Source organism: Anolis sagrei, chromosome 2, assembly GCF_037176765.1.
Source record: "Anolis sagrei isolate rAnoSag1 chromosome 2, rAnoSag1.mat, whole genome shotgun sequence".
In the NCBI taxonomy this organism is placed as follows: Eukaryota; Metazoa; Chordata; class Lepidosauria; order Squamata; family Dactyloidae; genus Anolis; species Anolis sagrei.
This window is the reverse complement of record NC_090022.1, coordinates 76,045,741-76,106,688: the sequence shown is the minus strand read 5'-3', so window position 1 is coordinate 76,106,688 and position 60,948 is coordinate 76,045,741. Positions and strand designations below refer to the sequence as shown.

The following is a 60,948-nucleotide window of genomic DNA, read 5'->3' as shown; positions in this document are numbered from 1 at the left end:
TTAAGGGTTAGGTTTAGGGTTCGGGTTTTACCATTAAAGAATTCTTACATTCCTTCTATAATATCTGTGTACGGTTTTGCGTTGCGCAAATAGCGCTCCCGGAGGAGTAAAGCGGAAAGAGTGTAAGGCTCAGAGCTTCTGGACGCAGCTTTCATACTCAGGGCTGTGGCCAGAAAAAAAATTGGGGGGGGGGGTTGAAACCTGCCTCCTAGCTCAAGCTGAAGCAAAGAGCACAGCAGGGGGCAGAGCTGCCTTCAATAGCCTGCCGCTCCGCCCCTGTCAACCACCTCCACCAAGTCTGGCCTCCTTAATGAGAGCATTCAACACCCCCCCCCCCCCCACTTGGTTGCTTCGCTACATCTGCTATTGCTGCAAGTAATGACAGTGTGAATTAATTGTCGATATTTGCCTGAGATAGTGCTTGCAGTTCTGGAGGGACTCTTAATTTTTTGCGTCTCATAGACTTAGCATGGGGATTTGGTTAACCAGTTAAAATTCATGAGTAAACCAGGTTTTTTTTTAACCTGAAAAATTGCGGGGGGGGGGTAGAACCCCTCAACCCTCCCCCTGGTTACAGGCCTGTTCATACTATTATCGAATGCTCTTCAGAAGAGTAGGCTAAAGACCTTAGAATAAAACTACAGCTCCCAGGATTCCACCGCGGTTTTTGTTTTTTTCCTGTCAGGAGCGTCTTGAGAAACTGCAAGTTGCTTTTGGTGTGAGAGAATTGGAAAGGACTGCAAGGCCGTTCCCCAGGGGATGGCTGATGTTTTACCATCCATGTGGGAGGCTTCTCTCGTGTCCCGGGCAGTAAGCCTGGCAGGTACAGTGCGGTCAACCTGCATCCATTCTCCTCCAGCACAGAGGCGTCCCTGGGCGAAGCAGGCCTGCTTTCCTGGCCGCTCTTGATTGAGGCGCCCGCACGGCCCCCTACCGGCGCTCAGGGCAAAAGCGCAAGGGCTGCTGCTGCTGCTGCTGCGGTGCATGCCGGGAAGTAAATAAATAGAAGCCCGCGCGAGGCATGCCGGGCCGCCAAACACGGGAGGTTCTGGCTGGCCGGATGACTGGTTGGCGCGGGGCACGCCGGGATCGGAGAGGAGGTTGGCGCGGGGCAGGCCGGGAGTAGCGGGGCGGGCCGTGGTTCGGGGGCCCCAGCGCAGGGCTTGTGGGTCGGCCGTTTGAGGCGGCGGCGGTTGGGCTCTTCCTCCTCCTCCTGCGGCTGCTGCTGCTGCTTCCCGGGGGGGATGGCGGACGCGGCGGCCTCCCCGGTGGGGAAGCGCCTCTTGCTGTTGTTGGCGGCCGGGCCTGGCGAGGGAGAGGGCGAGGCGGCGGCGCCGGGAGCGGGGCCGGGGCCTGGTTCTGGGCCTGCGCTGCCCTCCCGGGCCTGGAGGAGCGGCACCGTCAGGGCCATGAGCGGGGCTGTGCCTCAGGAGTTAGCGGTGAGTCCGACCGGGTGAGAGGGAGGGAGGGAGGGACAGAGCAGGGCCGCTCTCCCTGTCTCTTGGGGGAGGTGGCGGGGCTCCTGCTTGGGCTCGGGAGGGGGGGGGAGGGCTCATCCTCCGCCTCCCTCTGCTCTTTGGCCGGGAGGGGGGGCTCATCCTCCGCCTCCCCCTCCTCCACAGAGGCTCTCCCTCCGCGCCTCGCCTCGCTTGATCTCGGATTTCAGGCGCTCCATTTTGGCGACCTTCGTCCCTTCCGTTGCAAAACCATTCCGTTTTGTCCGTTGACCTCGCTGTAGTTTCAACAGTGGGGCCTCCTCCTCCTGCTGTTTCTGCTGCTGCCTTGGGAGTGTGGCGCCTCTTCCAAGAGCTCCCGCTTTGGGGAGCTGGGGTTCCCGGGTTTCAGCTGGACGGAAGTTATTGTCCTTGGGAAGGAAGTCTTTGTCTTGGCGAGCAGGGCTCTCGCCGAGAGGAGCAGGGTTCTGGCCTTGTCTGCAAAGAACTTCCTGGTCCGCCTTGTCGTGGGGAAGCAGCCCTGGGCAATATGGCCACTTGAACCATTTTCTTAGGCTGGGACGAGGCTGCCGTGTAAGGCACTTTGAAATTGCATTACGTGAGCCTGCTGCACTGACCATATAATGCAGTTTCAAAGCGCCTTTTTCGGCAGCGTGGGTACAGCCTTGGTGTGCCGTGAATGGAAAACGCAACTGTGTAACCTCAAATGAAGATGGGAACGAGGGGTGTCTTTGTGTTCGCGCTTGGTTGTGCCCACCATTTTTTAAAAACTGCAATACATAGTTTCAGTTGAAGCAGAGATGGACCTTGGGCGTCCCTCCAGTGTTTTTTCTGTAATCAGCACATTGTGTGTACAAATAGTTATTGCTTTCTAAGATTAAAGATCCTTTATGACTTCTCATTCAATTTTAGACAGTGGAAAGTAGGAATCTGAAAATACTATGTTTTTGAAAATGGGTTTTCCCTCGTGTCAGAAGTGATTTGAAAATGGTAATCTGGCTAGTCACAGAAACACATGCGATGTGTCCAAGAAGTTGGTATAAATTAATAATAGTAGTAGTAGTAGTGATAATAATAAAACACTGTATATTCCGCTTTATCTCCCTGGAGAGACTTGCGGATTACAGTATACAGATATAAGACAAACATTTAATGCCTTTTACATAGTGAACAACAACATACAATACATAGAAAAAGGTAAAGACCTAAAACACCAGTTGGGCTGCAGTTGTAATGCAGAGCTACATTTTTAAAATTTTTAACTAGCCCTAGATCATTTTTTCTCAAAAGGAAGAATGAGAAGGCCAGATAAGTAACTTATCCAAGAAACTGACTATCAGTAAAGATAGTGCACAGAGAACTCCATCCTTCAAAAACTCCACATACTCATATTCAGAGGACACAGAATCTTCTCCAAGGGGAATAAAGCAAATCCCAATCCCTCAAATTAACATCAAAAATACACACACACACACACACACACTGTTCTCATTATTCCCTCAAGTTGACATCCCCCTCCTTTTTTGGAAAAAAAGCATTTCAGCAAAATGCAGGCTTCAGCTTTCTCCTTTTCTTTTTTTAATGAGATCTCTGGGGAAAGCCAGTGAAGAGGAGATGACTAGATACCTAAAAATGTAAGCTTACCTACAAAAGGCTCAAAAATAAACATACAAATATTTTTATTTTAAAAATAAAAAGGTAAACAGGAGAGTCAACACGCCTTCAAGATGGAGGCAGATCTTAGGTGTGTATTTCATGGGCACTGTGTTGAAGTGTTTGGCTGTAGATAGACTACAATTGATAATTTTAATTATGGAGTATAAGGGAACTGAGCGGGGATGAGGAAGTGTAGTGTTACAGCTTACTTGGGCTGATACTGTCCCATGCATAAGTGATTATGTGAGTAGAATTTTGCAGTAACTTATATGTACAAATGACATGCAATTGAAGTTGGGTTAAATAGTATGCAGATGTACCTCAGTTAACAAAGTAATTGTGTTCCATGTTTTTAAATAGAATTGATCTATAAGTTTAACTCACAAAATAGAAATTGTAAAAAAAGTAGAAGCCATTCAAAGAAAAAAAATCATTCTGATATGTATTTTGGAAGACAGTTCAAGTGGTCTCCTGAAAATACACAATATTTTTGTTTATTTATGCAAGTCTTACATGGCCTGGTTTCTTCATCTCACATGTACGTTTTGTACATTTTGAATACAAGGTTTCCTCAAGCATGTTCATGTTCTTATTGATGCAGTAGCCTATCTCTATTCTTTCCATATTGTTTATACATCTGGTATGAAGATTTCTGTTCAAAAGACCAGGCATGCATCTACTTCATTACTTGAGGTATATAGGCAGCCCTCTGTATCCATGGATTCTGTGTCCACGTTTTCCAGCATCCATGACTTGAATTTTATTTTTTAACTAGCTTGGGTACCCGACGTTGCCCGAGTTATTAGAAGAAGTCATTTTTTATTTTACAAAAAGGATAAGATTGTGGGTGTACTACAACTCGAATCATTCCAGATTTACCCCCTGAAACTCCATTTTGTCATAGTGGGCAAGTTTGCTCGAGATGCATTATCGGTGGAGTTCAATATTCTCTCCAGCTGCAGGATGAATTACAACTCCTACCATGGTGGGTCAGTCCCGTCAAATCCCTCCAGTATGTTCAGGTGGCCATGGGTATTCTGCGTGCTAAGTTAGGTCCAGGTCCATCATCGGTGGGGTATAGAGTGCTCTTTGATTGCAGGTGAACTATAAATCCCAGAACCTACAACTAACAAATGTCAAGGTCAATTCCCCACAAAACCCACCAGTATTCAAAATTTGGCATATCGGGTATGTGTGCCAAATTTGGTGCAGATCCATCGTTATTTGTGTTCACAGTGCTCTCTGGGTGTAGGTGAAATATAATTCCTATAAATTAAATTGAATTTTCCCCAAAGTCCTCCTGTATTTTTGTTAGATATGGGAGTTCTGTGAGCTAAGTTTGGTCCAGAGCCATTGTTGATGGGGTTCAGACTACTCTTTAATTGCAAGTGAACAATAAATCCCAGTACCTACAGCGGCTATAAATCAAGGTGAATTCCTCCCAAACCTTTCCAGTATTTGTCTTTGGGGGTTCTTTGTGCCAAATGTGGTCCAGGTCCGTTGTCAGTGGGAAATCACAGTGCTCTGACTTGATGCAGGGTGAACTACAACTTACATCACAGGGAGTCAGTACCCCAAACATCTCCAGTATCTTTAGATGTTTAGTTGCTGATTAGTTTTGTTCTGTTTGTTGTGCAGACAGAGTTGAAAAGAGTAGGAAAGGGTTATGGGAGAGGTAGTGGACGGAATCATGCAAGTTCCACACGAATGGAGAGAAAAAGAAACACTGGGATGTCTGTGGTGGAGAAAACACATACAATCTAGGATGAAATTGACCCCAAATGAAAGTATTCCTTGGGTGGTGGGCAGTATGATGTTTGGGGAGGACATTGGCAGGGATTGGACTACATGTTCATGGTTCTCGCTATAACCTGAAATGTCATTGGAGGGAGGACTTTTGGTGACTCCTCCGCACTGTGGGTTAAAACTGTTTGTGGAAGTGGGAACCTGTCTGGAAGTGGACACTCTAGCCACATCTACAAGTACATATTTTCACTTTTATTATGTTTATAGATTTCCAAAAGCAAACCTTGATTTCACCATTTGACGACACAATTATATGTAATGAGACTTGAGTATCCAGAGATTTTAGTATTCTTGAAGGATCTTAAAAACAAACCCCAACAGTCATGAAGGGCTCTCTGTATGTGCAGTTCCACAAGCTAGATCTTGGAAAGTAGTGAAAAGAGATCTGAAAGTGTTTGAATTTTCTGGGCATACATTAGGCATGTGTGAATTGGATAAAACACATGGGGTTTGTTCCCAAATTGGTTGGCTGTTACTAATCCAAAAGAATGACCATCTCTGATGTGAACTGGTACTTAAAGGTACTCAGTACAGTATAAACCTTTTTGGTTTAACTGCATAAGGCTAAACTGACCTTGAGCTGTCTTATGGAGACTTGCTTTGTGATTTAAAGGTCTCTTGAATTCTTATGCTATTTATTTATATTGATAGGTAGTAGATTTAAAACAGCATTTACTGTTCTTCCCCTATTCACAGACTAGTTTTTAGACTGGCTTTCTATTTTTAGAAGGAAAAGTGGGACTAGAACAACCATTGTTTTGTCTCAGCGTGCCAGTTCATATTGATGCCACTTTGTATTTGTTCTAACTAGTAAATAGAAGCCTGACACCTCTGTGTCATTGGCTAGCTTTTCTAATTCCTTTGCCTGGCTGATTATGAATGGAACAATAACTTCCATTTAGGGAAGATATAACATAAACGTTAGGAATAATAACAATAGTGCTGCCATTTTATCATAAAAAGTAGTTTGATGGATGTATTATTTTGGGCAGGGATTTTAAATAACTTTGGTTTTTTATTATTTATTTATATCCCGCTTTATCTCTTCATACAGAGACTCAAAGCGGCTCACAGTCAAAAACATTCCAACTTAAAAAATATACAATAATAAAGTCGTCTATCATTATATATTATGTGTTACCAGTAGTATTATATTTAATATATTTGTATTATTAAATTACATTATTATACTATATTATGATATTGTAATATTAGTATTATATTATATTATATTATATAGGAGCCCCTGGTGGCGCAGTGGGTTAAACCTCTGTGCCGGCAGGACTGAACACTGACAGGTCATAGGTTCGAATCCGGAGAGAGGCAGATGAGCTCCCTCTATCAGCTCCAGCTCCTCATGCGGGGACATGAGAGAAGCCTCCCACAAGGATGATAAAACATCAAATCATCCGGCATGCCTCGCGCAGGCTTCTATTTATTTTCTTCCCGGCATGCACCGCAGCAGCCCTTGCACTTTTGCCCTGAGCGCCTCGCCTCAATCAAGAGTGGCCAGGAAAGCAGGCCTGCTTCGACCAGGGACGCCTCTGTGCTGGAGTAGAATGGATGCGGGTTAACAGCACGGTAACTGCCAGGCTTACTGCCCGGGACACGAGAGAACCCTCCCACATGGATGGTAAAACATCAACGATCCCCTGGGCAATGTCCTTGCAGACGACCAGTCACACCAGAAGCGACTTGCAGTTTCTCAGGTCACTCCTGACACGACAAAAAATATTATATTATATTACATTATATTATCAATATTATATATATATAATATATATGTATATATAATATTATTATTAGCATAGAACAATATTAGTATTATATATTATTATATTGTACTATACCACTAATATTACTAATATTATTAGTAATATTATATGTAATATATAATATGCTATCAGTATATTATACTATTAGTTTTATATAATGTAGCGTACTATATCCTAAGTTGTAGTGTATATATAATATACAATATATTGCAACAATATTAATATATTATATAATACATTAGTATTATTTATTACACTATTATTAGTTCTATATATTATTATATTGTATTTATTGAGGGGCTCCCAAGTGATGTAACAGGAGACATGATGGAGCTGTGTCTTCCTAGCTGCCCCTCTTCACTCTATATGGCCTCAGAGCAGCAGTTGGTGTTGCGGGGAGAAGCTCCCAAGTGATGTTGTAGGAGACATGATGGAACTGTTTTCGTATTATTTCGAATTCAGTATACATAGTATTTTAATATTTAGGATTTTTGTATTACTATTTTAATATTTAATATACATATTTTAAGAGAGATTACATGAACCAGTGAAAATTTCAATATTTTGAGGTAGAGTTATTTATAGAGGGGATGAAACTACTAGTTCTATTTATTTTAACAATTTTTAATCCTGCTTCTCACCAAAGTGTTCTTTGAACAATTTATGTACAACTGCTGTCAGCAGGCTTAACAGCGTAGAAAGCCGTGACATAAGGGGGAAAGTAGGAGAAAAATGGAGGGAGAACAAGGGTTTCATCTACACTCTAAATGCAATTTCACACCACTTTAACTACCATGGATCAATGCTGTGGAATCATGGGAGTTGTAACTTTGCGAGTTAATTACTCTTCACTGCTAAATAGTGCTGCTGCCTCACCAAACTACAACTTCAATGATCTCATAGCATTGAACCATAGCAGTTAAAGAGGTTTCAAACTGCATTAATTTTTACAGTGTAGCTTCACATGAGAATTCTTTCAACAGAACTGATGAAATTGCCTTGCTCCCTAACTTATTTCGCTCTGCTGCTCATGGGATTGGCCACTTGTGGTGGCAGCTGAGAGGGGAGCCTCTTGGAAATTGGGATGGTCAAGGTTTATGGTCCAGGAGCATTTTGGGGTTTTACTGTAGTGCTTTGTAATAATGGAGAAATAAGTTATTTTTTTACATCAAATGTAGATAAATTATGATAATTAAATCTCACTGCCCTACTTTCATTGATAATCTGTAGTTTGTCTAATCTAATTAGCACTAATTTAGTTCAGTCCCGTTTTTGAATAATGAAAACATAGAGTTGGAAGAGATCACATCCAGTCCAACCTCTGCCATGCAGGAACACTGACTCAAAGCACTCCTGACAGTTGGACATCCAGCCTCTCGTTAAAAACCTCTAGAAAAAGAGATTCCATCTATCTCTAAGGCAGTATATCCTACTGTCAACAGTTTAGATGGAATTTCTTTTCCTCTAGTTTGAATTCTCTGCTCTGTGTCCTAGACAACAAGGTTGCTCCCTCCTCAATAAGACATCTTTTCAAATATTTAAACATAACTATCATGTTACCTCTTAACCTTCTCTTTTCCAGGCTAAACATACCAAGCTCCCTTATCTGCTCCTCTTAAAGCATGGCTTTCCAGGCCTTTTATCATATTGGTCACCTCATTCTGGTCATGTTCCATCTTGTCAGTATCTTTCTTGAATAATTTTATTTATGTTAAGCATTCATTAGGTTCTTTTGTTGTTGTTGTTGTTGTGTTCCAAATTAGATGTTTTTTCGTTTTTTTTTCCAAATAATTCCTTCACAATTCTTATTTCACTATACCAGTTCTGTTTACAGAAGTTCTAAATATAAATTTACATGGCTTTTCAAAGTACACTTCATTTTAGTACATTTGGACTTCCATTTGTTATGTTTTATTTCATTTATGTGGCTGTTATAAAAGGTTGTTAGATTATGTATAGCTGGTTTATGTTTTGTTTTTGTAAGAGCTGCTGGAAAGGTATTTTTAGATCTTAGATTTATCCCCATAAGTGTTTAAATCTAAAATTAGAATAAGTATTTTTAAAAACATAATTAGTAACACAATCATTTCAGCTTTACTTTTATTCCTAGAGGCTCCTACGATAATTGATGGTTTGGTGCTATCAAACATTGGGTACAGGGGTTGATTTTAGATATTAACTGTATGCCAATTACTAGTTCAACTGTTTAATGTTTTATGTCTGTTGGTATCCACGAAAGGGTTTATCTATCTTATATATTGATTTGGGACTTAAATATTTAACGCTTCACACTTAAAATTTCTGTCACATCATTCTCAATAAATTACCCATTTTCATTTAATCCCAAATGAATATAAAATGACACACACATTTATGTATTATATGGCTCATGTCTGAGTCTGTAAACAAGTGAACAGTCAGACTGTCCTAAAGATCTTAGAAGTTATAATAGATTTACAAAAGTTCTAACTGATGGATCTTATGAAATACATGAACACAAATATTGCATGCTATTTTTCAGTTTCTTCTTAGATTTTCATCCATATTTTAAAAAAATACTTTAATGTTCAATGTATTGTCGAAGGCTTTCATGGCCGGAATCACTGGGTTGATGTAATTTTTTCGGGCTATATGGCCATGTTCTAGAGGCATTCTCTCCTGACATTTCGCCTGCATCTATGGCAAGCATCCTCAGAGGTTGCTTTAATGTTCAACTTTATCTTTCATCCTACTTATTAAGGATGCAGGGTGTTATCAGGTCTGAGAGCCTAAATAGCCTCTGGCAGATAAACAGGAGTGGCAGCTTTCTGCATTCTCAGCTTGCATTCTCAGGATCCATTCCAGAGCAGACAAGGAGATGGGTGTTGATGAATGTGAGGTCTCATTATGTAAGTGCAAATCCTTTTCTGTAATGTTGAATTTAACCTAAAATATGTTAAAAGCTTAGGTTTTTGATTTCATACAGGCGAAATTCAAATTCAGAAAAGAATTTGCAACCAAAAGTAATAAATGGTTGACTCCAGGCAGTGATTAAGCCACACATTGGTGGGTGTGTTTCAGGATATGCTGATCAAAGCAAAGTGCCAGGCAAACCTTTAGAAGTAATAAGAACATTGCCTTTAAAATAAAGTGTGCTGTTTTGCCCTTGTATACCTTCAACTTGCTTGTTGGCTGAGCATTCCTTTTCAGGCAAGGAATACTCAGGTGGTTTTGTCATTTCCTTCCTCTGATATATAGCCTACAACAACTGGCATTTATTAGTGTGCCCCCATCCAAGTACTAACCAGAGCTGATCCTACTTAGCTTCCAAGATCAGACGGTCTGAGTCATTTAGGAACCTTACTGTAGTAAATATATTTCTGCAGTGACCAGTAATCCAATTAGCCCCTTAAGCAGGTTTTCAGCTATCTGGATTTTTATGCCATTCTGTTTGATCATGGCTTTGTATGTGTGCATATGAGTGATGCTTTGCATTGAATGTTTAATAATTGACTGGTTATTAAGACATTTGTTAAGACAAAGGATGTAATGGTCTACATTAACAAGTAATACAATGGGAACACAAATTCTGTCATTTAAGTTTTAATTAAACTATGAGAAAAATGCTAAAGAATGTCATCTGCCTATTTTTGTCATTTCTTTTTTTAAAAAAAAGCCTTGTTCATGCTACACTGGGTAGTAGAAGATTGTATAATGATCATATTTACTTCCACAGTAGAGTCTCCTATTAACTGCACAAGATTTTGTTGCCTGGAGAGAGTGTAACTTCCCTTTCTCATTTCCTTTATAATTGTGCTTCTAAAATTACTTTGAAGGTAACTAGTCTTTATTACTATTTTTATAACTTTTCTTTGTTGTGATAAATATTCTAAAGGCACTAGATCCCATCTGATCTTGGGAGCTAGGTGGGATTAGCTCTGATTAGTAATTGGATGGGAGAATACCAGGTGCCATAGGTTACATTCGAGAGGAAGTAGCTAGCAAGCCACCTCTATGTATCCTTTGCCTTAAAAATCCAATGAAATTCATGGGGTCACTATGTGTCGATAGGCAATTTGAAGATACACAAAATATAGTAAATAAAATTTTAAAATGTATTGAACTGACTTAGTGCAATGATATTGTTATACCGGCTGACATTATTGTAGATGTCTTTTTGAATATCTAGTTGGAGAGAGAAGGGGTATCAGAATTTTCCTGCATAGGTGTTCAGAAAAGGAGGCATAACAATTATGTTGGAAAATGTGGCATGATGGGGTTTGATTTCACTATGTGACACACTGCTCTTGTGTTTCTACTTAAGAACTACTGAAATGTAAAACCAAAATGCTTTACTTGATACTCTGATCAGGTAAAGTTAGACATTGGTTTAACAGAAGTGGGGGTTTTTTTAATATTCAAAGTCATGATACTTTAGAGATGTATCAATGTTATGAAAAATTTGGAGCAGTGGAAGACATTAAAAATATTTTGGGAGAAAATTTAAAGATAAACAGTATCAATTTTCATATCAAATCTACACTTATTTTACTGCTTTAGCCTAATAAAATGTGTGATTCATAAGTTCCTTAGCACATATGAAAGTAATTAGCAAACAAAAGGACAGATTTGTAAATATCACACTCTCTATCTGATAGTTGTTATCCCTTGTTAGTTTGCTCCCTTTAAGTGATATTGCATGGTCACACTTCTACTTTTGATAGCACTCTACTAATTTAGGAATCCTATACTTGATTAAATTAATTAAAGCCTTACTGTACTAATTAAATATGCAATGTAACATCAGAGCAAAATTCTGGTACCACCTATTTTATCAGCATCTCATATATGCAGGAATCACATGCAGCTCTTCATTTCTCCTCTTAACCTGTTTTTTTTTTTTTAGTCTTACATTTGCAGCTACCTGTCTGATATTTCTGCTTAAGTGTTTTATCATCATCTCAGTCTCGGCTTGTCCAAGACTAAATCTCATCTTCCCACTCAAGTCCTCCCTGATTAAAAAAAAATAGCTCAGTATCACCCACCTGTTGAATAGGAACATTCTGTCTAGGACCCCTTTCTTTCTTTTGTTTGCCACATTCAATCTGTTGTTCAGTTTTGTCACTTTTATCTTTATGTGCCCTGGTCATCTCTTGCCTAAAGCTTTATTACCAATCCTTGTTTTCTGGCTAGTCTTCTCGAACTTTACTTTGATCCTGTCACATACCTTGAACACTGCCACATCCAAAGACATAGCCATATAAGCCTGAATCAGCATGCAAAGGGATATTATAACACCATGGAGATGGAAGCTTGTAGCATAAGCTTTTTCACATTGAATCTAGTAGAGTCAGCCTACAAATGCTTATGCTCCAATCTTCTTTCAGTCTCAAATGTATTACATTCTCCTGCTGAAATGTTTCAGGTGACACCTGCCTTTAGTTCTACTTATCAATTTGCTGTCTATATAAAGAAGACTGGGTTAGTGGCATGCGTGGTGATCAAAGAGCATCTACAAGCACAGTCAAGTTACTGGCGATAAGGCAGTCAGGTACAGAACACAGCCTGGTGAAAACAAGTGGTCAAAATTGGTGCCTAAGGGAATTTGTCCCGAGCTGCAAAGGCAAAAGGACAGAGATAAGAGGTAGTTGGATCAATCAGGTATCAAAGGATGAAATTAAGAGAGAGATGGCATGTTATTAAGTCCATCAATAGCAACACATTCACAGAAGATTAAAATGTCACATTTTGAACCTCAAAGGTAGAGAGTGTTAATTAATGTGTCCAGTACTGAGTACCAAAGACTTATCACATATGGGTGCATCTACACTGTCAAATTGATGCAGTTTGGCACAGTTTTAAGTGTCATGATGTAATGCTTTGGAATCCTGGAAGCTATAGTTTGAGGGAGGAACCAACACTCTTTGGCAGAGGAGGCTAAAGCCCTTGCAAAATTACAATTCCCATGATTCCACAGTATTGATCCATGGCAGTTATAGTAGTGTCAAGATGCATTGATTCTGCAGTGTAGATAACCCGTAAAGTCAGTGTAATATGACAGTGGGCAAATGAAGTTTTGTTTTTGTGATCACATTCCACAGTGTTGATCTGTGATTCTGACATGCTCTGGTTATACCTTAGTTACATCCTGTCTGGGTTACTGTAACATGCTCTACATGGGTCTGCCTCTGAAAAGTGCTCAGAAACTTCCACTGGTCCACAGAGCTGCAGCCAGGTTGTTCACTGGGGCTGGGAAACAGCTCCACTGGCTGCCAGTCCATTACCAGGCAGAATTCAGAGTGCTGGTTATGACCTTTAAAACCCTAGATGGTTCAGGTCCAGGCTGTTTGACTGATCTTATCCCCTTGTACAAACCTGGCCAGACCCTGAGATCTTCAGTAGAGGCCCTTCTCTCGGTCTCACCTCCATCTCAAGCACGGTTGGTGGGAACAAGAGAGCAGGCCTTCTTTCTCGGTGGCTGCCCCTCGACTCTGGAACTCCCTGCCCAGGGAAGCCAGAAGGGCTCTCTCCCTGCTGTCCTTTTTATTCAGGCAGGCTTTTAAAGGGAAAGGTTTTTAATATCGTCAGGGGCTACTGTGGTTTTATATGCTTTTAATGTGTAGTACTGTTTTAATGCTTGTATATTTGCATATTTTAAGTTGTATTGCAATGCTTTTAGTTGTGAGCCACTTTGAATCTCTGTATGGAGAGAAAAAGTGGGATATAAATAAGCATAATAATAATACTATTCTGTACAACAGTGGTTCTTAACCTGTGGGCGGTGGACCACCAGTGAGCTGCGAGGAAGAAAATCTGGTCCACAAGCCTCATTCCTTTCACGCTGCATGCCACTCCTTCCCGGTCTCTGACCATGGCATATGTTCTGTATCAGAAAGTAGAGCTGATGTGGTCTATCCAGTGCAATTTTCTGAATCAGCACCCCAAACTGAATCTAAAGTTGATCAAAAACTGATTCGTAACCCTTTTGGTACTAATGTTGGAGTGTGGTCCCTGGTCCAGTGGTCCTTGGTCAAAAAAAGATTGGGAACCACTGCTGTACAAGATGTGAATTCAGAATTGGACACCAGTGCTCTTAATCATTTTTGTGTCAGGGTGCTTGTAGTCTATGACTGATTCTGACTTGTGCTTCTATTTAAGAAGACAGGTAACAAGCACTTCTCTTGCTTTTTCTGGTTTCCAAAATTTCTTCAAAATTAATTTCCCCTTTTGCCTGAGCTGGCATCTTCTTTTGCAAAATGTTTTTAAAAAAACAGAACATTAAGATAAGCAGTTGATTGATGTTCTGAGAAAGAATGCTCATATCTCCTTCTAGCTGTCCATTCTGACTAGAGAGCTAAAAGGAGAGGCAGAATATTTTCAGACTTGCAAGAAGCTATGGTAAAAACAAAAGAAGGCACCCCCTCCCCCATTATTTCACAAAGTTTTCTACAGGACTACAAAGTCCTTGCTTTTTCCTGTTGCCACCTTGAAAGGCTTTGCATTTTGTCCTCACACTGAGATTCTTTTACATGAGAAAAAAAAATAAACATTTCTCCAGCTGTGTCTTATCAGCACCTTTCGATAGAGGAGACTGCCTCTCTACCACATCTTGCATGCTGACCAGAACACAGAGAGAATAAGTGTTGAAACTCAGCAATTTGGAAAGGCTAAAAATAAACTAGTAAATATACTTCTGTTTTATTTTTGGTTTTTCTTATCATCACTTAACCACAGAAAACATAGCTCGTTCCTGAGGCAGGTACTGCGATGTAATGCTTCACTGTTGTATTAGGATTCTGTGGGACCAGAGTTTAAATCCCCACTCCACCATGGAAACTCACGGGTGGACCTTTGGCAACTCACACTCATTCAGGCTCATAGGAAGGCAATGGCGAATCTCTTTGGAAGGAATCTAGTCATCCAGCCCTGTGACTGGATGATCTTCGGGACATCCTAAGTTAGAATCAAATGCATTCAACAACAGAGAATAGAGGCTTGGTTGATAAGGCAAGCTGATGTTTATAGACCTTTATTTAAAATACACCTTTGATTGCCTGGTTGTCTAACTTTGCTCACCTTTGTGATTGAAAGAAATTCTGGAATCCGTTGCAGATATTTGTGGAATTTGACCGGTGCAGCTGGAATCAGCATGCTTGGGTAAAGGTTCATGCAGAAGAAGTTATAGTTCTGATGCTGGAAGGATCTCTGGTTTGGATTCCTCGGAATGAGCCAGTTCTGCTTCAGGGAACTGGAGTGTCGGTTGAGCATTGGCCTGCATTGGTGAGTATGTTTTCCTTTCTTTTTGACAGTAATATGAAATAAATTAAACAATGCCTTTTTTTAAAAAAAAGGATAATCTGAATTTTATTTGTCCCAATAACTGAAGAATTCATACCAGTAAAACTTACCACTGCAGTAGTTTTTAATGTAGTTACATAAGGTGGTGTTGATGACCTTTTAGCTTCAATAATGCTGTATTATTCTAGTAAAATAAGCAGGCTGAACACATATGTGCAGTAGGCCCAGTTTGAAATCTGTGAGAATCTCTTTTCAAATAAGGGTGCTCTTACCTTTTTTTTTTTTTGTTCTTGTTTCTTCTTGTTCACAGACTTTCACTCCTTTAGTAGATAAGCTGGGTTTAGGTTCTGTGGTTCCAGTAGAATCCCTTGTAGATCGAGACTTGAGATTCCTGTCTGACGCCAATGGATTACGCCTCTTCCAGGTAAATTAGAGGTGCACAAACTGAAGGTATAGATTTTAGTGGTTGTGATTTAACTAAAAGTTCAGAGTACAATATGGTCTGGATACTTTGGTACACCTTCCTTTTAGTTTTCCATTTTCACACCATCTTCATTTAGGAATTTAAGTATCTAAGGCTCTGAACTGGATCATACAGTTCGGAGAGACGTTTAGGTTTATATTCCTGCAGTAGCATTGACCGGGCCCCTTGACAAACTGCTTTTGAAACTGGTAAATTTTAAATGACTTTGTAATGTGTTACGGGATTCTGAAGAGAAACTAATTCCACTTGGGTGTGCCTAAAGTAGTTCTTTGAACCTTGAACCATTGAGTTTAATTTAAAGTACTTCAGTGCTATTACAGTCATCTAAAAAGAATTAAATGCGCCAAACCTAATTGTGGGGCTTTATTATTAGTGATCAGGTAGGAGACACTTAAAAATATCTCTCTCAAATTATTGTGCTTGGGGGAAAAAAATCTTCATATTAGAAGAGTATAGGCAACTTGATTTTTACTTTGGAAATCAAAATACTTCAAAAGACATTTAGCAGATGTAAGACCAGCTGACTTTAAAATGTTATGTTATGCAACATAATTGTTTTGGCTTTTGACTGCAAGATTTCCGCATTACATTGCAAAGGTGCACTGTGCAAAAAGATCTCAGTCCAGCGTGTTCTTTCAATAAGTAATTCTTGAGTGAAGATGTAAGTATTGTATAAACATTATGCAACAAATGCAGTAGGGTATTTATCATTCTTTTTTCCATAGCTGTGTTTGCCAGATTTTAGAAGGAGTCTTGGAACTCATAATCCTGTTATTATGGAGAATGAGGATCAGGAAATAGGAAAGAAATCATGACTTGTAGACAATATCATTATGCTTTCATCCATTCCCTGAACAGCTTTTTTCATGTAGAAAACATTTCTTGGCAGATGGCAACAGAAAGTCAGAACCAATTTCTCCAAAAAGAGCCTATATTGAGGGAAGCTGTCAATACATTGATCAGTGATCAGAAGCTCCAGGAGATATTTAGCAGAGGTAAGACCATGAAAATGTGAGTTGATCAAAAGGTCCCGCTCCGACAGGAAGGTAATGGCACGCCATACAGTCATGCTAGCCACATGACCTTGGAGGTGTCTATGGACAATGCCAGCTCTTCGGCTTAGAAATTGAGATGAGCATCAACTGCCAGAGTTGGACACAACTGGACTTAATGTCAAGGAAAAGCCTTTACCTTTACCTTAAGACCAGCTGATTTGTTGCTTAAAATGTGTATGTATTTTCTTGTGATAGTTAGATTCTACTCTTAACTACTGTTTAAAATAATCCTTGCATTTGCAGGAGGCTGCTTTCTTGTTTTTCTTACATTGCTTCTCAAACTCATAGATACCTCTTGGATTTTAGTGGTGGTCTTGTTGAAAACTAGTTTATTTCTTGATTGTTTTTAATCTTGGATTTTAGTATGCTGAGCTGTGGACTGGAGTACTATTCCAGCTTTGCCTATTTTTTTAATACCACGTCTCACTGCAGTGACCCAAACTTGAGCTCCATCAAGTTCAGGTTATTATAATGTGTAGGTATTTAGGGCTGCCTTTGAAAAATGTGTGCAAGTTTCCTTTCTATGATTAGACTCTTCCATGTGTTTAGTTACTTCCTTATGCCATTTCCATGTTACGGTTGCTTTCCTTTATTTTAGTATGTTTCTAGGTACAGTTTGATATGATGGTCATGACTTTTAAAACCCTAAATGATTTGGAGCAAGGTTGTCACTTTTTTCACAAGTTACTTTTTCTGTATGTCCTGGCCATGTTACAGACATATTTGGGGTTGCAGGAGAGGACCTTTTCAGTGGCAGTGGCCAAGTTTTCATGCCTTGCTAAAGATACCTGCCTAACCCTGTTTTTGGCATTTTGCTGATTATATTCAGAGAGACCTGTTGAGCGGAGTGTGTGTGGCTGCTACTGCAGTTGAGAGTTTTTAGATTTTCTAACTGTTGATGGTGGTTTGGTTTTGGGATTTTGTTGCATTGGGCACTAATCACAAAAAAGGCAAAATGTACACACGAGTGTTGAATGTGCTGTCCTTACTCTGTTGGTGAGCTTCACACCCACCTTATAGAATATTTACGCACACCAAGCAGATCATATTTTCCCCAGGGACTAAGTAAGCTATGTATGTGAAAACAAGAACAGTAATTAACTCAGATTTTAGAATTTCTCACTGATGTTTTCTGTATTAGTAGCAAATTTGAAATAATACCTCATTGTTTTCTGGGAAATGATAGAAGTGCATACATAAATGCACAAAATTTCATTGGACGTGGGTATCTCCTTCCATACACAGATTATGGTTTCAATTAGAGGTGGATAACTTGTGGTTCTCTACCTTATAACTGCCACCATTGCTAAGCCGGGCCTTGCTCCCAGGAACTTAGGCAGTGGGAGCCCGTCAAAATCTAGAGGGCTGCATGTTCTCTGGGTGGTTAGGAGAAGCAGTCCATGTACTATAGTGTTATTCCCTATGTAGTGCACTAGCTGACTTGGCAGGTGTCCAAATTTCTCAGTTACAAATGATGACTCCCATCCCTTTCTGCTGGTTTTTGTTTCTTGCCCTGCCAGCTGGACATGTATTCCCTTTGCTCATATTAAAATATTAAAGGGTTAAATATCAAGCTGGGATAATGAAGGGAAACTCTAAAGAATAAAGGTAATGGAAGAGAAGTCAGACAAAGGGAAAGCGGAAGAATTAAAAAACAAACTACGTCAGATAAGGGTAACAAATGAACTCACTGACTGCTACACAGCAGATCAGGAGACCAGAAATTAATAAAAATACTAAATCTCAGAAGAGGTCAGCTACCCAGCATGTCTCTGATGATAAAGATAAGACAGTATTGAAAAGAATATTTATTATATCTAGTGAGAGTGAAGCAGAGAGTATGATCGCAATCTCTTCTTTAAAAATTCTTCACATGAGGATGTACTATAAGCTCATTCCCCTCTAGTCTGAAAACTGTTGCTAAAGCCAGAACGTGCCTCTTTAATGTGTTTGGTCATAACCCCTTTACAATTTCATTTTAGAGGAAATCAAGCACATCACTCACTTTAGCATTGAATTCCTAAAAGGCCACTAGGTCATATCTTTGAGCAGAATTGCTTCTGGCTGCTAAAATTATATCAATCACTTTCTCAGTATATCCTTGTTGTCTCAAGGTAGTTCTCCTAATATCTAAGCGGTTAAACTTAACCAGTCCTGATTTGGATGTAGTATCAGCCTCAGATGTAACAACTTCTGTCTTTTGGCTACCTCTCAACTGACACCTTAGTCAGGTTTTGAAAGTGCAGGCACTTGGACCAATACAGAATTATCGGCACCACTGTGGCTTGTCCTTTTGAATCCTTGTCAGCGCCTTCTGAATCATTGGCAGAAGTGGAAGTGCATAACGTGCAAATCAAGGTCATTCCACTAACAGCACATTGTTCTGTTCTGACCCTTTACACCAAGGGTCCCCAAACTAAGGCCCGGGGGCCGGATACGGCCCTCCCAAGGTCATTTACCCAGCCCTCACTCAGAGTCAACCTAAGTCTGAAATGACTTGAAAGCACACAGCAATAACAACAATCCTATCTCATCAGCCAAAAGCAGGCCCACACTTCCCATTGAAATACTAATAATTTTATATTTGTTAAAATTGTTCTTCATTTTAATTATTGAATTGTTTTAAAGTGCTTTTTGCACTACAAATAAGATATGTGCAGTGTGCATAGGAATTCATTCATGCTTTTTTCAAATTATTATCTGGCCCTCCAGTAGTTTGAGGGACTGTGACCTGGCCCTCTGTTTAAAAGGTTTGAGGACTCCTGCTTTACACCATGTATAGCAAAATAAATGTTGAGCAACCATTGTCCATAATTTCAAAATCCTCTAAAATCCAAAATTGCCCACCCAGGTGGCACAGATAGTGACACCTTTGCTTTTTCTAATGTTGGTTCAATATATACAAACCTTGTTCCATGCACAAAATTGTTTTAAATGTTGTGTATTGAATTCCCTTCTGCATATGTATATAAGGTATACATGAAATATTAATGACTTCTGTGTTTCAATTTGGGTCCTATTTCCAAGGTATCCCAAAACCTGGGGGGTGGGGGATAGGAGCTGAAATAAAGAATACCTCTGGTCCTAGGTATTACAGATAAGGAATACCCAACCTGTATCTGGAATGGACTACAGTGAGGTTCTAAATGCATAAATACTTGGGATCTAAACTTATTGTTCAAAATACTAGCAGCCCCTTAAGGAGGATCCATTGTGACTCCTCTCTTTCAAGGTAGTTTTATTGGTTTTATATCAGTAAGGAGATTTCAGAATTTGCTGCCCTATCAACGATCACAATCTGTCCAGGATTGACCAAGGCAAATTAACTTTGTTGTTATATCCAATTTTTCTTCTATAAAATACAATTAATAAGGGAGTCTATCAGGAAATGTGCTTAATTTTTGTCCAAATTCACGACGTCTGTTGGAAGGAAATGCCTTATCTTAGATGTTAAAAGGGGTGTTAAAGAATACATCTGAGGAACACTAGATTTCAGGTGCTTAGAAGCATTGTTTGTTTCCTTCCACCCCTGGACTTTTGGAATAAAATATTGAAGCAAATAATAGCTCAGCAGTTAAAAGTGTATAAAATGTGCCATCACTATGAGGGGTCAAAGGCTGATTCATGTGTGACCTCATTCTACTTGCTGTATGGCAGCAACTGCAGGGTATGCAGAATCTGCTTCATTGGATGAAGTTTGAAATGCTGCCGGCTGGAAGGAGCCATCAATAAGATAGATAAATGTAGGTCAGTTCAGATTGCTGGTGACCACATGGTGCTACAAACAGGTAATTGGAAGCAACCACTCCCATCCATCATTTTGTGGTGTGAGTATCTCCCAAGAGTATTTGCATTGCTCCTCCTAACCATCCAGAAAATGAAAGGTTGCTACTTATTGTGAATGTTTGTTTTTGGATGGTAGGAGGAGCAATACATTCCAGTCTGGGGATGGTTGCACATGAAAAAAGCATGAATTAAATATATATAAATTAGGATGTTTTGGGTTAAGTTTATTTAGACAGGGCTGTAGAATTATACTGTTAACCAAGAGAAGGGTGCCAATGGTTGCAACTAAAAAAATTGTGGACTCCTACCAAGTTGGTTTGGTGAATGGGGTGTAACCCAAGATTGCATGTATTGCTCCTCTTAGCACCCAAGAATGCTAAGTACTAAGTTCTCATTCTCTGCCTCTAGTGTAAAGCAGTGGTTCTTAAATGTTCAAGTCTCCTTCCCCAGCAATCATTGCAAGAGTATGCAAGAATTTGCTTCTCACCGCATTAGAAAAGAAAATTGCCACTTTGCCTATGAGAAATACTTGGTGGGGAAGAGGCAGAAACACAGTGGATAATCCCTGGCAGGATACAGTGATTACTGCTACAATGCCAAGAGATCACTGATGCATCTAGGCAAGAGTGGGTCAGTAGAAATACCATGTCACACTTACAGAAGAACATAAACACTGAGAAATTTCGTATTTATTGTTTTGAAAGCCTCGCATAATCCGCAAGACTATGTTTGCATCATACTATTGATACACGTGTCTTCAAGTTACCTGTGGATTGATGGTGAGCCCATTAATTTGATAGGGATTTTTAAAGGCAAAGAGTACTCAGAGGTGGTTTTGCCTGTTCCTTCCTTTGAAGTATAGCTTACAGCACCTGATACTCATAGGTGTTCTACCAGGATCCAAATAATAATCACAGTTGATCTGCTTGGCTATTAAGATTGATAGGAACTGTTGACTTTAGAGTAATTAATTTGTGTAGCAGTGATGAAAAGAATTTCAACTTGTTTATTTGTTTATGATACTTCTATCCCGCCTTTCTCAAGCCTGAAGGCTTGAGACGTTAGTTCAGTTAATTTTAAAATGTAGCCCTTTTGCCCTTGGTGAAGTGGCACAGAATTGATTTATTGTATTCTCATGTGGAACTTTCTCCTTAGGTCCTTATACCATCCAGGGTCAACGTGTAAAGGTGTATCAACCAGAAGAGGAAAATAGCTGGGTCTCTGCTGTAGTGAGCTGTCAAGATCCTATCACTCGTCTGATGGAGGTGGTTTTGACTGAGGTGCGAGTTGACTGAGGTTGGATGGTCATCTGTGAGGGGTGCTTTGATTGTGCTTTTCCTGCATAGCAGGAGGTTAGACTAGATGGCCCATGTGGTTTCTTCAACGCTATTCTATGATTCTGTGATTCTTTCTAAAGCTTGGATTGGATTCACACAATAGACCACATTAAGCATAATGCTAAACCATAGTTTGGTAGCATATACTTGTCTGTGATAAGTCTATGGCTTGTGAATTTATCCTCATTCTCTTTTACATTTTGAATTTGTTTAGACTCTAATTATCACACATGAAACGGTGGATTGTCATATTCACTTATTTGCTAACTAGAGTTTAAATAGAGTTCATCAAGTTTGGGTACAAGTCTGGTTAGTGTAATGCTAAAGTAAATACTTCCATTCCCTGGCACACACCAGAAGACACAGCTTGTGCATATAAGTAGAGAGGCAAAGAATTCAGACTATGCATATAACAGTAAAACCATAGTTTAATGTTATGTTCAAACCGTCTCGGCATATTGACTACTGCAGAATCAGAGGTGGTTTCAGGGGAAATGTAGAACATTCCATTCTTTAATTCAGACTACTTTAAAACAGTCTTTTGAGGAAGTGTAAATATATCCATGATGGTTACATGCATACTCTCTAATACTGGATTTCTCTCTTCTCCCCCCCCCCCCCCAAAACATCCCCCACTATATAAAAATCAGACTGGTGAAATCAAGTCAGTTGATCCTCGACTGATTCATGTTGTGATGGACACATCTGCTTTGAATGAGGTACCATATTTTAAAAATATAAGCAATTATGTTTAAGGGGAAGAAGGAGTATTTGTAGGTATTAGGTGAATCCCAGCATCAGGGCTCAGCTGGCACATGCAATTGCTGACTGAAAACATGGTTAAAGCTATTGCTTCCACTTCTCTACATGTGATGTTCTCTCAGCTAGGACCCACAGACCTGCATGGAGAGCTAAAATGCTTTCAGCTGGCACTTTGCAGAATTCAACTGAGAGTGCAAAAGAGATGGGCCATTGAGGATTATCATGGGGATTCCTGTCTTTACTTGCCTGGGCGGGGAAGGGCCTTGTATGTACACAAGGAAAGCAAATCTCTGTGTAGGAAGCATTCATTTTTTTTACACTGAACCCCTTAGTGTTAATTAGACTTATTTGGAAAGAGGTCTCAGTGAAATCCACAGGACTCAAATCCATAGATAAAGTAAGTTTTGAACACTGTTGTAGAGCTGAATGGTGGCATTTAAATTTATTGTTTAAAGCAGCATATTATTAGTAAAATGATATGATATATCAGATAGATAAAGATGGCAGAAGTCTTAAATAATTCCTGGAGTGATCTGTGCTTTTTATTTGTTATAGGGAGGCTCCCTCAAGGCTGCTAAATCCTCAAAGGGGAAAAAGAAAAAAGAAAGTGTTGAAGGGAAAGATGGGCGACGGAGGAAGAATGCTTCTGAAACTGGGTGTGATCATGCAACTAAGAAACTCAAGGAAAGGGGTGAAGTGGATAGTAATGGAAATGATGGAGGTGAGGCAACCAGGGGAGCTTGGCAAGGAAGTATCGGTGGTGATGTGGCTCTGGATTCACAAGACACACAGCTTCCACCTTTTGCTCCTCAAGTTAATCGTGATATGCGTTTTGCCACATACACAAAGGAAAATGGACGAACTCTTGTGGTCCGGGACAAGCCAGTAGGTGGTGACACACCTGTGCCCTTCACTTCCTTTTCTTCAGCTACTGCCCAAGCACTGCTGAGTGGAGTGGGAAGTCAAGAAATGGCAAAAACCTTAGAGCCAGCCAGTCAAGGCCCAGTGGCTGCCCCTGCGGTAATTACAACAGCTGGGACAACATCAACTACTGCGAGGCCATCAGATACTTGCCTGCCAGCTATTACTGGGCAGGAAAAACCAAAATCAGGTCGTTTGCAAACCCAGGGAGAGGTAAGTTGTTTGCAGCTCATGTAGTAATAGCCAGCATTTTAATAGCACCTTCGGGCACTGTGTTCTGATCACGTTGTTCAAATCTTAGAATAGCCCTGTTTGGGAGATGTACAGAAGTATAGTGCAGCAAATAAGAATCCAAAGATATTTTTCTGTTGTAATAAATGTAAATAGTCCTCTCTATTCATCATAATAACATGATTATAGGGACATGAGAGAAGCCTCCCACAGGATGGTAAAACATCCAGGCGTCCCCTGGGTAACAGATGGCCAATTCTCTCACACAGGAAGTGACTTGCAGTTTCTGTGACTTGCAGACACAGTCATCATCATCATTTTATATTTTACCTGCCTCTCCTCATGGTTCGAGGCAGGTCACATGGATTCAACCAACCATGGCTCAAAAATATTGAAACTGAATTTCAGAAAACAAACTATTTGCTATTTTATATAAGGGGTACCATTTATATATAAGTACACCATTTACTGTGCCTTGATTTCCCTAGTACAATTATTAGGTGAAAGAGTGGCATAATTAATTATGAGGGAAGAGGTAGGCATATCACAACTGACACTTTCCAAGAATGATCAATCTATTTGTGATATTAACTTGTGTAAAACCATTCCAGAACAATGATTGTACCAAAAATTGAGATAAAATTTTGGGGCAGAGGCAGATCTGCACCACCTGTAGCCCTCCAGCTGTTTTGGCATCCAGCTCCCAGAAATCCTAGGCAGCTTGTCCAATGGCCAGGAATTCTGGGAGTTGGAGGCCAAAACAATTGGAGGACTGCAGCTTCTGTAGACCTGCACTAGAGCCTTCAGTGTGGCCCCAAAAACGCAGTGGGAGGGCTGGGTAGGGTGGAAGATGTTCTATCAGTAGATTCCATGGCCCAGTGCTGACTTGAATCTAGATCTCACAGGTCCCACTCCAGCAATCTAACCATTATATCACAATGCCTGATCTTAATATTTTTTTCTCTCCCTCTTATGTATTCCTTTTATCTTATCAAAGTCAAGTTTTTAAAGCCCGTCTTTAGATTTGGAAAATGGTCAGTTAATTCAAGCATCTTGCCAAAGTGCATTTGTTGGACAATAAGTTTTTTGGGTTTTTTTTGTTTTTTTTTTGCGATGTGACATAAATTGATCAGAACTAATAGAAAGTTAGTTTACTGGAGAGAATTTTAACATGGATGGGGAAAGTCTTCTGAATGTTAAATCACGAGAGAGAGAAATTAACTGATGTCTTATTTTGTTTCAGAATTCCCAAAGTTTAATGTCAGCTTCTCCAGGCTTTGGAGTGACACACTCAAGTGCTTCTCAACCTTTGGCATTTGACAGTGGGCGCAGCCAGTCCAATGGAGTAGTCACCCCAGAGAAGAAGCCTGTTGGATTTCCATTTAGTACAAGCACTGGTCATGAAGTTCAGAAAGATTCTGATTTGTCAAAGAACTTGTTTTTTCAGTGCATGTCTCAGAGTCTTCCTTCCAGTAATTACTTCACAACCTTGTCTGAGAATCTTCCTGAAGGGCCAACTAATCAGGACTCATTGAAAAAAAGTTCAGAGAGCCTGAGTTCGGGTGTCTGCAAGGGCCAAGGTCTTACAGGAGAAGTTAAACTTGGGACTCCATTGGGCACTTCTGTGGAGCGGAAACTGCCGGGGGAGTCTATGCCCACCCTTACACCAGCTTTTCCACGAAGCCTCATGACTACACGACCTCCAGATAATCATGAGAATCTTTTTTTGCAGCCCCCAAAACTGTCACGAGAAGAACCCTCAAACCCTTTCCTGGCATTTGCTGAAAAATCAGAACTCAGTCCTTTCAGTAGTTTTGCTTCCTCATCTCAGCCAGGCATATCTACTATTCCCTCTTCGGTTCTTGGTTCCAAGACAACCGCTAGCTGGCCAGATTTGCACACCTCAACTGACTCTTTAGCTAAAAAGAAGAGCTTGTTTATAACAACAGATTCCTCTAAAATGGTCTCCAGTGCACCTAGTTCAACTCTCTTTGCTGGCGTTCAGGCGTCATCTGCATTGGGGAATGGCCGTTCCAGCTCACCTGTCGGCAGCCTGACACAGCCTATTGAAATGCCCACACTCTCTTCCAGTCCCACAGAAGAAAAACCATCTGTTGGGCCTGGGCAACAGGACAATCCCCTTATGAAAACTTTTTCTAATGTGTTTGGCAGACATCCGTCTGGCTTTTTCTCTTCGCAGGCAGAGCCACCGCCAGAGAACAAAGCCCCCTTTGAAACTGTGAAAAGGTTCTCTCTTGATGAGCGGAGCATGCCATCCAAGCAAGACTCGGATTCTAGCACCAACAGTGACCTCTCTGATATGAGTGACTCTGAGGAGCAGCTGCACACCAAAGCTTGCCTGAAGGGAATCCCAGAGCATTTGATTGGAAAACTGGGTCCCAATGGCGAGCGGAACGTTGCCCTGCTAATGTGCAAGGGAAAAGGAAAGCAAACCCCCAAAGGCAGGCCTCGCACAGCCCCCCTCAAAGGTGAATAATTTACGATGTAGATGAAACGAACGAGCAGGGCAATCTTCAGGCAGGGAGAGACTGAGAGAGAGAGTTTAATGGAAACAGTAACTCAGTTTCAATATGCGTTTCATTCAATGTATTTCCTTTCTCCTAAAGGACTGTTACATTACTACTTGAAAACACACTCCATATTATCTTTGCCCTATTCCTATGACCAATCCTCCAGCTGCTGTCCTTCCTGACCTTCACTCACTAACTGCTCTTAAGCTTATCCAGAGACCAACTGACTCTTTTTTAAACCAACATTCTTTTTTCCAGTGACAGTTGGCTCCGCCCCTTTTCTCTCTCCTGCCTAGAGGCAGTGTTACTATGGCAACGCCTGGGGCGTCTGTCCACCTCTCAGCTAATATTAATGAACATATCTAAAACTTATACTTTAATTGGGCATTTCATTACAGTAGGCTTTGGTTATTTGGAAAAGACTGGGGATGCACCACATGTCCTGTGCTGACACATCTTCTGTATGGTCACAAGGACCCCAATCTGGGGTCCTTTAGAGGCAAAAAGCAGGATAAAGCATTGCTTTTATCATTATACTGCCAAAACAAGGCATCAGGATCAAAATAGGGTTCTTTAACATGCATTAGATGGAAAGGGAGGTGTTTCATAGTGGGTAACATGCTGTGCTTGTAGAAAATCTTGAATTCAATCAAGTAGAGTTGAAAGAACTTCTTAAAACTTTTGTTAATTTCCTCATTTGTGTTCAATGGACCAGTGCTCTCACACAAGAGCATGGGAAGCTGTCTTATATTGTGGCATTGAAACATTGAGACACAGAAGCGAAAAAGTTATGGTACACAAAGTTAATTAGAACTGCTGGCAACTAGATACTGCTCTGCAGAAATAATGACATCCTTTCTTGTTGATCAGGTATGGAAGAGGTCGGTTTATATAAGGACAGTGGACCACTTTGTTCTTGGAGGCCAGAATATCCCCCTGATAGTCCAATAGACAGGATAATACAAAGTGATGGGACCCCTTTCCCTGATGGTATTGAACCCATTTACCCCCTCGATGCCCATTTCTTGTTTCAGAAGAATAGAACTTGGTTAGCAGTTAGCTTTTCCTATACCATTTGCTTGTCCCATAAAGCAGATTGTTAGTGGTCTAAACTAGCAACGCAATCTCCTTTATGCAACTAGACTGTGCATATAGTTGGCAGAATGAGTGGGAGAATCTCCCCCTTCATTTAGTAGGGCTTGGGGAAGGGGATGGGATATCCCTGGTACCATCCATCACTACAGCTCTTTGGGAAAGAACTAAAAACTTGGTTATTTCAACAGGCCTAAGATAGCAACCAGACTATTCTTTAGCCAGGGAAAGCTAAATTGTGATTGCATGGATTTTTAATCCATGACTATTGCTGCATTTATTTTCATCAATTTTAGATGTCTGGCTTTAAATAAGTTATTGTATTTTTATTGTTGATCTACAGTATATGTGGTGTGGTATCATGTGTGCTATTTGTAAGCTGCCCCAAGTCCCTGTGGTAGATGGTGATGGGATATAAATAAAAGATTATTATTATTATTATTATTATTATTATTATTATTATTATTATCCAGAGACTGCATTATATCTACAATATGGGTAGTTCCTTAATTTTAAAAAACAGAAACAGAATAAATTTGAGCATTGTGTAGGAAGTTTTTCAGGAATCATGCAAAACTATTGATTACTTGTAGGAAGCTCTTAGGTCTTCCCACTAAGGCTTTAGCAGAAGTAACACTCAAAAGTTGCATTGGAAAGAGGGTGTTGTTAAGCTGCAGTAAATAGTAAGATAAATAATTAGATGTGTATGTGAATAATTATGTGAGAATATATGGCTCTAAAATATTTATATGTGTGTATAAATATATGAGGCCTCTGATTGTGAAGTCTAGAGAGCCATCAGCATACATTTAGGATTATTTGATATAGATATATAGATTTGCATGGAGAGATCTTTAGCACAGTGTGAGAGTCTGATCATATTCACTACTGCTGTTGCCTGGTATTTACATATTGCATGTTAGCTTTGTTTAATAGACTGTACATATGACACATTGGTCATCCAGCATAAAGAACAGTGTGGGTCAGACCTACATAGCTTGACTACTATACGTGTGAGATAACCAGGGTGTTGATGGCAGGTAGGGAAAAGAATGATCTTAATTTCGATAAAGAATAACAGGAGCCTAGGGCATAATGTGAGGAATCTTTGGATCTCCAGAAGTTTTAACTATTACTCCCAGAGTATCTCATTTTTGGGCAGCCTCAATAGAGGATGGGAAATATAGTTCAGCAACATTTTGAGTGTCACAAGATTCCCCTTGGTTACATTCCCTGGATAGACAGGAGGAGCCATCCTTGCCTGCTTGGGCTGTTCCCCAGGTGGCAGTTGGCCTGGCAGAGCCCAACATTCTTTTCTGTTCGCTCTGTTGGCTTCTTTCTCATCACCATCAGTTTTTTGTTTCCTGATTTGCTGGCTGTTGTACAAGATTCAGTAGATACTATTGGAAACTGGGTATCCTTTCTTACTTTGTTTTAATTGGAGTGCTTTTTACTTTATAGTTGGCCAGTCTGTACTGAAAGACATGAGTAAGGTAAGGAAGCTGAAGCAGTCAGGGGAACCATTTCTCCAGGATGGCTCCTGCATCAATGTCGCACCTCACCTGCACAAATGTCGAGAATGCCGTCTGGAACGTTACCGGAAATTCAAGGAACAGGAACAGGATGACTCTACTGTGGCTTGCCGCTTCTTCCACTTCCGCAGGTAATGAACCTCTCAGAGCTGGTTTTCATTTTTCTTGGCTGTTGAATAAACTGTTCCGCCTCTATGACTTTCACAAAACATTTCAGCACATTAAGAATTGTGTGCAGTTTCTGTAATGATCATTGCAATTTGTGGTAGTGTTTCTGAAGGCTTTCTCATGCATTATGGAAAAGCTAGCCTGTGAACTTGTATCAGAGTAATGAGATAAATTTTCTAAATTAAAAGCAAATGTTTTTTAATTTAAGTTGGATTTGTTGAATTATTTTATATGTCACCTCTTTAAAAACAATCTACTACGGTGGTTCTCAACCTGGGGTCCCCAGATGTTTTTGGCCTTCAACTCCCAGAAATCCTAACAGCTGGTAAACTGGCTGGGATTTCTGGGAGTTGTAGGCCAAAAACATCTGGGGACCCTAGGTTGAGAACCATTGATAGTATATAATGGTATCACAATATAATTTGCACTTGGTAAATTTTACCTTGCACTAAAGTTAATCACTGAATTAAACATTGAATATATACATTGGATTGCAACATTGGATTTTCCCTGCTTGGTTTTGGTTTTATTGGCACGTTAATTTATTGTTAAATGATTTATTTGATGAATTTGTATAATATTTTTAAATGATTTAAAATGAACATGAGGAAGAACTTCCTGACTGGGAGAGCCGTTCAGCAGTGGAACTCTCTGCCCCGAAGTGTGGTGGAGGCTCCTTCTTTGGAAGCTTTTAAACAGAGGCTGGATGTCCATCTGTCAGGGGTGATTTGAATGCAATATTCCTGCTTCTTGGCAGGGGGTTGGACTGGATGGCCCATGAGGTCTCTTCCAATTCTATGATTCTATGATTTTTACTGTTTCGATTGTAATTCTTGTGGTGTATATGTATCTGATGCTTATGTGAGGCCGCCCTGAGTCTCCCTTGTGGGGAGAAGGGCGGGGTAGAAATGTATAAAATAAATAAAATACAATATCCATTTAATGCTCTTGAACCATTTTTTTCTTTATGTGTACATACATGGTTTAATGTTGAGTGTAAATGTTTGTAGTTGACAAATGTTTCTACATCCTAAATTATCCTTACTAAGAACCCACAGAAGTAGGGGCATTGCTTGGTTGTACCATTATATTCACCATACTTGTCCTTTAGAAAGCTCATTAATATGGATGCAAATAGGTTTTAAAAACTAGCTTCCTATTATTTTCAGAAATAAACTGATCAGATGTAACATTTTTCTATTGCATTTAAGTTGTTTTGGATTCTGTATCCTATCATCTCTGGGTCAATACACTGAGTAGTGATGGATTATGGAAGCTGAAATCTGAAACTCTTGGAAAGCACAAGGCTGGGGAAGACCTTCGAGAAAAAACTTTCACCCAGATTTCTGGTGAAAAATAATTGATAACCACTGTGTTTTTTAACAAACCCATCCTGTTCTACTTCAGGCTGATATTTACTCGGAAGGGCATTCTACGAGTGGAGGGTTTCTTGAATCCCCAGCAAAGTGACTCTGATGCTATGAGTTTGTGGATTCCATCATGTTCTCCTGCTGAGGGAATTGACCTAGAGACCTCTAAATATATCTTGGCCAATGTTGGAGACCAGTTCTGTCAGCTCGTTATGTCTGAGAAGGAAGCAATGATGATGGTGGAGCCACATCGTGAGTTTTGATTTTCATTTTATCACATTCATGTAATAAACTGATACCCGAACTTGAAGGAATTGTTTATTGAAATAATTAAATTAATGAGTTAATTGATTTTTTGCACAAATACTGGATAGCTGAATGGACTCCTTGTGCAGGTTAGCTGAAGGTTTGCCTTTTTCTCTCCAGTTGTTTTGTCCATATGAACTGAGGATAAATTCATGCATTGTTTTCCATTTATCACTTCTTTGAATCATATGTACTTTCTATGGCAGTCTCTTGAGGCTGTTTTTTATAACCACGTTACTTTTACACTTTCAAATTAATATTGGCTTCCTAATCAAGCCTCCAGGAAGCAAAGTCCTCCTTAAAAATGAGGCATGTGGTTCCCAAGTGTGTAAATATGGGATTATTTCCTCCAGTCTGGTGGAAGTAATATCTGTGCTTTTTCATGAAAACAATTTAAGGCAGACAGTGCTTCCAAAAGTCTTCCAAGACTAGTGTGGTCCAAGGAACAGAGACACTATGTACTTTGCTTATAGAGAAAAAAATACAGAGAGGCTTTTTAATTAATGCAATTTAATTTTGGAGGTTCAAGGGTGGGGGATGATTTCTGGGAATCCAGTGCAACTAACAGTTATCCATTGGTGTTTTAACATGTTGATATTTTGTAATCTTAAAACATTTTTTGTCAGTAGGTTGATTTCAGATATAATCATAACAGCATCAGTAAAGTATATTGAGTTGATTTCAGGGCTTTGAGTCCAAATGTGTCTTAATGTGAAACCAGTCCAGTCCCTTTAAGAGAACTGAACTTAGACACGTACAGGGAGATTTATCAATGGAAAGTTTTTCCCCATTCAATTTCGGAATTTTACTCAGTTATGTGCAGCCCTGAACTAACCCCCCTCCCCCCTTTCTTACTGCAGAGAAAGTGGCCTGGAAGAGGGCAGTACGTGGTGTGAGGGAGATGTGTGATGTATGTGAAACAACACTCTTCAATATTCACTGGGTTTGTCGCAAATGTGGCTTTGGGGTATGTCTTGATTGTTATCGTCTCAGGAAAAGCCGTCCACGCACTGGTGAGTACTTTGTATTTATTATAAAACTGAAAATCTGAGATAGCTATTTGGCTTTTAAGGGAATGTTTCATGGGAAAGTGAATTCAGCGATAGACAAAGGATAAATTTCTATCAGGTGGTATGTTAATTGGGAAATTATTGAACATGGGGGTTACATATGTGTGGTTCCTATGCAGCTAATTGTTCTGTAAGCACACATACAGGCCTATCTCTTACTTCTTAAATGATTGTTTTGTGGTGATGCTGAAATGGGTGAGTTTAAGGCTGTGTCACTCTTTATAAAATTGGTTGCATAACTATATGCAAGATCATAACTATACTGGCCTATATATGCACTATAATAAGCACACAGGAGTGTGGCCTAGATGCTCTGTAGGAGGTCAGCAAGACTGTATGATTTCCATCTGCTGAACAACAGCAGCATCTTCCTGTGGCTTTCCCAATGAAGCCAAAGCTGACACCAGGCACTCTGAACCATGGAATACACCTGGGTCTCTGGTGATAGAGATGGATCTGACAGTGTCTCAATACTGTGTCATTGTTTTGGGAGGAGTGTAGCCCCATCTAGGGTACTCCCAGACCTCAGAACCACAGATTTGGTCCCCTAAGCCTGAAATGTTCCCCCATATTAATTGACTGCTTCCATATATTGTTTGAGAGAAAAGATGCTGCAGGTTGGGAGAGTTGGGTTAATTCACACTAATGCCGTTTTCCTATATTTCCTCATCACACCACTGTCAGCGGGTTTCTTTCTGTAATGAACTTAGCCATTTAAATTGTGCATGAGCCTCTTAGTCTCTACACCTATTTTTTTCTCTTGGTACAGTCTTAAGAGTTTTCTACAAAGTCTGAAGTTGTTCTGATCTAATGTTGCACACATAACTATTTATATAGTTTTTTTTTTATCGTGTCAGAAGCAACTTGAGTAACTGCAAGTTGCTTCTGGTGTGAGAGACTTGGCTGTTTGCAGACACATTGCCCAAGGGATGCCTAGATGTGTCACCATACTGCGGGAGGCTTCTCTCATGTCCCCACATGGGAAGCTAGGGCTGACAGACTGAAGTTCACCCAGTCTCTCAGATTCAAATCGCCAGCCTTCAGGTCAGCAGTTCAGCTGGCACAAGGGTTTAACCCATCACGGCACTGTGGCTCCATTTATACAATTAAAAGCTCTAACTATCTGTTTCAGAAGCGGAGGATATTGGTGATGAAGAAGTTTTTTCATGGCTGAAATGTGCAAAGGGTCAGTCGCATGAACCAGAGAACCTCATGCCAACACAGATCATCCCTGGCACAGGTAATAATAATTCAGTAACCAGGTTCTGCATTTCTGAAGGAGTAGACAAATACATTTTTTTCTTTCTGATGCAAAGCAGCAACTACACTATCAGAAAGTCTTGTTACATAGTATTTATTTATTATGTCTTTACTTCATTTCTACCCTGCCTTTCTCAACCTGAGGGGGGGACTCAAGGCAGCTTACAAATTCAGCAAAAATTCGATGCCACACAGTTAAACAATAAATCACATCTCATAAAAATATAAACAATCTAAGCATATAAACAAAACTCGTAACAATCTATCAAGCAGATTAAAAACCACATATAAAACACCCGAGTCATGATCTCAAGTCCAAATCATTTCCCAAAATCCATAGTTCATTATTCAAGCTGTTAAAGTCTCATTCTGTAGTTTCCTAATCACAAAATAGTCTATACAAAAAGTACAGACTTGCTATAAAAGAGACAAAACTTAATTCCTGAGCATACTAAAGCTATCAAATATTAGAAGAATTATGGACGGCATATGTAAATAGCCAGGTCTTATGTCTCTTTCTAAAAACCAGGAGGGGTGGGGACTGCCTGATGTCACTGGGGAGGGAGTTCCACAGCGGAGGGTCCACCGTTGGCCCTGTCTCTCATTCCACCTAAACACGCTTGCAAGGAGGTTAGGTCAGAGAGTGGAGACTCCCCAGTCAATCTTAAAACTCTTGTAGACTCATAGAAGGAGATATGTTCGAACAGGTAAGTTGAACCAGAACCATATAGGGTTTCATAGGCCAAGACCAGCACTTTGAATTGGGCTCGGTAGTGGATTGGCAGGCAGTGGAGCTGATCTAACAGACGAGTAGTATATTCCTTGTACACCACCCCAGTTAGAAATCTGGCTGCCGCCTGATGGATTAGATGAAGTTTCTGGGCTGTCTTCAAAGGAAGCCCCATGTACCCCAATATAGCCTAGTTATTTTGGCTCTTCTGAAAGAGAATGAGTCCCATACTAAGTAAAAGACAATACATAAATGAGTGATAATTGGAGTGGATTTCTTAAGACAGTACACTTTTCTATTTTTTTTAACAATCACATAACAGAAACTACATTTTTAATCAAGATCAAATAAAATAATTGGTATGATTGTTTCCCTTCCCTCCCCCCTCCCAAAATCTACACACATATGTATACATAAAACACATAGACTTCAGAACAGTGCCTACAATAATTGTTCCCCGTTACACTAGTTGGGATGGATTTCTGATTCCCATTATATGTATACTGGCCCTGTGTTGCACCTGGCTGTTATTGATACATACAGAAGTTCTAGTAAAAAACTAAGAAAGAAATAAAGATATCACAAATATAAAACAACATCCCAGCCTTACAATGGTCTTTATTAAGCCTCTTGAGGCAAATGTTGAGAGTGAGTTTTAATTCTTTTATCACGACAAAAGGAAAGAGGATGGTTCAAGCTGAAAAAGTCTTCCTACCTAATGTAAGTATGTCATCAACTCTCTGAGAATGGTTTTCTTGCCTGGAACAATGGAATTGTTGGACTGCATTAAAACCAGTTAGCAGAGCAAGTAGTCAGGAATGTTGGCAGCTGTCTTCTGGCTTGGCCAAAACACTTCACCATTTCTGTTGCAAGAATACCCCCAGATCCTCAAGATCAATATGCAGTTTCATTTATGACAAAATATTTCTCTGGGCATTTTTCAAACCCTGCAATGCAATTTTAAGGTATACGGGGGGGTAGAAGAAGTCCAATGATTTATCCCCTGAGAATACAAGGGGTGTGCTGAACTAGTGCTTCCATTGTAAGATTTTCAGCTTTTGTTATGTAATTTCATTCCAAAATTTTTCAGCACTGTATAATATTGGAGACATGGTTCATGCAGCACGTGGCAAATGGGGAATCAAAGCTAACTGTCCCTGTATTAACCGGCAGAACAAATCTGTGTTGCGACCTGCTGTTACCAATGGCATTTCACAGGTATGTAAAAATTTAATATAACCACAACCTATGGTTCAGTATTTCTAGTACAACCTATGGACTTAATTTGAGCATTTAGAATACAGCTGTTGGCTTTTTAAAATGTTACAATAAACGTCATGAGTGTTAGAATTGTTTGTAATTGTTTTGAGTAATTTGAATATGTTAATAGAAAGGCAAAATGTAAATAAATTGCCTTTATAAAAAATAATAAAGATACTATTTAGTTCACAGTAAAACAATAAAAGCATATTCAAAGCCTATCACTGTTGACAACAGTGATAGGCTTTGGACATGCTTTGATTTTTCACATTAAAATACAGACAGTGATCTACTCCTTGGATCCTGAGAATTTCCTCTTCGTGGAGTCTGTGAAATTAGCACATAATGGGTTTTAGTTCTGCGCATGCGCAGCTGTTTGGAACCTTCTAGAATCTTGTAAAAGAAACATTTTGGCGGAGGCCCCGCCCACTCCCCAATATTATAAATGCCCCAAGTGGGGACTGCGGCTTAGTTCCTTTTTCCGCGTCAGCAACTTTAGGAATCTCTCTAGTCTGACCGTTTTGGCTTATTTCTCTACTGTTAACTACCGGACTCTTCGACCTCGGCTTGCTTACGGACTCTGCTGTCTCTCTCCACCCTTAACCGGATTTAGATAACTCTCAGGCCATTCTTTCTTAACCATGAGTACCACTTCATTCTTTAAAAAATGTGGGTCATGCAGCGGCAACGTACCGGACACAGACGGGCACTCTATGTGCCTGCTCTGTTTGGGAGAAGCTCATTGGCCGCAGTCATGCCAAGGCTGCCTAGGATTCACTCCCAAGGCTCGTAAAGTTTGAGAATCCAGGCTTAAGGCATTGCTATATGAGTGGGCCCTAGCCCCAACCACCGCCCGCCCAACCAAGCGCCCAGCCCCTGAGGAGATGCCTGCTCCGCAAACGGAGATTAATGGTGACCCCACCTCCTCTCAATCGCCTCATCCCAGCCAGGAGGTGAGCTGTGAGTCCCGGATGGAGCCCGCGAAAAAGGTTAGGCCCTCTAAGCAGGGCAAATCGGCTCCCAAACACAAGGACGGGCTCAATAAAGGAAAGAAAGGGAGGCAACTGAGTGGTAATGTACCCGAGTCCTCATCCGCTGTCGGGTACGGCGCAAGACGAAACAACCCATGAGCTTTTTACTGTCTCCTCAACGATGGGAGAAGCTCAGCTGGTTCAAACATTCCCCTCCCCCTTGGGTATGGAGTAATAAGGCCTCCAACTCTCTCGCCAGCAGACAGGGCTGGAGACCAGTCGCTCCCCCAAGCTTACCTTTAGAGGCCCAGCAGATGGAGGGAGCGTTAAATCCACCAGGCCCGTCTCAGCCACTCCAAATGGAGCTGCCGCCGGCTGAAAAACCAAGCGAAACTGCTCATAGGAGCCATTCTCAGGAGCGCCGCTCGCGCCACGTGCCACGGCACCCGCGCAGGTCCCCATCAGTTAGTGCCTGGAGCTCCCAGTCCCGCAGTCCTCTGAGGCATTACTATTATGATGATTATTCCCCAGAACGCCGCCATTCAAGAGCCTTCCAAGACTATGGGCACTATAAATATGCTGTGCCCTATCCAGAAAGGGCCTGTTGTCGCCATTTTGATTGCTGCCAGCAATATGTCAGCCATACCCATCCAGCGCCGGCGACCACGACCCTTTCCTTGGGACACGCCCATAGGGGCGAGATATCCATGTTTCCGCCCCAAGCGGCGGCAGTGAACCAGCCAGCAGGGGGTGCACCGACAACCTCCCAGCCAAACGCACAGCGCGACGCTGCTCCGGCTCCGAAACCTCCCCAACCTTTGGCACCGGCCGCTCGCCAGGAGGCAGCGACTCCTCTGGCCTCTACTGAAGAGCCTGACCAGCTCTCTGCCTCCTCGGAGGCGAAAGACAGGCCCATCTCTCCCACGAATCCCCAGTTAGAAGCTCTTCCAACGGAGGACTTTGGGGGCTTCTCAGCGTTAATTATTAGAATGTCACGTGCCTTGAAGCTGTCGGTTCCGCAACCCACTAAAGTTGTCGAAGACCCAATGCTTCCCTCATCCCAACAGCAGGACCCACCAACAACGATCCTGCCATCGCTGCCCTTTCTATTGCAGCTTATAAAAGCTTCTGGAATAGCTCCATCTGCGGTTCCAGCTACTCCTAAAAGGGCCGAAAACCTATACAAAGTAGACCTATCCACTGCACTGTGGTTGGCTAAACAACCCAAACCTAATTCTATTGTAGTAGATGTCAGCAAGCCTCGTCCCTCACAAAGGTCTCAGACAACTCCTTCAGATAAGGAGAGAAAGAAATTGGAGGCTCTGGGAAAAAGATCTATGCCTCCACATGTCTGGAATCTAGGATGCCGCATTACAGTGCATATATGGCAGGGTATCAGAACTATCTATAGACCAAGGTTGCACCTTACCTTGACTTACTTCCTCCAAATGAACAGATGCTGGCAAAAACATTCCATCAGGAAGTGTTGTTACTAGCTTCCTTCCAGAAGGATCTGGCTAAGCATACAGCTGATGCTGCAGGAAAATTGCTGGCGACTGCAGTAGCCCTCCATCGCCACATATGGCTCAGGGCATCTGGTCTATCTCAATCTGCTAGGTCAGTAATAGAGGACTTGCCTATGGATGAGGCTGGCCTCTTTAATCCAGAAACGGATTCGCAACTGGAGCATACCCAGAAGATGCACCAGACAGCTCATAGATACGGTTTCTCTCCTTATCTCTCGCAGCACCATAGCCTTACTGGTCAAACCGATTCCAGCACCATCGCAGACGTTATAGCCCTCCGGCATTCAGAGGATGCCAACGCCCTTCCTCTTCAACAGCATCTGCCAGAAAACCCACCCTGCCATACAAAGACCAACAACGAGTGCCGCTTCTAGCCCTCGGGTTGGTTGCCAGACATCAGTATTCTTACCAGTTCCAGAAGTTGACAGTTCTTCAGTTGGCTCTGTTGAGCCTTGTTTATTGTTCGACAGTTCTTTACCTGACGATGATTACTTGCCACATCCCTCCAAGAGAACCTTTCGGGATCGATTGATTCCCTTTGTACATGCTTAGAGGAAAATAACCACTGACGCCTGGGTTCTCTCCATTGTTGAACACAGGTATGCAATAGAATTCCAGTGCTACCCTCCAGTAGGAGATTTTAAAACAACAAAACTCTCATCCCAGCTAAGCAAGGAGATTTTGACTCTCCTGGGAAAGCGAGCCATCTCAAGACTACATCCCTCTGAGGCAAAGCGTTGTTTCTTCTCCAGATACTTTTTAATTTCCAAAAGGGGTGGGGGCCTTCGCCCCATTTTAGATTTAAGGGATGTCAACTTTTTTATCAAGCCCCGTAAATTTCGGATGGTTACCCTTGCAACAATCCTCCCCTTGTTGAGACCAGGAGCCTGGTTTGCAACAATTGGCCTTGCAGATGCATATTTTCATTTCTCCATCAGACCAGATCATCGTAGGTTTCTAACTTTTGCGTTGGGCAATCAGTTCCCTTCGGACTTGCAACGGCACCCCGAGTCTTCACAAAATGTATAGCGGTTGTGGACACATACCTAAGCCAAAGAGGAATTATAATGTTTCCATACTTAGATGACTGGTCACTCACCTTGGAATTGGAATCCCGACTTCGGTCTGACGTCACCATGCTGTCTCTCCTACAGGAGCTGGGCCTCATGGTCAACTTCGAAAAATCCAGCTTGGCCCTGTCCAGAAGTGTCCATTTCATTGGGGCAAGGATAGACTCCATAGCAGAGAGGGCCTTCTTCCCGGAAGATCGCTTTCACACCATCAGATCTAGTGTAGAAGACATATGCACCCAGGAACGCGCTTCTGCGTGGACTGTCCAGTCTCTATTAGGTCACATGGCCTCGACAACATCTGTCACTCAATTCTCAAGACTCCGAATGCGCCCACTTCAGCACTGGTTTCTTCAAGTATTCAAACCACAATACGACAACCAGAAGACCCAATTGTGCCTGCCTCGAGAGGTACTATCGTCCCTGCAAGGGTGGATGAAGAGAAGGCACGTCCTCTCAGGTATGCCTTTCAGACAACCTCACCCTTCCCGCTGGCTCACGATGGATGTGTTGCTGCAGGGATGGGGGCGCACCTCCGGGACCTAACAATACACGAGCAGTGGTTCCCCAGAGAGGCGGCCCATCACATCAATTATCTTGAACTTCTGGCCGTGCAAAAGGGCCTGCATGCTTTCGAACCCCAGGTCACCAATCACACTGCAGATACTGACAGACAACATGTCGGTGAAGTTTTACATCAACAAGCAAGGGGGGGACGCACTCGGCCAGCCTGCTTCGCCTTTCAATGGAAATTTGGGAATGGTGCATTCCACGGCAGATCCATCTCAGCGCAGTACACCTCCCGGGAGAGGGCAACTCCCTTGCAGACGCCCTCAGCTGGACGCCAAAATCATGTCACAAATGGCAGTTCCATCGAGACGTGTTCAACCTTCTAGTTCACCTCTGGGGCCAACCAACACTAGACCTGTTTGCGTCACCAACGAACAGACAATGCAACATGTTCTGTGCCAGACTTCGCCCCAAGGCAGCGCCAGGATGCATCGGGGATGCCTTCATGTTTACTTGGTCCCCGGGTCTACTGTACGTGGTTCCCCCGGTTCCTCTGATCTCCAAGGTGGTAGCCAAAATGACACTCATCACAAGACCACACGAACTCCATGCTGATCATCCCATGGTGGCCACACCAGCACTGGTTCGCCCCTCTCCTTTGGGCGTCACACGGCGAGTACATCAGACTTCAACTCAGGCCAGATCTCCTATCCATCCAGGGGGGGCAGGTACACCACCCGGACCTGGCCTCCCTGCGCCTCATGGCGTGGAGAGTGCGCCCCAGGAACCGCTATTGGAAGCAGTGCAACAGATAACCAATGCAGCCCAGAAGGCCATGACCAAGAAGGCATATGGCTACAAATGGTCACGGTTCCTGGAGTTTGTCACACCACTGGCCATAAATCCACTTACGACCCCTACGTCTATTATTTTGGACTTCCTAGTTCATCCGTCTCACAAAGGGCTAGCCCTGTCGTCACTCAAATGCTGTCTGGCAGCCAGACAGCATTTGACGATCCGGAGGCCCGTCATGTTTTCACGACCCCATGATTTGACTCTTCCTTAGGGGCTACTCTAATTTGCATCCACCGGTGGTACCTCCTCCCCCAGCGTGGAGTTTGGAGCTAGTTCTGTCGCAACTGTGAAAGCCACCATTCGAATGGATGGCCACCTGCGACCTTTCACACCTGTCATGGAAGACGGCGTTCGTGGCCATTACATCGGCCAGGAGAGTAAGTGAGATCTGCGCACTAAGAGTAGATACGCCTTATCTTCGTTTCTATAAAGAAAAGGTAGTCCTCCGCCCGGACATTTCGTTTTTACCTAAGGTAGTCTATAAATTTCATTTATCTCAGGACATTTCTTTACCGGCATTCTTTCAGAATCCATCTTCCTCACTGGAGGCTGCTCTACACTCTCTGGATGTGAGAAGAGCCTTGGCATTTTATACCAACAGGATAGCCCCACATAGAAAATCAGTGAGGCTTTTTCTTCAAATCTCTGCCCAGTATCGCAAAGACTCCCTCGGCCTGCCTGTGTCATCACAGTGAGTGGTGTCGTGTATCGTCGCAACGATTAGGCTGGCATACCAGCTTGCGAAGAAAGACCCTACGTAGCAAATCTCTGCCCATTCCACGAGAGCGGTTTCGACCTCGAAGGCCTTCCTGAGTGGCATTCCAATAGATGACATCTGCTAGGCGGCGACCTGAGCTACTCCATCAACGTTCGCCACTCATTACAAGTTAGATGCCCTGGCGAGAGGGATGCTGCCTTCAGTCGAGCCGTGCTGTTTTCCTGTGTCGCATGACCCACCTCCAAAGGTTAGTAGCTTGCTAATCACCCATTCTGTGCGTCTTTCACGGACTCCAGGAAGAGGAAATACGAGTTGCTTACCTGTAACTGTGTTTCCTCGAGTGGTAGTCTGTGAAATTCGCACATCCCCACCCATCCTCCCCGCAATGGTCATGCTTTTATCTATAGCTGCTTCCAGCGGCTATGGAACTAAGGTGCAGTCCCCGCTTGGGGCATTTATAGTATTGAGGAGAGTGGGTGGGGCCTCCGCCAAAATGTTTCTTTTACAAGATTCTAGAAGGTTTCGAACAGCTGCACATGCGCAGAACTAAAACCCATTATGTGCTAATTTCACAGACTATCACTCGAGGAAACACAGTTACAGGTAAGCAACTCATATTTCCCTCAGCTCCTTCTGCCAGTAGAATTGCAAAATTAAGTCCACTCACTCATTGGTTGGTTACTTAGTTAAGTAAACTTGAGAATTTTTGTAAACATAATGAAATAAAATTATGTTTGCCAAATATTTGGAGTTTTTTCTCCTAGTCACAAGCACTCTTTGTATTATCAAATTGTAGGCTTTTTTTGAAAAGTTCTTTTGGTTGGTTAAAAGGTAAATAACACTTTCTGATGATTTTTGTGGCCCTTGCCTTTAGCAGTTACCCAGTATGAATCCTGGTGCTTCAACCTCTGGAAATGAAAGCACATTTTCTAGTGTCACAGGGACAACAGAAGGTGGGCAGCCAGAAACCAATGTAGTCCCTAAGTCTGAACCTACAGAAGGTGGAACTGAAGACCCTGTCAAGACAGAGGTTCCCACAACCAGCAGCAGTGCGGAAACAAAACCAAGCAAGTCACTGTGCCCTGAAACCAGTCCCTCATCAGCATTGCACTGGCTTGCAGATTTAGCAACCCAGAAGGCAAAAGAGGAGACAAAAGGTAATCTGTTGGGAGGTAACGTTTTACTAGAGGCTTGACTATCACTCTGAATACAGCAGGGGGGGGGGGGGGGAGAGATGAAGAAGGCTGTTGAACCAAGGAAGCTTTTTGAATGTCACTATGTTTACTTGGTGTACTTCATGCTCATAAAGTATATGAAGACTGAGCAAACTTAGTACAAGCAGGGCCACTATAGGTAATGTTGCAAACTAAAAAAATCCCCAGTTAAACTAAAGCTAGGGCAGGTAGTCCTTTTTATGTTGACCTTCTCATCCCATTGACATTGATCTGCCAAGGCCAATGTGCCAGCAGTGGAAAGGACTAAAGCCAGCTCTAGACAAGGCCATAGCCAAACATACTTGAGTGCCTCTTTGTCTTCCTTTTTGTGTGCCTCCCTTTTTCTACTTCACACCCAGAAGGAACAAATTGCCTTTACAGAGCGCTTTTGAAATGAGATTAGGGACTACAGGTTGCCCAACCTAGTCAAAGCTTTTGCCTCACTTCAATGTTTCCCCACTTAATCAGTGGAAATAATCCAGGCACTAAATCATTTTTAGAAATGTGGCCCAATTCACAAGATCCACCATGCCAAGTCTGAATCATCTTGCACAGATCTTGTCCCTCAAGGTTAAATAGGTTGTTTAAAACCTGCAAATTTGGAAGCCTTGGATGATTTAACTTAACTTTAATCAAAGTTCATTGCTGCAGTTTGTACCTTTTTATTGTGTTCAATTTTCAGCTATCTTAGCCAGATTTATATTCCTAACAATTTAAACTGATGCACCTGTAGCATTGCTAGGCCTTTGAAAGTTGCATAGCCCTTTGACATTCAGATTGCTTGGTTTTCTTCCCTTATACTTGTTCTCTTTTTCTAATTACAATGGTGTATTATACCAGGGATTTTATTGAAGATATTGTGATTATGAAGTATTTTGTTACAATGGTTGTCTCACAACTCTTCTGTGTGGTTGGAGAAGTATTTCCATTAGCATATATTTTTAAATCCTTTTTATTTTTTCTTGACTTCTTTACAGAAGCAGGTTCGCTGAGGTCAGTGCTCAATAAAGAATCCCAGTCACCTTTTGGATTGGATTCCTTCAACTCCAGTACAAAGGCATCCCCTTTAACCCCAAAGCTGTTTAATAGTCTTTTGCTGGGCCCAGTGGCCACAAGCAACAAGACAGAAGGTTCCAGTCTTCGTGATTTGCTTAACTCTGGGCCAGGAAAGCTTCCCCAGGCCTCACTTGATACAGGAATCCCTTTTCCTCCAGTCTTTTCCGGAGCTTCCACTGTAAGTAATACATTTTTATTTTAAGTTAATAGATAAATCTTAGCAGTATATCTTTGGTAAAGATAAAGGTTTCCCCTGATATTAAGTCTAATCATGTCTGATTCTGGGGGGTGCTGCTCATCTCCATTTCTAAGCCACAAGAGCCAGCTTTGTTCGTAGACGCCTCCTAGGTCATGTGGCCAGCATGACTGCATGGAGCACTGTTACCGTCCTGCAGAAGCAGTACCTATTGATCTACTCACATTTGCATGTTTTCGAGCTGCTAGGTTGGCAGAAGCTGGGGCTAACACAGCAGGAGCTCACCCTACTCCCTGGATTCAAACCGCTAACCTTTCGGTCAGCAAGTTCAGCAGCTCAATGGTTTAACCTGCTGCACCACCAGGGGGCCCCATCTTTGGTAGCAGGTGGTAATAGGATTTTGTGATAATTAGAACACACAGTTTAACCTTCTGAAATGGCTTCATTTTGGTGATTATATTTCAAGCCTGAAAACTGATAAAAGATGTTAGGGACGGTAGCAGTGCTCCAATGCAGTCATGCCGGCCACATGACCTAGTTGGGTTTGTTGGAAGGATTAGGAATGGTTTTCCCAACATCTTTTATCCCATGGATACATACATTAGGAAAAGCATAGAGAAATCCTGCTTTATGTTTAGCATTACCTGACTCATACTTTCCTCCATAATGTCAGGTGGAATTTAAAACATTGCAGTTTGTTTCCCTAGAGGAGTACAATAAGAGGAGGGGATGATTGGGTACAGGAAAATTGTATGAGCTTAGTACATGCATTTTTTTAAAAAAACTCTGACTTTGGATCTTCAGTTTCAATAGACTTAATTGCTAAAATATTTATTTTATTTACTCTATTTATACCCCATCCTCTCTCACCCTGAAGGGGACTCAGAGCGGTTTAGAAGTAAGCAACAATTTGCAATGTCGCATAAACAGACATACAATTAAAATAAACAAATATAATAGGGAAGTTTTTCCTTAAAGATCTCCCTTACCATGTATTTCTATTAAAGAATTTAGGGGATAAGAAAAAGAAATAAAACTGTTCTGTAGATAAGAATGCTAGATCCTAAACTACAAAGTATATGTTAACAAATGTGTGAACAGTTTCTTCATTTTTCTAAGTACTCAAAAGATATTCTCCCTCCAGATGTGAAGAAATTTCTTACTTGGGTATGCTGAGTTTTATTAGGGATCTGGTTTCCCCTTTCTTACCACCATGAGTTTTATGAGTATGATTGTATGACCTTACTATCTTCACTTTTCTGCCAAGTGTTTAACTGGCGGAGAGATCATAGTCTGGCAAAGAAAGCAAACTCTGCTAATGTACGGTTGCTAAGTGGGTTGATTTCTTCTAGGGGGGCAAGAGGAAAGCCAGTTTGCCCAACTTCCTCGATCATATTATTGCTTCTGTGGTGGAAAATAAGAAGACCGCGGACTCAACCAAGCGATCAAGCAATTTGGCTGATACGCATAGAGAAGTGAAGGAAATGGTAATGGGATTAAATGTGCTAGATCCACACACTTCCCATTCTTGGCTCTGTGATGGAAGGCTTCTATGTCTTCATGACCCCAGCAACAAAAACAACTGGAAGATCTTCAGGGAGTGTTGGAAACAGGGTCAGGTAAGACAAAAGGGCACCCTTCTGATCTTTATCTGTAACAGTGATTGTGTTAATTTTAAAGTGAACTAATTAGTATGAATGGTGTGTGATATTGGTGAAGACCAAAACTTAGAAAAGTTCCTTTTTGCATACAACTTTTTCAGTCTTCAGCTCAAGATTTGTTACTAACTGATGGAAGATACAAAGTAAAAAATTGATCTGTGTATAATATAAGGAGATACATTTGTATCGAGGATTTGAGTTTAGCATCCCCCTAAATTAAAATGATAAATGTCTACACCTTATAATTGGATAAAGGCTAGATACAGTGCTGAGTGAACTTTCAGAACTCAGTTCAGTTTGAACAAGGTTTCTTAGTCAGAACATCTTGTCTTTTCTATTACTATAGGTAGTACTTAAAAGTATGTGTTGAATTTGGTTAACATAGTTTTTGCATTCTGAGAAAGCAGCTGCTTTTAACACAGAAGTTAAAGAGTGTTTGTGTGTAGTGTAATGTAGGCTACACTGCATTATTAAAGTATCAATGAGTAAAAGCCAGCATGTTGCAAGCTATCCTCTTTTTTACTTCTAGAAATTCATTTTGAAATCATTTGTCATTCATCTTTCCACAGCCTGTTCTAGTTTCTGGTGTTCATAAGAAGCTGAAAGGTGAACTTTGGAAACCAGAGGCATTTAGCCAGGAATTTGGAGATCAGGATGTAGATCTTGTCAACTGTAGGAACTGTGCCATAATTTCAGATGTTAAAGTGCGTGACTTCTGGGATGGTTTTGAAGTCATTTGTAGTAAGTGCATTCTAAGTATATATCCGATCTTTCAAATGCACATCCACACATTCTGTTGATATTGCTTGTGAAAACGTATCAATCTCATCAGTTGCTGTTTTTAAAAAAAAAAACAAAAAAAACCAAACAAATTGTATTTAATTGTGCTACCAAAATACCACACATTTCTAAAGAACGTATTTTTCAAAGCTCATGAGAGCTTTCTCAACTGCCTTGCAGTAAGACCTGAGGATATAGAATTTCCTAAATGTTGAATCCATGAAGGGAAAATTTGCCAGGGAGATTTTTGGTAGGACACAAATGTTTGGGGAGAAATGCTGTGTTAGTACTTTTTACAGGTTGACAGTCACTTTGTTACTTTAAGAACATGAAATACATCGAGTCCAATTTGGTTTAGCACAAAATTATCATGTTTGGAATATTAAAATACAGTCTATTCAGACAACAATTACAAATAGAATTTACTTCCTAAAAGTTTTATTTTTGTTCGTAAAGAGAGCAATAAAGTCTTAAAGTATACAGAACATCTGAACTCCTTAATATTATTCATTTTCAAAGAAAGGAAAAGCAATAAAAAAAATCAGCATTACAAAACAAAGAAAACAATTTTGTCTCTTTTAGACCTTCATAATGCCAAGCAAATATAAAGCACTCATTCCATAAAAGGAACTGAGAAAAGGGAGGTCAAGATGAGGAATTGTAAAAATATGAACCTGTGCAAAGTTATATATGCAACTTCCTGTAACATAGTATTTACAAATTGTATTGGGAGAGTACATATATTAATATCTTGTCTAAAATTGTATAGTTCTAAAAGAAAATATTCTATGTTTTTCAGTTTTATCAGGAAAAAGGTTTTGCAGAAAATGGAGAGACATTTTCCTCTTATTTTTTTCCCTGACCCTCACATGTTTAGTGAGGGCCAGTTCTTTATATTGTTGGCTTTTTCTGTTCCTTTCCGTTAACAAACTTTGTAATTCACATTTTAGTTGCTGAAGCGAGAAATATTTAGTTGAGCAAAACAGTAATAATGGTTGGATGCCTTTAAGTCCTAATTCTGGCTACCCTTTCATTGACTTTGGCACAAAATATTAAATGTATTTCTTTAGGTATTAGCAGAGTCTCTACTTGAATTTACAAAACAAATTTGAATTTGTTCATACTTGGAAGTATGTGATTATAGGAAGACTTAACAGGCGTTTGTTCCGCTTTCTCTATAAATTTTGGATTAGGGGCAAAATTATGAGAGAAACCAGATGATGTTAATTTTTCTCATTTTTTAACAGAGCGGCTTAGAGCAGATGATGGGCAGCCTATGGTATTGAAATTAAAAGACTGGCCTCCAGGAGAAGATTTCAGAGACATGATGCCTACTAGGTAGAAGATCCTTTGATTCCTGGTTTCTTAATATTCTTGCAATTACTATTATCTTTTGTCCCAGAGTCTAAAATCATACTTATCTCTTTCAGATTTGAGGATCTAATGGAGAACCTTCCTCTTCCAGAATATACTAAAAGGGATGGAAGATTGAATCTGGCATCTAGGTTGCCAAGCTACTTCGTGCGACCTGACCTGGGTCCCAAAATGTACAATGCATATGGTATGTAGGCTTGGAATCATGTTTTTTACCTGCTCCTACTTCCTTTGACACAGATATGTTGGAGTCGGAAGCTATATTGGAGTCTATTGCTATCTGTGTTGCTTTTAATTTAATTTCCACCTCAACTGACTGAAACTTACATTGGGTAAATAGCATAGACACAATATGTCAAATTCCATATCTTTAAAATTTAAAATCATAGGAGTATGCATTTTACATTACCTTCATATTAATAGATAACCTCTATTTCCAAAGGAAAAACATATTTTGTAGAGTCCAAAGATTTACTGGTACTTAACTTCCTTGGCCTTTTGTCCATCTTGGCCTATAAATTTATTTTGGCCTAGATTAGACATATTTCTGACAGCTGTAGTAAAGAGATTGTTGGACAAGACTGCTTCAATGTCTGAAAGAGGTGGTGATTATCCATTCTGGAAGAAGTTTTTCAGATATGGCAATTCTGAACTTTTTTAATTGGCTGTAGTGGTGCCTTTTGAGTATAAGATGATTGAGCAGACAGCTATGGATTTGCTCCCAGAATTGAGTAGCCTTGTACCAGTCAAGGTTTTGAGTAGAGCAGTGGTTCTCAACCTGTGGGTCCCTAGATGTTTTGGCCTTCAACCCCCAGAAATCCTAACAGCTGGTAAACTGGCTGGGATTTCTGAGAGTTGTAGGCCAGAACACCTTAGGACCCACAGTTTGAGAACCACTGGAGTAGAGCATTATACAGAGATTGCATTGGTTGACCTGGTTTGCAGTCTGTTGGGAGACAGAATAGTTGGACGATAACCGCTTTTTCTGGATCTCTTGTGACTTTTGATATAATTGATAATCACATCCAGGAGTCTGTTCTACACAATCCTGTTTTGTCATTAGACCTCATCAGAATCTGTATAAATCCTCTAGGAGAGCTTGTTTAGCAGACTGCAAGGCAAATCTGTCTGTTGTAGCCACTTCTGATCTTCATTTTCATCACATTGAGGAGCGAAAGATCTGTCCCTGAAAAGAATATCTTGATAAAATTACAGACAGAATTATATTTAATAACTTGAAGTTTAACTTACAGTTAGTTAGCCTGTATTTGGAAAATTGTTGGTCCTTTCCTCCATGGGTGAAGTTGCTCTGTACCTTGAGAATATTGTAGCTTCCTTATGGACAAGGAAGGAACTCCAGGGATCATAGCACACAAGCTCTGCCTCAGTCAGTTTGAATGTGTGCATACTTCAAGGACTAGTTATTTCCTTTCAAGGCTTTGTAATATGCAGCCTACATAACATTGGGTATAATACTCCCAACTAAAGGAATAGTGTCACTAATGTATGTTCTCCAAAAACCTTTCAATCGGAAAGCTTCTTGACATTCTAAAACTGTTGGGCTCTTAGTATACTCGACTTAATTTGATGCACAAAACTTTTAACAAACATCATATTAATTTTATATCTGCATGAATCTTTTACGGGATTTTCCAGTAATCAGAATAGTTGAATTGAAATATATGGATCAAAAGATCAGTCCAGAAAAATGCACTTAATGAGGCTTAAATTATTTATTCAAATAAAATTCAAAGGTTTTCTGAGAAATTATTTTTATCAGAGTACTTGTAGATTTTTAAAGCATGACAGTGCAGCAGCACTCATTTTCTTTCTATTCTTTCTATGTTAAGAAACCAGTGAACACACTGTACACCAATATTATACCGACTGTGGGACACACAACTTCAGGATTTTTTTTAGTGTTTAAATCCTCAGCAATTTTAAAATGAGGCTTCAGAATGAATGTATAATGTATTCCATGTTGTACACTGTTTCAGGTTCAGTAGTAAAGTACTTTGATTGCTTTGAAGATGGTAGCTACAAAGAGATTATAAAATTATACATTATACCCATCCCCCTTCTTTTTTTGAAGTTAGGAACACGTGGCTAGAATGAGTCACTTTTCTAAAAATAAGCATTTCATTTTCAGGTGTTTAATACAAAATCTTCATTAAAGTATTTTACTGGAACATGGTGCTGAACTTGATTTTCTCTTGAATCTGCTTTCCTTGCTAATTTTGTCTTTACAAAAAATCAGCAGGGACATTTCGTGTCTTGGTCTTGACTGCATTGTTTTGACATGAGCATAGTCTTGGGCAAGTGGGCTTAACAAAAGACCCTCCTCATAAATGTACAGCAGAGCAACACATTAGCAGCAGTGTGACCTAGCACCAGTAGCCCGAAGAGAACAAAAACCCACAGACCAATGTTATCTCTTCGATAGGAGGCTTTTCTTTGTAGTAAAATAATATGGATGCACTATTTACAATAACTAGGTTTCCATAACACAAATAAACAAATATATAGTAGCTTTACATTCAACAGCCTTCACAATGGAGCTTTCTCACACGAGGCTTCTCGCACTCCTCAGGACAACACTAGCTTTGGCCCACTGACTCTAATAGGCATCTGCCTACAAACTTTTTCAGTGCTTTTGTAATCAAAAATACCCAGTTAAATTTTAATATTTCTGACACCATAGTTGATACAACAGACTTTTTGAATGTAACACCATAATATAAACTATCTCTACACACCTTCAAAGGGCACGTGGAGAACCAATAAAGTCAAACAAATTAATTGTCTCTTTGCTGCTTCCTTGTAGGACTGATAACTGCAGAAGACAGAAGAGTTGGTACCACCAATTTGCACTTGGACGTATCAGATGCTGTTAACGTTATGGTGTATGTTGGAATCCCTGTTGGAGAAGGTGCTCATGATGATGGTAAGCTTTTTTTCAGATAATAACTTCTGAATCTCTACAAACGTGAATGGTTCTTTAGATTAGACCTGTGTAATTGACTGTCATTTTTCTTTGGATGTGTTTTTGTCACTGTGTAGTTGTTTGCACTTGACATTACATCCCAAAATAATCAAAGTAAAAGTCATCACAAAACCAAAGAGAGGGATAATAAAGGAGCCAATTCAAATTGCAAGTTGAAATGCCCAGTCACAAGTAGTAATAATATGTTTTATTGATTAGCCCATCAGCCATGTTAAAACACTTTACAAACGTATTTAACACGTAGAGCATAAAGCATACAACCCACAGTACAACAAAATTTAAAATAAACAAGCTGTTAACAAGGGATCAAGATCCCGATCTAGATCAAGTCACAAGTACATGTATAGCTCAAAAAGGTGTATCAACTTGTCTTAAAATAATGTTCCTAATGATGCATGTTCAGAGATCATGAGGAGAACATTCTGAGAAGCAGATCATTCTTTTTGCTCTGCTAACTGTTCTAGGATAACTAGTGTAAAGTCTTAGTTGCAGATATCACCTGGGCACAAAATGCGAACACCACCAGGCGGGTTACAGATTGGCACGATTTAGTGTCATACATTCATAAAAGTGCAATTAAAAACAGTAAACATAACAATATAAAAACATACACATTTATGATAAACAGATGGTGCAGACAGAGGAGTAAATCTAGTATCCTCCTAAAGTAATTCTACAGGTGAAGCTGGATTTTATCTCTTTGTTCCTCCTTACAGCCTTTTGTATGCTCAAATTTTGAGGAGGCAAGTAAAGTCCACTACCAGAAGCAATTCCTTAAATGGAACAACACCACTAAATCTGTGCTGTGTGACATTTACTCCACAAAACCACTACTTTGTACATGTGATCAGTATATAAAGTCAAGGATGTGTGCTGTGTCAGCAAACTAAATATATCCAGTTATTGTTTTCTTCAGAATATTATTTTAAATGCTCTAATGACTTAAGCCTCATTATGTTGATTTTTGCACATTTAAAAATGCAATATATTTATCTGAATTTCAGAAGTGCTTAAAACTATTGATGAGGGAGATGCTGATGATGTTACAAAACAGCGAATCCATGAAGCAAAAGAAAAACCAGGAGCATTGTGGCACATCTATGCTGCTAAGGATGCAGAGAAGATCAGAGAGCTTCTACGAAAGGTATAGTGATGTGGCTTTTCAGCAATGGAAGCTTGCTATGATTTTGCACAGAATTCAATATACACATTTTAAAAAACATTTCCAAGTATTTTTTATTAATCCATCTCAGAATCTAACTGAAAGGTATGATATATATAAATTGAACAAATTGTGAGGATATTTTTGACTGCTGACAAATTAGTAATATTATATCTCATACTGCTGCAAAACCTACTTTAGCAAAGCTAAAAATCTCATAATCCAATCATTTGGTGTGGAAATCGTCTGTTGGATATCAGGTGAGAAAAAAATCTCATGTCTTTGCAATAGGTTGGTGAAGAACAAGGACAAGAAAACCCTCCAGATCATGATCCAATTCATGACCAAAGCTGGTACTTGGACCAGAACCTACGTAAACGTCTGTATGAGGAGTATGGAGTTCAAGGCTGGGCAATAGTTCAGTTCCTGGGAGACGCTGTATTTATTCCTGCAGGAGCCCCTCACCAGGTAAATGTGCAGCTTGGGCCCTAAAGAGTAGAGCAAAAGCACTGTTTGGAACAGGCTTTTATACAGAATGTGATAAAGAGCACAAAAGTTGACTATGATTGTGGCCTCCTTTTACAGAAAGAGTGAACCGTTGGATAGGCATGCTATCAAGCGCTGCATATATTGTTTTAAGAAAGGAAGTACTATCTTCCCTCAGTATTCTCCTTTTAAAATTTGCTGGAAATTTGTAGTTAACCATAGTTTCCAGTTTCACCCAAACCAAGAAAATAATTAGCAGATTTAGAACAAACCGGCATGATAAATCACCATTTGGTATAGCTTAGATTCCTGGTTTATTCTGAACCTGATAATGAGATTTTCCTGATTTGAAATCTGTTGTCACTGAGAGACTACAGAGTTTTATTGCTGCACACTATGGACATAGGAGAGTACGAGTTGCTTAAATCAGCAAAATACTTGCACATTAATTGTCTCCCTCATTTTTTAATCTGAAAATTTGAATGTTGTTACTTCTGAAGGCTTTGAATGATTGGATACTTCTGAATTTTAATTTTTACAATTGATTTGTTTAAGACATAACTTCTGTTTTGCTTTTTCATTCTCTTGTGTGTATTAAAATGCTGATCTTAACCTTTTCACCTTCAAATTATCTATCCTGAGTTGGAGTACAACATAGTTATTTTTGTGCATCATCTATTTTGTTGTTGAGATTTTCTTGATCTGGGTTTTGTCTGTCATTTTGGCCTTCCTGTAAATAAATTAAATTTACCCTCATCACTTACAAAAACATTCAGTGGCTCTGGAGGAAATAATTTCATCTTGTTCAATCCAATTCATGACCAACGGGTTTTGACCCATAGTGGGGATGATTTTAATTAGATGGCAGAGCTCAATTTGGAAAACTGACTTGGAATATTCTCTATTTCTTTTATAGGTTCATAACTTGTATAGCTGCATTAAAGTAGCAGAAGATTTTGTATCTCCTGAACATGTAAAACACTGCTTCCGCCTGACCCAGGAGTTCAGACACCTGTCTAACACACACACAAATCATGAGGACAAGCTGCAGGTAACTCTTTTGTGGGATCATCTTTTAGGCAAATCTGGTTGGGGGAAAAATAATACTTCAAAAGTTTATAAAGGATAATCCCAACAGTAAAAGCAGGTTTCTACAGGTCCTCTGTGAATTAATCTTTAGGCATTTTTGCAACATTAAGGCAAACTAGGAATAGGCTATGTGTGCTTCATGTGGTCTCTGAGCTGTTTTTGCATCCTGGGGCCCCTCCAGACTACTCAGGTGATCTTTTTTGTGTGTCCTCCAAAGAACAATATTATTATTCTGGAAGCTCCCACTTGGCTCCTTCAAATAAGTTGCAAGGCCTTCTTGTATTGCTCAACATTTTCAAAATTCAGTTTTTAAAACCAGAAGTGGATTTCCAGCCAATTGCCAGACTTTGGTTTTTTTTGGTTTTTGTTTACCATGTTAATGTCCTCAATGAAATGAACTGGGTGCTTAGACTCAGTGCAATTTTCTACCCCTGGTACATGCAGTGAGTTAGATTCCATGCAGTAGGACCTTTATTGGCTTCTCCTCTGCTGTTCTCCAAATCTCCTCAGTGCGAAGAGACTCTTTGGAATGCCATGAACTTAGATGGGACATAAAAAGAACTTCCCGAGTTCGGTATTTGGTTACCTTTTGCCAGACACATGTCCATTTTTTTACTCACGAAAGACACCTTTGGATCCAGCTCTTTTATTTTAATGGTTTAACTAAAGTTCCCTGGAAGGCTAGGGTTTCAAAATAAGTCAGGAGGTATTCAATGAGGGCCCGTTATTGAAAAATAATGCAAGGGTCCCCTGAGAGCTGAAAATTATTTCAAGGGTTTCTCTATGGTAAAAAGATGAAGAACGGATTAACCTGTGTATTTTTAATTATCTCATACGTTTTTGAGTTACTTAAAACATGTACCCATTGTGCATGATTGCAATTGGACAGATGCCTCCTTGACTTTGTGCATACTAACTAAATCAGTATGCACACAGGGATTATAATTCAGTTTGTATAATATCCCTCTTACAGAGAATATGACAGTGTGTTCAGGTTTTCCCAAATATGCTCCTTTAGGCTATGTATCTTTATTAGTAAGAAGAAAACTTAATAATGATGTACATGTAAACTTTAAGCTGTATTAGGATTTTGTTACTCTTCCATGTTGCTTCTTTTCCAACATAGGCACAGTGAGCCCTCAGTATCTGCAGGGGATTGGTTCCAGGACCAGCCATGTATACAAAAAATATATACAAATGTTGAAGTCTTTACTAAAAAATATCATAGGGTAGCAGGGGAGGTGGGTGCAGGCTTTGATTGACAAGCATGCCTTCTTCAGGCTCTCTTTCTTCCAGGGAATCTGCCAGCTGCCTTCTTCTGCCCTTGAGCAACTTCCATGAGGACATGGCTGCTCATGACATGTTCCTTTTTGTTCATTCACAAACGATCATGAAGGAGTTCAGCCAAACCCCTGCAGGAGTTAGTTAATCATTGTGTTGTAGTTGGAGGTAGCAGTACTCCTGCTTGTTTATCCGTGGATGATCCAGGAGGGCTGCTGCCAATTGCAGGGCAATGAGCAGCTTCCACAGTGACATATCTGTTGGTAGCAGTGGCAGCAGTCCTGCCATGTCCTTCCAGAACAGTAGTTCTCAACCTGTGAGTTGACCTTCAACTCCCAGAAATCTTCACAGCTGATAAACTGGGTGGGATTTGTAGGAGTTGCAGGCCAAAACACCTGGAGACGCACAGGTTGAGAACCAGTGTTTCAGAAGCTGCTTGAAGGTGGAAGTGCATGGCTGCTTGGCGCCCCCGGGGCTGGAGGGTGGGAGAGGAGCACAAAAATTGTGCGACTGGCAGACTGTAAAGTGAGTTTAATATTTAAAGAACTTCTGTCTTATATTTTCATGTTACAGATAGCAGATTGAGACTACTGTTCAGGATTTTAACTGTCAGTGTTACCCTTTGCTTACAGGTGAAGAACATCATCTACCATGCAGTGAAAGATGCTGTTGGCACCCTGAAAGCTCATGAATCCAAGCTGGCCCGGTCATAGGGACTGTTGGTTCCCAACCCTCCTCTAGAGTCATGTTTTTTGCTCACAGTATGGAAGGGGAATGAACATGCCTACATCTGCAGGAGCCAGAGGCCTCTCCTTAAGAGATGTTATGGCATTCCTTGCACTCTCCAGCCACTGTCTTCTGTGCTGCCTCAATACTGAACGTCTAAAAGAAGGTCACCGTAACACAGGATTCCTAACTAGTGAAAGGTGCCATGTCCCTTTCCTGTGGCCTTTTGCAAATTTAAATTGTATGGAAACCATGTGGTTTTCCTGCATATTATGAAATAGAACGTGTGAACCTTTTTCATGCCTAGTTAGTCTTTCCAAGAAGTTAGACAGGCTGATGTGAAGATGAACATTCTTATTGCAGACTGAAATAGCTAACTCTGAATGTGTGTGGCCACCAGAAGCCCAGCTACCAAAACACAGGCGTTAGTCCTCCCGAGTCTGTCACAGGCCAAGGAAAAAAAAGAAATTGTTCTTCATGCTCCCCTTAACAGTTCTCTGTACACTGTAGAAACACAGAAAAGAAAAGAAAAAAGTAACCACTGTTTTTCCTAGATGGCTCCAGGATTTTTAAATTGTGTATTTAGTGAGAAACTAGGTTTGTAGTGAAACAGTATTTCATGAAAGTAGATTTTTTAGAATTTGAAATACAGCAAATCTTCCTGGATTACAAAGAAAGGCATGTTGCATTTAGTCTTCCTTTCAATAAAATCTTTTGAGAAATAGAATTAAATCTAGAATAGCACAATTGGCCAGAAAATAATGCAAAGAAATTGATTTCCAACACCAGTTTCCACAAAGTCAGAAGTAAAGGGTGGGGGAGAAACTTTTACGTTTTGGAGATGTTGTACATCTCTCCCGGAATAGTTAAACAAGGCAATAGTTCACTGTTTGTCAGTTTTAGATTGGGACTACTACTACTCAGATCTGATTTTCAATATCGGCTTTGTCCAGAATCCTTTTCAATAAAATGTTCCTGCTTGATAGAGTTGTGTTGAAAGTTGTCACCATTGAACTGATGGATTCCATTGTTTGACTGTTCATTGGGACTATATTATCTACCTTCTATCCAGCTGTACTGTAGTGCCACCTGCAGGCCTGTTAATATGTTCACGGTTATTTCATTTTTAAAAAAATAAAAGTCATTTACTGTAGAATCTTTTTTAAGCTACACTGTATCTATGCATGAGGATTGTGGTGGGGTTGAAGGAAGAAGGGAAGTGTGCACACACATTTGCTGTGCTTCTGAAATTCTCTGCCCACTCTCTCCTCCAAACTCAAGAGCTATAGTAACACATATTTCTATGCTCACACAACTATAAGGTTTGGTGCACCATTTCACTTCACCATATTCTAGTCAAATTCCTTTTCTAAGCAAGATGCAAAAGTGCAAAATGACCAAACCAGAGCATTAGCCAAGCAGTTCTCAAACTGCTTGTATTTATTCTTATGCCCGCTGATATAACCAAGTTTGTCTTGGTCCATATCTTAGAATTCACCCCAAATTCTCAATATTAACTTTTTACAAGTTGCTGTGAAACAGAAAGGTGTTACCCGTTGGTCTGAAAGAACCTGGGATGAAGAAATGGGTGTCATCCCCGTCCATTCATAACACGTCATCATTTATGCCATATGTGTTTTATTTGCAGTTTATCTGGAGTGCAATACCTCTTCAAAATCACTCCACTTTTACTTTTAAAGGCCTGCAAAATATCCTGTAATCACTTAGCAGCTATAAGCAGTTGGCAGTCTCGCAATCTCAGGAAACTAATAACTTTCACATACCTCCTTGTCTTGTGTAGTAAATGTGGTGGTCTTTTCTGGAGTTACTTATATGAGTACTTTGACTCTGGAAGGCTACTTTGTACTTACAATAGTAATAGATTCCTTAAAAACTCAAAAGATAGGTAACCCTAAGAGTTGAGCACATAGTCTGTTGTTTTTTCATGTTAACATGGTCATGACATGTAGAGAGTAAAGCTTTTATGATGCTCTAACACACATCATAATAGGCAAACAAAGTGTTTATGATGTTTTAAAATGTTTGCTTAAGAGATTCTGAATTGAATAATCCTAACACGAGCTCATTTACTCTTTCCAGGTTGAGCATCTAGAGCAGTAGTTCTCAACCTGAAGGTCCCCAGATGTTTTGGCCTTCAGCTCCCAGAAATCCTAACAGCTGGTAAACTGGCTGGGATTTCTGAGAGTTGTAGGCCAGAACACCTGGGGACCCACAGGTTGAGAACCACTGATCTAGAGTCACTTGCTTGTGCTTCCATACTAGTGAAACTGGGTTGGCATGAGGCCATAACGTCTCCCATGATTTCATCATGGAGGAGCCTCATCTGCCAGATGCTACTGTACTATTTCTTTTTCACATGGAATTCCTTTTTCTGTTGATGTTTTCCCGCTGAGTAATTTTCTCAAGAAGCAATTGCATTGTATTCTACAAGTAGTTTTGTTTCACAGTAACAATTCATATGTAATATTTGTAAAAGCAAAGGTCTCAATAGTGTTTGAGTTCTGTTTCATTTTTCAAAATTATAAACAAAAATAAATTATTTGCAGTCTTAAGTATAAACAGCACTTTTCACTCAAATAATTGTGAATATCATTTCCATTTCCTTTCAAAATACTGTAACTGCAAAATACTTGAGTTACTATTATAGCTTTTATATTTAGTATCTCAAAACAATTTTGTAAGAAAGGCAAAACGACTGGTTCCAGATATGTTGTTTTTTTAAAAATACCAGTTTATACATAATGCAGAGTTATTGTTAATAAGATACTATAGGAACCAAGAGCTTCTTTGTGCTTAAAAGCAGCATATATATACATATTGTCTGCAGCTGCTTTAATTGTGGTGCTACATAAATAGGGCAACAATGCATATTTCTAAAGGATACTGCAGCTTTACCCTATTAATCTGGTGACACACACATTTTAAAACTGCGCTTAAATTATATTTTAAAAAGGAAAAAACACATCCAATTTTAAAAGAAGGATGGCAAGCAAAATACCTTTTGATTCTGGCAAGCTTTTGGTAATGTCTGAGCAGGGAGCTTTTCACAGGTGGATACTGTATTGTCTTTAAAGATGTACATTTAAATTGTTTCTTTGTGTTGTGTGTTTATTTGTTTCATTGTTTTTAAGTTTCTAATCTTTGTGGGTTTTATCTGCACCTTTTAAATGTGAGTTGCCTTGAAAGTTAGTTTTGAGAGAAAGGTGAAATTTAAAACCAAATAAAAATAAACAGCAAAATTGTTTGCACACTTATCTGAGAATAAATTATTGAATACAGGGCAACTTGGGTAAACGTACATTTGTTGATGCAATTAAACTATTTGTAACCCTTCCGTTTTTTAAAAAAAAAACCCTCAATATGTTTTTTTTAAATTGACTATGGTTTTAAAACTGTTGTTAAAGAAATGTCTTAATGAGCTTTCAGTTGTTAGTCCTTTAATGTTTTACATATTTTTACACTTTGCACATCAGCTCAAGGGCCAAGAAGCAATAAAAGAAATGCACTCAATTGACCAATACGCCCATCTTCATATTCAAACACTATTAGATTCACATCCCTATCCAGAAATCTTTGTGCACACCAGGAGGATGTCTACAACCAGAACTTGGAACCAACCAGTTACAAGAACAAATTAATTGTAATTCCCTATCAATTAGCAAAGTTAATTACTGTAAATTACATTGTGACTATAACTCAGCAAGGGGTAACTGTATGCCTTTTGTGATGTAACTTGTAGTTGCTTCTCTATGTTTGGGATTCCATTATGTTCTTCACCAATCCATCTACTCTCCTGGGTGTTTGGCAGGTTGTTGGAAGAAGAAAATGTACTGCTGCAATTTTCTTTGATCATCCCAATTTTGTATCATACAATGCTGTCTGAAATTGGGTTAAATACAAGAATGTCCTTGCAAAGGAGTTTTGCTACTGTATGTATGATTTCTCTTCTCCCTCTTCTCCTCCTCCTCATCAAATGTAAAATATTTCATTTGGGATGCTCTAAGAATTTGTTCTGCGTAATGAATTAATATTTCAAAAATATTACCTAGTTTTGTTCTCAGATACTGTCACTAGTTGGGGGAAGGGGGATAATTAAATATGAGCATATTAGTACATCTTTCTCTTAATCCAGTGGATTATTTATTTATTTACCATATATATACACACACACATTCCACTTTTCCCAATCCCAAGGGGGACTCAAGGTGGCTCCGCAGTGCCTTGAAAAAACATACAATGTTAACTTAAAAATAGCTTGGATTAAAATTAATACATATTAAACATAATTAAAATACATTCCAATGTTAAGCACACCATCCATTTTAAAATATTTATTTTTGCATCCAATTTCTTGTACAATATAGACATTTTAACCAACTTAAAAGGATCTTGTTTTCTTACTATTGAGAAATTGGGAAAGGAAACAAGTACTTTCAAACGTATCACTGCTTATTTTTAAAAGCAATTTTGCAAGCTATGTATGCAATTAGTTACATCTGTGCATGCTGATGTATGGAACTGAGTATTAGTTTGGAATTGGGGGTAATAAAACACAGGGCTCAACCCTCAGCGATTTTAGAAACAAGAGCCGAATCCTACATGAGATTTAATAAGCACTTTAATTACAGCATGGAGCCCCTGGTGGCACAATGGGTTAAACCCTTGTGCCGGCTGAATTGCTGACCGAAAGGTTGGTGGTTCAAATACGGGGAGTGGGTGAGCTCCCGTCTGTCAGCTCCAGCTTCCATGTGAGGACATGAGAGAAGCCTCCCACAGGATGGTAACACATCCAGGCGCCCCCTGGGCAACGTCTTTGCAGATGGCCAATTCTCTCACACCAGAAGCAGCTTGCAGTTTCTGAAGTCACTCCTGACACAAAAATTACAGTTAATCCATCCAGATTCCCATCATTACCACTATCCCCACTTATTGGACAGCAGGTGCTGCTGCAATCGAAAGGTCTGTTCCCCCTCAGTCTGGAAGCAGTGGATTGCCATTTCCATCGCCTCTCTTGAGCAATCTCCAGAGCAACAGGTGTTAAGCGGGACCCATGTCGTAACTCCCCCTTGTGCCAGGAGAGCACGTCATTTAGCTACTTGCCAATTAAACAAGCCCCTGTTGATCGTAGCAGCTGCTGCCTGATAAAGGGATTGGGTGACTTTTGGGGTCTATACACTACATACCCTTTAGGGCTACATAGCGACTGTGAATATATAATAGTAACAGGTACATATCTCTAGGTTACACATTTGTAACAGCCATAGAGGATTCAGGCCACAATCTTAATACTGACATGACTACTTTTATAAGTGCCTTATTTCAACAGAGATGTTTGTTATTTATTCTGAATCAGTCCTAACAAAGAAGAACCCCATTTTGACGGAAAGTGTTTTTAGGGAGTTGCAGTAAATTACTTCTCCCCACTGTATGGAGGAGTCAAAGGAGCTTGTCAAGCGACCAAGGAAGCGTCAGGCCTCTGGGCCTAAGGAAGCATCAGCCAAATCATTTGATGTATTTTCTGATGAACCTTGCTCGAATCCATCTGAAAATTCCATTAGCTTCACCTATACCGTGGGCAAGGTAATAAATGGCAACTTGGAACTGAGGACTTGACTCTACTTTTACTATAAGGTTTAAATTTTACAGTTTTGGAATGACACTGTAAAGGACTAGTTTGTTATTTTGAACAGGTTATGGGTAGTTCAGCAATTGGTTTTATAGCTGATAATCATCGCTTTGAGTCGCCTGAGGGCTGAGAAAATCAGTATATAATTAAAGTAAATAATAATATATATGCAAATAATAAAAAAAGGTTAATTTGGCATCCTTTTATTTCTAATGCTTGAAGTGCCATAAATTTAAGTTCATTTTCTCCATTTTCATTTGGTTTTGTGCCCTCTGTGGTTCTCTCTTTTCTTCCCATTTGTCATTTTTGTCTCCCTTCCCGTTTATACATCTGCATCTTGTTTTATACTCTGCCCTCTTGAACTGTCTCTTCTAGTAAGTAATTTGAACAAGAGCTGCCAAGTGTGTGAGCTTCAGGGTAAGATATGCTTGCAAAAATCACAGCAACTGAAATGACTTGCAAATCATATTTCATTTGTGGTGGTTTTAAGCTGTCCTGGATTTCAGTGGTTTTTTTTTTTCATTTGTGATGTAACATCTAAGCACTAAAAAAAACCTTCTCTCCTTCATCGCAGACCTGCTGGAACTTTTCCCATTAGCTTCTCTGCTACCTCCCTCTCCCTTGGCACCATTCTTCATCAGATCTGGTTCTGACAGTACTGTTTTCCATATGAGGCCAAGCCATCCTGTTCCAATACAAATTGTTTGGTGCCAATCTGCCTGGACTGCCATTGAGCTTCTTAAACTTAAATCTGGAGTG

The 60,948-nt window shown here is 40.3% G+C and overlaps 1 protein-coding gene across 5 annotated transcripts; it reads left to right on the top strand.

Moving 5' to 3' along the window:
* Nucleotides 1-1,006: 1,006 nt before the first annotated feature.
* On the top strand, nt 1,007-55,698 carry KDM3B (lysine demethylase 3B). Of its 5 annotated transcripts, none has more exons than XM_060765705.2 (24): nt 1,007-1,100; nt 14,783-14,950; nt 15,279-15,392; nt 16,342-16,447; nt 21,449-21,573; nt 22,281-22,349; nt 22,948-23,526; nt 24,788-26,033; nt 28,629-28,830; nt 30,275-30,489; nt 31,404-31,556; nt 32,746-32,853; nt 34,694-34,821; nt 41,388-41,670; nt 42,705-42,961; nt 44,332-44,598; nt 45,210-45,381; nt 46,668-46,758; nt 46,851-46,981; nt 49,619-49,738; nt 50,803-50,942; nt 51,252-51,428; nt 52,363-52,497; nt 54,449-55,698. In XM_060765705.2, exons 2-24 carry the CDS (start codon nt 14,861-14,863, stop codon nt 54,527-54,529), a joined length of 4,989 nt encoding a protein of 1,662 aa, XP_060621688.2. In that variant the 5' UTR covers nt 1,007-1,100; nt 14,783-14,860; the 3' UTR covers nt 54,530-55,698. The 5 variants fall into 5 exon arrangements, with proteins under 5 accessions (XP_060621688.2, XP_060621687.2, XP_060621686.2 ...); XM_060765704.2 differs by lacking the exon at nt 1,007-1,100 and adding an exon at nt 1,113-1,439 and having other exon boundaries at nt 41,391-41,670; XM_060765703.2 differs by lacking the exon at nt 1,007-1,100 and adding an exon at nt 1,113-1,439.
* Nucleotides 55,699-60,948: the final 5,250 nt, after the last annotated feature.

Excerpts from the sequence above, each read along its gene's own strand:
- KDM3B (XM_060765700.2), top strand. The coding sequence starts at position 1,245 with ATGGCGGACGCGGCGGCCTCCCCGGTGGGGAAGCGCCTCTTGCTGTTG. Across the intron at positions 15,393-16,341 it reads ATGGATTACGCCTCTTCCAG|ATGGCAACAGAAAGTCAGAA; the intron begins GTAAATTAGAGG and ends ATTTCTTGGCAG. Across the intron at positions 34,822-41,387 it reads TTACCAATGGCATTTCACAG|CAGTTACCCAGTATGAATCC; the intron begins GTATGTAAAAAT and ends CCTTGCCTTTAG.